General features: G+C 41.0%; 2 protein-coding genes across 4 annotated transcripts; one reads left to right on the plus strand and one right to left on the minus strand.

The window, feature by feature from the left end:
* Window positions 1–4,615: 4,615 nt before the first annotated feature.
* On the minus strand, window positions 4,616–33,260 carry KPNA5 (karyopherin subunit alpha 5). The gene is made up of 14 exons (XM_020802187.3): window positions 33,097–33,260; window positions 25,819–25,952; window positions 24,143–24,244; window positions 23,954–24,053; window positions 22,027–22,121; window positions 21,337–21,468; window positions 18,738–18,826; window positions 17,791–17,890; window positions 17,317–17,480; window positions 16,066–16,144; window positions 14,795–14,920; window positions 11,564–11,691; window positions 9,335–9,513; window positions 4,616–8,619 (listed from the first exon to the last, which is right to left on the minus strand). The coding sequence occupies exons 1-14, from the start codon at window positions 33,098–33,100 to the stop codon at window positions 8,432–8,434; spliced, it is 1,620 nt and encodes a 539-aa protein (XP_020657846.1). The 5' UTR covers window positions 33,101–33,260; the 3' UTR covers window positions 4,616–8,431.
* ZUP1 (zinc finger containing ubiquitin peptidase 1) lies at window positions 32,623–49,128 on the plus strand. 3 transcript variants are annotated; one of them, XM_078384788.1, is made up of 9 exons: window positions 32,623–32,901; window positions 36,363–36,473; window positions 37,033–37,142; window positions 39,632–39,800; window positions 40,768–40,956; window positions 44,106–44,274; window positions 45,529–45,680; window positions 47,666–47,883; window positions 47,988–49,128. In XM_078384788.1, exons 2-9 carry the CDS (start codon window positions 36,392–36,394, stop codon window positions 48,033–48,035), a joined length of 1,137 nt encoding a protein of 378 aa, XP_078240914.1. In that variant the 5' UTR covers window positions 32,623–32,901; window positions 36,363–36,391; the 3' UTR covers window positions 48,036–49,128. The 3 variants fall into 3 exon arrangements, with proteins under 3 accessions (XP_078240914.1, XP_020657849.2, XP_020657851.1); XM_020802190.3 differs by lacking the exon at window positions 32,623–32,901 and adding an exon at window positions 34,118–34,400; XM_020802192.3 differs by lacking the exon at window positions 32,623–32,901 and adding an exon at window positions 34,187–34,400 and having other exon boundaries at window positions 40,840–40,956.
* The last annotated feature ends 1,507 nt before the right edge of the window (window positions 49,129–50,635 follow it).

A 50,635-nucleotide genomic window follows, 5' to 3' on the forward strand; every position in this document is an offset into this window, starting at 1 on the left:
GGATGTTGCTGCTAGACTCCTGACCAAAGCTGGTGGTTACAGAAAGAATAGAAATACCTTGTTACAACCTCTTCACTAGGAATTGGTCTATTTCCAGGCATAATCCAAAGTCCTTCTTTACACTTACAATGCCCAGGTGATCTAAAGACTGTTTATAAGCCTTCTCTTTTGTTAAGATCTTCAGTGGAAGCCTTTCTTTCAGTCCTGCTGCGTTCATAGGCATGCTTGAAGAGGATACAAAAGAGGATCTGGATGGGCTTACTTTTTCTGGTTATGGGAATGTAAAGTAACCCAACAAATTCATCATGCACCTAAAATATAATTGAATAAAATGCATTTAATTGAATAAGAGGTATTTAATGAGCTTCACAGACCTACTGTTATCAAACACTGCTAATACATAGCAAGTGGAGCGGGTAGGGTCAAGTTCTGGCTATACTGGCAGGAAGATTCTGTAAGATGTAGCCCTAAACTTTAACTATGGTGTCGCTCCATTCTGACCTATATTTCAATTTCTACAATATTATTCCAATCTAACATGGTTTTGATATCAGTATGAATAATTTAATATTAAAAGATGAACATGTCACACAGTATATTAACTTGTTTCTGTTACAAGGAAGCAAATTTATAGCACTTGAAATAACACAGGGAAATGTCTCTTCCTGGTTGGTTCCAACCCTCCTTCTACTTCAAGCCATCAATGCATTTTAAACCCATTCTTGATCTGTGGCTATCAGATATAGAGACGTTTTGGATTTCAGTTCCCAGAAAAACCAACCAGCACGGCTAATGGTCAGACACAGTCCAAAACAGGTAGTGGATTAATGGTGGAGTACCACTCTTCTGTAAAAGAAGATGTCTCCTTCTCGTTCACCATTGTAGCCACAGTGTAAGCATAAGCAACCATGTTCGGGGATGGAGACAATTAGTCTACCATCCCAACCTTCATCCAGGTCGATGACTGATTTCCAGAGTATTTTCTGACCCCATGAGAATTTCTGGATTGCAGGTTATGAAAATGGTGCACGTCCAAGGCTGTTTGTGAATGCAGGAGCAAGGATATTCCATAACATCAGTCAGAAAATTGAGTTTCATGTGAACTGCAATACAGTATTTATTTCACATAACAGTGGTATTTTTTTCTTTTTGCAAAAAGTTTAACCAACACAAATTATTTATTTTAAAGATATTGCTATTGTTTTTTATTTAAAAACCATAAAAACTTTGTTTTCACACCACCACCCCAAAATTAGGAAACTAACACAAATTGTTTTTATTTGTCATACAATTATCTATCCCATGACAAAACAGGATTTGGTTTTAAAAATGCACCCCAAAGCTGTTTGTGTGTAGGCGTGTCAGAAAGCCTTCGGAAAAACAGTGCACTCACCTTGATGGTGCTTGTGAACAAACCTCTCACTTGTGATATGTTATCTGCTGTTCTTCTTATCCACTGCCCTGGCACAGAAATAACAGCTATAGAGAGCAAAGCAAAAGCAAAGTGTGCTGCTTATATACCGCCCCATAGTGCTTCAAGCACTCTCTGGGCGGTTTACAAGTTCGTTATGCAGGCTACACATTGCCCCCCCCCCCCAGCGAGCTGGGTACTCATTTTACCAACCTCAGAAGGATAGAAGGCTGAGTCAACCTTGAGCCGGCTACCTGGGATTGAACCCCAGGTCATGAGCACAGTTTTGGCTGCAGTACAGCCTTTTTCTGTTGAATGGTGCCTGTTTTGTCCCAATTGACCATCACAGTGGCCAGAGTTCTACTACTGATTTATACTTGCATAAAGGAAATCTTATGTCAGCAGCAAACTGCCACTCATTAACAAGTTGCTGGTTATGTTCCCGTGTGTGTATATGCTCTGTGCTGTCTAGTTGGAACCACCTTATAGCAACCCTGTAACAGCTTTCAAGTTAAATGAGATATTTAAGGAATAGTTTTACCAGTTCCACTCCCTCAGTGAAATTCCATGGCTGCGTGGTAGTCCTAGTCCATCACTCTATCCACTAAATCACACTGGAAACTCTCTTGTTATCATCCCAAAATTGTGTGCGAGTTCATCAGAGAGCAAAACTCTAAAAGCGTGCCTTCAGCCCAACCCTCTCAGGTTTCATCCTGAGAGACTTTGTACAGTATACTCATACTTTTGTATACTCATTTGTATACTCACTGCTTTTAGCTTTAAATATTGATGTAATCTGCCTTGAGTCCTTTTTAAAGAGAAGAGTGGGGTAAAAATATTTTAAATAAAATAACTACTGCATAACACTGAACTGACAGATGTGTTTCACATTTCTTTCCATGGGTGATACATTAGCAATGCCGGCACACAACATATATGTTTGTTTTTCAGTGGTTGAAATCACATTGTGCTACTATGAAGTAGATGCTTTATCTGTATAGGCTATTGAGCTCTACTAACAAACCAAAACTTAGAAAATAAAAAGGGCATGAAAAAGGTAGAACAGCTTGCAGAATTTAAAAAAAAAAAAAGACAGGTTCAGATAACAATTACTGGCCAGATTACTACTGCCTACAAATACTAGTATTAAGTCAAACAATGTAAATCTCATAAGTGAATTGCTGCATATATTCTTCATTGCACAATAAATTATGGACTGGCACAATGAGGGATACAAGTACTGTAGTGCTTCCTTAACTAGCAATTCACTGCTGTGATTTAAGTCACTGGGTTCAGGCCTGTGTACTTAAGCAATAAGATTCTAGTCCAAGGATCTCAAACATGCGGCCTGCGGGCCATTTACGGCCTGCTGGATGATAGTTTGTGGCCCCCACCTTGTCTGCCCCCCCGAAGTGCCCATGCGTCCTCTGCTGTCAAGAATCAAAAAAAGCCTCGCCTCGCTTGCCGGCTATCTCCCAAGACAGCGCCTCTTGCACCTTCTATCCGGAACTGCAGCCTGCCAGCCAGCCCGCCTGTCTGCCAGCTGGCAGGCTGCAGTTCCGGATGGAGGGTGTAAGAGGTGTTGTCTTGGGGGAGAGCCAGCGAGCAAGGCGTGTTGCCGGCCCTTTTCCCTGAGCACCTGAGCCAAGGTGCCAACAGCAGCTGCTTCCACCACCACCTGTTCCAGGGAAGCAGCTCTCTGGCTCTCTTTCTCTCTCGGCACCCCCAGCACCAGCCTGGACAGCAGCCGTCTCAGTGCCCAGCGGTGCTTTCTCCTCCTCCTCTTCGTCCTGCTTCAGCCGCCTCGGCTCTGGAGGCTGCCTGGGCTCACCTCGCAAAGTTTGCTCCTCTGTCATGGTGGGGGTAGCTGCTGCTGCTGAGTGCACCTTTTTTTGAGGAGGGCCCTGAGAGGAAGGTTGCCAGACCTCCGTGTATGTGTGTGTGTGTGTGTGTGTGTGCATGCACCTGTGGGGCTCCTGCCCCATTCTGTTTAATTTTGTGGGTCCCAGTGGGGGCTTTTCTCCTTTGGCAAGGCTAGGTCTGTGAGGTTTTTTTTAATTTTATGTCGTGCCCTCCTCCCTCCAGCACGCCCTCCCTTATCCACTTCTTCGTCCTGCTGGTGGTGGTGAAGAAAGAGCCGGAGGGGGTCGTGGCTGGGTAACGAGGGGTCACACGCCCACTCCTTGGAGCCCCAGCTGGGCTAAGGACACTCCCAGGCAGCTTCCTTTGGCTCTTGCTCCGCTTGGCGGAAAATTTGATGTGGCCCAGACTCAGCCTCCAGATAAATTGAGTTTGAGACCCCTTTTCTAGTCATTATATCTGCTGAAAAATACTCTGATTAGATCTCCAAACTAATATCAAATGGTTTACTATTATACTCGTATGTAGCAAATACAATGTGAGAGTAGAGCATCTGTTTCCAAGACAAAAGAATCCAACAAAGGGACTAAATAAATCAAGGCGTTTAAAGTTCACATGAAGGGATTTATCTACCATTTGCCTAGATTTTTTGAAACAGTAATTTTTAAAGGCAATTAACACTGGGAACTCAAAATGTCACTCACAGGACTGCTATTTTTTGAACAGATTTATTGAACACTTTTCAGCAAATTTTATCTTCATATATTAGAATGTTAAATATCAGTGTTGAAAAAGAAGGCCTTGTGAAACATGCATGTTATGAAAGATGGTGATTGATTGATTCATTTTCTTAAATAAGTTGATTCCATTTTCTACTACACGTAAGTTTGTAAGAGGGAAAAATATGTCTTGAATTTCTCAGGGTCTTTGCCCTCATATTAATGTCTACGTTTCATCCATATCTCCTGTAAACAAGGTGCCTGGAAGCCAAATTAAATGAGAGTATTTTAAGTAATTCTCCGTTTCCTCCAAGCTGATGAATTTTGAGACAGGTAGGGCCCATAAGGGAACTTTTTATTACAATTGATTTAAATGATTCACAGCATTAACTGTGGTCCTGTTTATTTTTCCACAAGAAAATCGTCTCCTAATCTTATGCATACCTGTGAATAAGGCCCAATAAATGAAACAGAATTTACTTCTAAGCACTCACTTGCATTAACATCGAAGTCCTCTACTGGCAATTCCCAACATTGTTATCTCGGGTCTGGATATGTTTGCTGTATCAAAAACACTACATTACTTCTGAAAACATTATGAGCACTAAACAAGATACACACCATGTTTTCATAAAATACTTTTATTAGTTTCATATATAGTAATATTTTGCAGTAGTCATTCCCTAATATTGCATACTGTTCATAGTCATATGTTTGTTCAGTTAGAGACTCCAGTTTGTGTTTATAGATGCAACAGATTACAGGTGATCATTTGAAATACAAGAATGAGTAAGAACAATTCTTAGAGAAAATCTCAATCTCTACCATGTTTGTTTTCCAAATACATTTACAGGGAATTTAAAATACACCAAAATCGTAAATAAGGCTCAAGCAAATAAATTCAACTGAGACAATGTGTTAACATTGTGATCATTCCTTTTAAAAAGACATTGACCAATTCTAATAACTGTCTTCTATATGTAAACCTCTTTGAATAAAAGCCTACCACAGTTTTGCATCTGAAATGCTAATTGTCATAGTTGCATAGATTAAAGAGTCATGTCAAATTCAGGCAAATATGTGAGAATCTCACAACCTGTACTGGGAAATGTATACCATTTGATTTCGAAAAGCTATTTCTTTTTTTTAAGTATAACTTAGTAATGAATAACTTTGTTCTCAAACTCTGTACAGATTGCAGATGCCATTAATACCAACATATGTGACCTCCTACATGCATTCAATGCTTCCATCACACATCTAAGAAAATATGATGGTAAGCTAAGCAGTAACATTGATAAATTGGAAAATAACCACATCAACAGTACATCCTCAGAAATATGAGGATTATATTTGTGATATACAGAAGATGGCACCTTTTAAAATTATTCAGGTACTTGAAAATCCAATTTTAACTCCAGAATATTTATACATGAGGCTAAATCCAACATTTTTCCTATTTATAGCAGAATCATTGAACTGAGGAGGTTATTTGTAAGTAACAAATCCTGTTAACATCAATTGGTCTACGACAAGGAAGATTAAAACTAGTTGCTACCAATAATCTTGAATTTGACTGAGATGAAAATGTTCTGATAAAAATCATCTATCAGATTTTTCAAATTAAAGAGTAGGCACGACTGGCAATTTTTGTAATACAACAAAAACAATGGGATACCCTGTCTACCTTGAATACTTTTGCTTTTTACATACTAGAATCATTGTGATCAGCTCAGTTTTCATTAACCTGCATTTGGAATGAATGATGAAAAACATTCATACAGTAAAAATTTCAGACTAAAATAATTAAATAAAGGGTAAAATTAACTCAACACTGTTAGCTGCTCAGCTGTGCTTTTATGTACACTCTATTACTTTAGGGAACATGCGATTTCCAACAAGCAAGGCTGCATTTTCTTCAACCATACTCCACTATCTATACACAATCTACAGTTCACAAAAGCTTCAAAGGCAATCTTGGACACCATAATCCTGAAAAGTAAATGTTGCTGTGGAGTATGGCCACAGTACGGAGATCCACACAGCAGAAGACTGTGAGTCAGTTACTGCACTACCAATTCCCATAGCTCTAGCAGAAAAGCCTCTCCTAGTCTCCATGCAAGAAAGGCTATTCTACATAGATATGCTTTCCATTTACTTCTGATCAACATCTCAACAGAGAAGTACTCTGAGCAGCTTCATTCAAAAGTCCTTTGCGGTGCTGATCTGCTAACGGAAAAAAACAGGGCATTTTACCACTGGCTATGTAGGATGCACTACCAAAAAACTCCCCAATAATGACTGCCCCTTTCCTCTCTCCACATTCAGGCTCTTTGCAGCCTTGCCTCAGCAGGTAATTACAAAGATCCTTCTCATAGAACTGAGACAAGAGATCTGAAAAATTAGTGTTTTAAAGCTGAATTTGTTTCTGGATAGAAGATAAACTGCAACTCCTTGAATTTTTTAATTTTGAAGTGTGTCATAGTTACACAATCATAGGAGTGGGGAGGAAGCAATGCATTGCTAGTATTACAGCCAATCTTTCTTAAAAAAGAGAGTCACATTGGTCATCACATTTCTGGAAAGCTAAATTGGCAGAAGTATTTTCATTGTGCTATGATAGTGAAAGGGTAGCAGTCATATTGATTCAAGCCCAGCAACAAAATTACTTCATGTGAATCAAAATGATTTAACTTTCAGGCATTATGTAATTTAAAACATTTAGGAAATTTATCAAATATGATTCCATACTCAAGTGCATATAATAGTATTTACAAGCAAAACTGTTCTTTTTCCTTCATTTACCTAGAAATTGTGCCATTCTAATGCAGCACTACTACAAAGTTAGCACAAGAAATGCTTTTTCAAATAAAAACTTTTTTTGTTCTTGCTTTAAAAGGACAAACTGCAACAAAAAAAGACCTATCAGTGTATTTGGCCAAATGCAATACATTGTGTGTGAGTGAATAAAGCAAGTAACCATGGTTCAAAAAACAAACTATTACAGTTTCACACACTTTGGCAGGTTTAGGATTAGGCATCCTTCAGTCTCGAGAGACTATGGTAACGTGCTCTGTATGGAGGACTTGGAACAGCGTCTAGTATGTCTGAGAAGGCCAATTCGAGAGTGACAATCCTTTCCACACTGAAGACAAATACTGTACAATCTGTCCCCTGTCCAGCTCCCTGATTGTGCTGGTTTCGGGTCTGCCTCTTTGCCTCAGCCTGCTGGACAAGGGTCTCTTCAAATTGGGAGAAGCAATGATACACACTTTGGTAACACTTAAGTTAATCATGGAAGTTTCTGTTCATAGTCCCTTGTATGCAGCTATAGAAGCTCCTCCTCATCCTCAGAAGCATTCAATGGTCATTACAGAGTAATCATAAACATATTCCCACATCTCTCACTTGTATAATCAGGATTGCAAATGACCAAAATCTCCAAACACAGTCTTGTTTACTTTTGGCTGAAATACTGCTGCTCAGCGCAGTAAGTCACAAACAGAATAGGCTCACATAATCAGTGGAAATTTGGTGAGTTAACTCCTCCACAAATTCCACTGATCCAACGGGCCCGTTCCAGTTGCAACTTACTATAATAAGCAAAAGATTTTCAGCCTTTGTGTCTTTTACTAACAGCTTGACAGACAATATTATCAAAAGCTAAAACTTTTTGCAGCAGGAAGATCTTGCAGCACGTCAACCTGGTGTTAAAGGCACAGCTACAGCAGCCAGTAGAAAAATTGGCAACCTTATCTGCAGTGTCAGTGAAGAAATAAGAGGAAGAGGAAGTTTTCTTGCATGATGGGGCAGCAAGGACTACAAAACTCATATACTGAAATTAGCTACCATCCCTTTTCACACAGCAGGGGAAAAAGGGGTTTTTGCAAATATTTTAACATTGCATCATGTACAAGCAGCACACCTCAGTAAGTGTTATGCTTTTAAATATAAATATATTTCACCAGTTTATCGCAAAGTTTCACTCACAAAACTATATTTTCAGTATTTAAATAAATAATTTCATTTTCAAAGTTTAATTGTTACTAGGAGCTCATATGTCACACTTCAGTTTGGAACATTAATTTTGCTCCAATATAAAGAGGTAGATTTATTGTAGACTGGGCACATGACCCCTACTACTAAAATTCATAATACCAACAGTGATTTATGCATAATGATGCATTTCTACCAACTGCTTGAAAACTCAGTATCTGAAATCTGACTGAGTCCATTCAAGGGTACCTGGACTATTTTAGAATCCATCAAGCTTTGTAACATTTTTAAGCTGTGATTAGTATCTCTGGACACAAGACAATGGAAATACGCAGATACAAAATGAATGAAAAAGCTTAAGTTCATGAACTTTTTCTTCACTTGACACTGATCAGCAAGTGGGATTCACCATGATACCCTACTGATTTTCCATTTGTCTAAAGAGTTACAGCTGGAAGCCCTCCATTGGAGCTTCCTGCTCTTGAAACATAAATTGTTGCTCATTCTCATCCACCTGCGGCACAATGTTTGCATCTTCTTCTTCCACACCAAAATAATGTTCAATAAGATCAAATGCCTTTTGGTAGATCTCCTGGTTTTCATGACTTTGCAGAATTTCAATTTTATCTAGTCCTGAATTTAACAGAAAACATGTAAGTTAAGATTTATAGATTCTGTTAATTATTGTTTCTTACTGAACAAACTTATTTAATATACAAAAAGTGACTATGTGCATAAGCCAGAATGACAAACCCCAAATACATATTTTTAAAAATATCTGATATTTATTTGACATGAGGCTTTTTATAGCTAGCACAACTGTATTTTAATACTTCTTACATACATATTTTACAGAATATTTCACTAGGAGATTCAAAGTAGAAAGAGTTTGAATGCCTGCTTGCATACAAACAAAATGCACTGAATAAATGCGCACAGCAAAATTAAGACTTTTTAATTTGAAATAGGGATTGAAATATCACTGTGACATTTGTAATTTCAAGGTGTGTATGGCTTGAATGTAATCCTACAAAGTTGCACATACAGTATTCCAAAAGTCACAAAAAGGAACCTTTAATTAGTATCAATATGCTACTGCTGATGACAACATTCCCCTTATGCAAGGGAACCACATCCAACAGAATTTCAGCTGCTCTCTTACAACAATTGAAACAGCAAGCATTCTACCAGCATTTCTTGGAACCCTATTTTCTAAACAGGTATGCTAGCATTAAAAGGCACTGTATCTTAATTTTTTAGAACTTCCTTTAAGAAGTTTGTCAGCTACTTTGAATGCTATTTCTTAGTCAAAGGCTGGGGTATAAATGATAATAAACAAATTTCTTACCATATGCTTCCTCTATACGGGCACAATAAGGATTAACACCAATCCCGTTTTGCTTAGATTCTTGCTCTCCATGTCGTAGAATGTTTTCAAGTCCATTCAAGGATACCTGGACTATTTTAGAATCCATCACCGTCAGAAGATCACAAAGAGGCTTGGTGCAGCCTAATGCCACCAAATAACTATGTCAGAGAAAGGGAAGAGGAGGAGGCAAAGACTCAGATAAGTGGTTTCTAATATTAATGTATTAGGATGCTTTCACAACCAACTCATTTTTGTTTCTAGTACATTATCAAAATATATTTCTTGTACAATCTAAAGACCATAAAGAATAGTAAACAGATAATTTTATTCTAAAGATACCAAGTACATGTCTACTTAATCTGAATTTTTTCTCTTCTCATGAACAGTGGCCATAATGATGCATATGTGGATACACTCTTTCACTGTATCAAATGTTGGCACAGGCTTTAGTGTACACATTCAGAATGGAAAATATGAACATGCAAACAGAAATATTTTAATACTTATTCATACTGAACAATGTACTGTGAGCACATGGATAAAAAAACTGAAAAGAGTATTCCCATCTCTTGTGAAAATACATCTCTTGCCAAATTACTTTTCATGAATATTCTGAGGGGAAAAAAATGAATTTCAAAGCAGTACATTCTGTTCAAACCCAGCTTTGTTTTCCTCTGATGTCATTTTGTTTTCTCATGAACTGCATTATGCTACCAATCAGGGATCACATAGTGAGAGGATGTTCCACAGCTATGTATCTATTAGATCATATCATAATACAAGTGAGTACTAAGTAGGCAGGCAATAATGAGATAAGTATTAGAGCTAAACTGAACATGTAACACAGCAGAATTTCAAAAATCTTTACGTAAGATACAGGTATGGAGTTACTGGGTCAACCATCCCATTAAAAAAAAAATTAGGGTGACTATAACAAGGTTTTACCCTGCAGATGATTGATGTGTCTGGCCTTCCTTAAAGGCCTGACAGGTGGATCTCCTATCAGATGGCAAGACAAAGCAAGTTTCCATCTCCTCTGACCTCCTGCTGCATTTTACTAATGTAACATGAAGTCAAAAATAAGACCCTGCCCAGGAAGGAGGATTCTACAAATTTTGTAGTGATCAATAAAGCCACCGGCTGACCTTAGCATATAAAAATGTTGTTTAAATACAAAGCATCGCCAGCTAGAAAAGTGAAGTATTGTACTATGATAATAAGCAAGTACTGTTACTTGGATTGATTTTCTAAAGTTGTACTAATGAGGTGACAAGATTTTTACTAGTTTTTTTTCTTCCCAGATGACGTATTTCCTAGAGAAAACAGATTTGGTATTGGTTACTCATTTCCTACAAGATGAACTACTGCAAATCTCTGTATCTGGTTGGATTGCCTTTAAACAGTTTGGAAACTATGAATTATCAGGAGCTTGATTACTGCATGGTTAAGTCTAATAATCCAAGTCCTTGTCAACAATACTGGCTATTTACTTTTGAGTTTAATGTAAATATTGGCCTTATACGACTCAGAAATCTATTCTCCTTTACAAAGCTGAACAAACTGTAAAATCAACCTGCAGGTTCCACTCTCTGCCCTCTCATTGAGGAAATCAGGTGGATAGGTACAAGTCCTGAGGATTCCCTCCATATCGGCCAAAGGACAGTCCCCCTGTTTTCAGGTATACCTTGAAAACAGTTCGATTAAGATGGCTTAAAGGTCTAACATGTTTTGAAATAATTACTCTGGATGATTACTGCTATATTCCTATTTCATTTATATATTGGCTCAAATCCTGTTGCTTAGTGTACTAAACTGCATTAGAATAAGGCTACTGAATCAATGGGGATTTGGTGAATCAATTTCTTCCATACATTCCTTTGACTCAAATGAGCCTATTCAATCTGTGACTTAAGTCACAGATAGATTAGGCTCATTTGAATCAATGGAACTTGACTCCTATTCTAGCACAATTACACTAAACAACAGGATTTTGGCTGCTGAAACTGTGATATAATTAACTGACTTTTTACCATTCTAGAAGCCATTTTGGTGGTATTTATTTTAAAAGGGGAGGGGGTATAAATAATAATTTTACATATTAGAAATACAGCAATGGTATTCATGACATCATATAAGTGCTTAGCAAATAAAGACACATTTCATTACTGTCACTTTTATCACTGCTTTGAATCAATTATAATCTATTACCTAATTTGTTCAGGAGTCCCTCCTGATGTTGCATTAGTGATGGCCCATGCAGCTTCCTTTATAGTACGAAATTCAGCTTTCTGAAGAATTTCAATCAACACCGGAAATATATTTGCATCTATAACAGCCTAAGAGGGAAAGGGAGATATGAAATTACACTGATATCTATTTTAAGCCAATGGACTCATTACTGAATGGCTGAAAAATACATTCTCAAAGACATTATAAGAAAACAAAAATGGTCATTTTTACAGCAAAATAGGGTGATCTCAGATACTTCACTGAAATCAATAATACATGCTTTGTAAGGAATCTGCAATACTTCACTTACTTAGTGAAGAGTACGACACAACAAAAATGGCTGTTACACTGGTCTCTTCTGATAATATGGAATCCAATCCCTACAGTTTCCTTAGGGCATCTTGAAGAAAAGATAGGTCCTGAACTTGACTAAGAGATACCACCCTCACCCCACTTCCCACAGAATTTGACAAAAATCAAAGTAGAGGAGATAAAGCCTTAGCAGTACTACACCAACCCTCCACTTCAGGCATTCAGTAAAACTCACGAGTACTAAAACCATTTATTTACACAGACCAAAGACAATTGTTTCTTAACTGTTGCATTTTATGCGAACCAACAGAAGCTACTGCAGACACTATACACACCACACTACCCTTGCAAAGCTCAGTTCACTACAAGTAGTCAGTTTTCATCAGTTACATAAGGTGGCATTGTGGCCACTTTGCCGGACAAAAGTTGTGGGAGGAGACATCTTGTCATTATGTATAATCCTTAACATACCCAACCTTCAAGGAATGGCAACCTACTTCTGCCCAAATGTACCCTTGTTCCTTAACCATGTACATGCCCTATCAGATAAAATGACTTCTCAAAAAACTGTACAGGGTAATGTGTAGAACTGTAAAAGATTCAATCCAGCAAGAAAACACAGGTCATCACAAAAATGGAAAAGACCCTGATGTAAATAGGACCGAGAAGAGCCACATGGAGAATGCTCGTTCCTAACCTGTCCCTCAAACCGTAGGTTATTGCTTATGTAATAATGTTTCTTGCTGGAAGACATGTTTTACTGTTGTGACTCAGAAAATAAGCAAAAATTATCTGTCAAAACGTTTGATTAGTATAAAACTGGACACAGTTCAGGAGTGCAAAAGCAAACCATGCCACATCTTCCACATGCCAGTGTCTGGTTTTCATCATTTTTCATTGCTACATTATGGAGGCATATAAGACATTTGTAGTCTTGCTTGTTTGTTGTACAGCTGTGCTTAGTCACCCTTAGCTCTAAGGCAGGGGTCTCCAAACTATGGCCCACAGGCCACATCTGGCCCGCCTTGCCTTTTTATCCGGCCCAGCGTGCATGTGTGCGGGTAGGCAGGTGGCCGTATGTTCCTTTGGCCCTTGAAAATGTGAAAAATATGTGGCCCTCACAATGAAAAGTCTGGAGACCCCTGCTCTAAGGTAATGAACTGAAACTATGCCTATAAAATTATTTCAAGATAATTATGAATGCACTATTCTCACATAATGTGAATGTATAGCTATTTAAGACCTGTGATGAGCTGCTGAAATGTTCTACTTGGGAAAGAGAAAAGGTCCTTCTCATACATTCAAAGGCATATCGTCGTTTAGTCATGTCCGACTCTTCGTGACCCCATGGACCAGAGCACGCCAGGCCCTCCTATCTTCCACTGCTTCCCGGAGTTGTGTCAAATTCATTCTGGTAGCTTCAATGACACTGTCCAACCATCTCCTCCTCTGTCATCCCCTTCTCCTCTTGCCTTCACACTTTCCTAACATCAAGGTCTTTTCCAAGGAGTCTTCTCTTCTCATGAGATGGCCAAAGTACTGGAGCCTCAGCTTCAGGATCTGTCCTTCCAGTGAGCATTCAGGGTTGATTTCCTTTAGAACTGATAGGTTTGTTCTCCTTGCAGTCCAGGGGATTCTCAAGAGCCTCCTCCAGCACCACAATTCAAAGGCATCAATTCTTCGGGGGTCAGCTTTCTTTATGGTCCAGCTCTCACTTCCATACATCACGACAGGAAAAACTATAGCTTTGACTATTCGGACTTTTGTTGGGAAGGTGATGTCTCTGCTTTTTAGGATGCTGTCAAGATTTGTCATCGCTTTCCTCCCAAGAAACAGGCGTCTTTTAATTTCGGGGCTCTCCATCTGCAGTGATCATGGAGCCCAGGAAAGTAAAATCTGTCACTGCCTCCATATCTTCCCCTTCTTTTGCCAGGAGGTGATGGGACCAGTGACCATGATCTTAGTTTTTTTGATGTTCAGCTTCAGACCGTTTTTTGCACTCTCCTCTTTCACCCTCATTACAAAGTTCTTTAATTCCTCCTCACTTTCTGCCATCAGAGTGGTATCATCTGCATAGTGGAGGTTGTTGATATTTCTTCCTGCAATCTTAATTCTGGCTTGGGTTTCCTCCAGTCCAGCCTTTCGCATGATGTATTCTGCATATAACTTGAATAAGCAGGGGTACAATATACAGCCTTGTCGTACTCCTTTTCCAATTTTGAACCACTCAGTTGTTCCATGACCAGTTCTAACTGTTGCTTCCTGTCCCACATATAGGTTTCTCAGGAGATAGACAAGGTGGTGAGGCCCTCCCATTTCTTTAAGGACTTGCCATAGTTTGCTGTGGTCCACACAGTCAAAGGCTTTTGTATAGTCAATGAAGCAGAAGAAGATGTTTTTCTGGAACTCTCTGGCTTTCTCCATAATCCAGCGCATGTTTGCAATTTGGTCTCTAGTTCCTCTGTCCCTTCGGAATCCAGCTTGTACTTCTGGGAGTTCATGGTCCACATACTGCTGAAGCCTACCTTGGAGGATTTTGAGCAAAACCTTGCTAGCGTGTGAGATGAGTGCAATTGTACGGTAGTTGGAGCATTCTTTGGCACTGCCCTTCTTTGGGATTGGGATGTAGACTGATCTTTTCTAGTCCTCTGGCCACTGTTGAGTTTTCCAAACTTGCTGGCATATTGAATGTAGCACCTTAACAGCGTCATCTTTTAAGATTTTAAATAGTTAAACTGGAATGCCATCACCTCCACTCAAAGGCATATACTTAGTACCAATTAATCTGTGAACCTGTTGAAAATGTAACGTTGAACGAGCAGCCAAAGAAAGAGTTAAATGAACTCCAGTCGATGAAGAAAATGAATTATATATAACAGAAACATCCAAATCTATTACCTGAATCTGAGCTCTGTTTCCTGCAGTAATATTAGAAACTGTCCAGCATGCTTCTTTCCGAATAGATTCCTTGGGACTACTCAGCAAATGTAAGAGACAGGGTAATGCAGAGCAATTTAGAATTACCTAAAATAATTTGAAAGATGAAAAGTACTGCCTAAACAATGCCAAATAAACACAGTCCATACAGCTAAAATAGTGTAAAATATTATGTTTACAGATATAGACGCTGTCTCATTTGCAATTATAGATATTATAATGTTATTAATTAAAACTTCTGTGAAGAAATAAGATGTAACCCTCTACTTTGACAAAGGGAATCTCTGTACTGGACTCCAAAATGATGCATGTGAAGATACAAAAGAAAGCAAAAATATAATATGACACAAAGGGAAAGCCACAGTTTCAGATCTAACAAAAAAAGCATATCCTAGACCTAGAACCTAGAAAGTTGAACTGCTTAAGCTAAAGGACTGAATCCACACAAATATGAACAAAAGGAAAATAACTCTGGTGGTTGTTGTAGGTTTTTCGAGCTGTTTGGCCGTGTTCCGAATGTTTTTCTTCCTAACGTTTCACCAGTCTCTGTTGCTGGCATCTTCAGAGGACAGGACTTAGAACTCTGTCTGTCACAGACAGAGTTCTAAGTCCTGTCCTCTGAAGATGCCAGCCACCGAGATGGCGAAACGTTAGGAAGAAAAACTTTCAGTACACGGCCAAACAGCCTGAAAAACCTACAACAGCCATCAGATCCTGGCCGCAAAACCCTTCAAGAATACATCGAAAACAACTCTAGTTCTACGCCATAACATAGTTTTTGCAAGGCCATTAAAGATAGCCTGTTTACATTATTCAAGAACACAACCATTTTTAGATTTAATTTCACCATTCCTTCACAACACTATAAAGATAAGTGAAAAAATAACTGTATGGTGAACAGATGCTGTGTTTCACATGCTGAAGAACTTCAGATGCAACTCAAAATAGGGTTCAAAATATGAACAACTTAAAATTTAGTTTTCTATTCCTACTACTGTACTGAAACAATAATTATAAGGAATAAGCAACTTAATTTTGGAAAAAAAGAGAAAAGCCTAGGCAACTTACCTATGAAGCCATTATCTTTAATACTGTTCATAAAGTTTAGATCGTATGAGAACAAGAAACTCACAGACAGAAGCAGGCAACATTATCTCATGCACCTGATTTCTGTATAGAAATTTTCCTGTTTTAGTGTAGTTGCTGAAATTTTGCAAATCAAAGAACCCTACCTGTGTTTGAATATCATCTCCAGTCACAATATTTCCAACAGCTCTTAATGCAGGAGATACCACTTTGTAGTCATTGTGCCTTAGAGAACATAAACACTAGTTGAGGTTTAAACCCAGCTGTTATAGGTTAAAAACAACTACACTGTTCTTGAAGCAATTAAGTCCCTTTATATTATATAGATTTATTTCCAAATTGCACTATACTACTAATGAGCATTTATGTAGTACAGTGGTGCCTCGCTTGATGATGATAATCCGTTCCGTTGAAATCGCTGTTAAGCAAAATCGTCATCAAGCGAATTTTAAAAACCTATTGAAATGCACTGAAAACCGTTCAATGCGTTCCAATGGGCTAAATACCTGCTCGTTTTGCGAAGATCCTCCATAGGGCGGCCATTTTCTGGTGCCTATAAAGTGAGGAATCCGTCCTAAAGCATAGCGGGGAGCCATTTTGCACAGCGGGTGGCCATTTTAGAGCCACCAATCAGCTGTTTTAGAATCGTCCAGTGTAAAATCCGTTCCCTGCTTGGTCAAGGGAATTTTCACTATCTAAACATCGTTTTGCAATCGCTATTGCGACCGCAAAAACCTTATCGTAAAGTGGATTCATCGTTTAACGAGGTAATCGTTAAGCGAGGCACCACTGTATATTCAAAGTACTTCACATATATTATCACAATACAATACTAAAAGGCAGATCATTATGGCCATTCTCATATTGGAGAAATGAGGTTCAAGTGAGAGGAGAATGACTTGCTTGCATTTTCACTTTTGAGTTCACCGCAACACAAGGAAGCACAGTCCTTTAAGGCAGGGGTCCCCAACCCCAATCCGTGGCCTGGTACCAGTCCATGGGCTTCCTTGAACTGGGCCATGGACACGGATTTCTGCCCCCCACACCTGCATGGTGGGCATGCCACGCTTGCAGGTGGGTGTCAAGCTCGCACGCATGCACAACACGCCCCTCCGCAAGCACATGTCCCTCCATGAGCATGACACGCCCTCCGCGAGCGTGCCATGCCTACCTGTGAGCACAGGGGGCCTCTGCCCCCCCGTGCACGGAGCCTGCACCCTCCAACCAGTCCATGGTCCGAAAAAGGTTGGGAACCACTAGTTTAAGAGAGATACCAATTCACCTACAAAGTGCACTGCAATGCTGGATTCATGTGGCCTCCCCAAATCCTTTTCTGAGCCTCCCCAATACTTCTCAGTGCTTTCCATAACATTTTTAATGCATGCTTGGTTACTTACATCAGAAGTTCCACTAATCTTCGGCAAACTCCAGAGTCAATAACTGCTTGGATTTTATCATTTGGTCCATCAGAAAGATATGAAAGTGCCCAGCAAGCATCTGCTAACACATCTGGGTCGCTGCTAAACAACAGTCTTGAGAGAACACCTAAGCAAGGACGAACCTTGAGAGAAAGAGATAAGAAAAGGTAATGATCAGCTTCTTTTTAACAAAAAAGAAGAAGCAATGTGTCTAAAGGGATTACAATAATTCCTCTTCATTTCATTTCAATACCACCATAATTTAGATTAGGTTTGAACATCTTTTAGCTTGCATTAAATAAAAGCCTCCCTGCACCTTTAAGGTGCCACAGGGGAGGATATCATCTTGTGCCTCCTCTTATCTGCCATTTAATATGAGAATATGTGCAGTATCAAAGTAAATTATTTCTTCTGTCATTTGAGCATCTCTGCACTGTGAAATATGGGGCCTACCTTGCTGAAATCTGGAGGTGGATTCTTCCCTCTACAAAGGTTTGAAAGGGCCCAGACTGCATTCCGAGTTGTTGTGAGTCTGTTAGAATGCGTTAGGAGTCTGTCAAAATATACAAACATTAACTAGAAATAGATTTTTCTCATCATTAACATGAGACTGTCTCAACTTTATCACATGTAATCTCTTTATGGATTATTTTATGAAAGAACTGAATTTTTATTATATCCATAATTACTACAATTTCTTTGGAAATACTGAATACTCCTTTAGGCTGCACAGATCTGAGCTGCACAGTTTTTAAAAATAACTAAATAAGTAACTTTTTAAAATAACTAAATAAGTAAGTAAAAAACAGTGTTGCTGTTCATATCTAGGAAGTGGTTTGAGAGAGGTGGGTCTTGGGCTCAGGCTTACCCAGGGCCATGTTGTTAGCAGTGTGCCAGTCCCTGGTCCAATGGCAGCAGCCTGACTGGCCCCCTCTCCTGTCATGGTGCCTCCACATGGTGGCCAGGGAGATGCTGGGAGATGCCAGGAAGCTAACATGAATTGAGGGAGGGAGGGGTGTGTGTGTAAGAGAGTGTTAACCAGCTGTTTATGCTTTCCAGTTACATTGGAGGGGGGAATAAGAGTTACACACTGATTCTTTTTAACTACAAAGTGGTCTGGAACCCTTAACCCCAGTGTTGTTGAAGGGAGAAGTGTAATAATAACCAATAACATCAATAAGTCAGCTTCTGAACTATTTTGCCTTCTGTACTTTCGTACATGTCTCTTTGAAAGTAAATTTCGTTACATTTGGTGGGATTATTCCTTAGAATGTTAGCAATGGGTTGCCATAATAAGAATTACATTCAGCTACTATTTAAAAGTTAGAAATTAAGTCTACATATTTCAAATTTTTAGGCACATGCAATTCTTTTTATTGGTGTAGATTATCGATACTTACTGTAAGAGGGGGGGAAGGATTCCACAGTTTAACACATAATCTCTACATTCGGCATTATCTCCAGCAATATTACCAAGAGCCCACACTGCCTTAGAAAGAAAGTGATCAATTAATATTACAGATTTCTGTGAAGCACTTCAGCCACGTGGTCTGTAAACTTTTATACACTGCTGTTACTTCATAATGTTTTATAAAGAAACATGCACAAGAATTCAGTAATGCATACAATATCATTATTATATCAGTGAACTCCACTCATACAAAACAATGAAAAGCACAATAGTAAAACTTTACATTTGTAGCTCAGTTCTAAAAGCTGTTGGAAGATTACAACAGAATTTAATGGGAAGAAGAAAAACCTTAGATTGGGTATAAACTGTGTGTCACCACATGTGCCAGCACTGCATTCAAGCCCAATGATGACACAAGAGCAGTCAGTTCTTGAAAGAACAAAAGTGTCAGCACTCATTCCTTTCATGTTAAGTGCATTCCTTCATATTTCACACGATGAGTTTAGAAATTTTATAGAAGTAACAATGATCTGGCGCCTATCTTTCATCCTAAAGGCTTTCAAATAGTCCAGCATATATAGTGGGGTCTCGACTTAAGAACAGCCCGAGAGACGAACTTTTCGACTTACAAACTGCTCTGAGGGGAAAATATTTCCTCGACCTGCGAACTCTATTTCGAGTTACGAAAGGGAGGGAAATGCGCGGGAAAAAACCTTCCACAAAAGCCCTTCCCTTTGCTTTCTGTTCCCGGAGGTGCAGCGTCTGACCCTGCCTGCTAATTGATTACTCATGGTCGGTTCTGGGGGGAAGGCACAGAGCTTTTCTTTCCAGCCGCTTCCCGTTCTCCCCCCCACACACACACACACCTCCACCACCACAGTTTTACCCAGGCAGAAGCGTCGAGAGGAGGAGGATGGCGCCGCTGTCCAGATGTGGCCTGGGGGGGGGATGCACCCCTTCCCTACACTTGACTCACCCCTCCCCCTAGAAGCAGAGCCCAGGAGGCGAGTGGTCGCCACGCACACCCTGGCCCGTCCAGCTGCCGCTTCTCCGCTTCTCCGTGCTCAGGCAGGCTCTCCCCGCACAGCCACACCCCCATGGCAAGGAGGAGGGGGCGGCAGGGGGAGAGTAGCTGCCCCGAGGGGGCTAGCCAGCAAGCAGGGAGCCCATCTCCCTGGGGGGGGGACTCTGGATGCTGGCCCCGCCGCTCACCAGCTGAGTCCTCCGTCTGAGTCGTGCTCCGAGGAGGAGGGGGGGAGGTGACCAAACAGGAACAGTAAGTTTCCGCCTGGCCGCCGCCACCACCAAATGCTGGGGAGGGACGGTGGGAGAGAGAGAGAGAGAGAGAGAGAGAGAGAGGAGTGTTGAGGGGAGATCATTATGGGGAAGGAGGGGAAACGGGAGGGATTCCCCTTTTCTTCCCAAGCCGCCTGGCCGCCGCCGCCCCAAGTGCTGGGGAGGGAGGGTGGGAGAGAGCGAGAGAGAGAGAGGAGTGGTGAGGGGAGATCCTTGCGGTGGAAGGAGGGGAGGCGGGACGGATTCCCCTTTCGGTCCCCAAGCTGCCTGGCCGCCGCCACCCCAAGTGCTGGGGAGGGAGGGTGGGAGAGAGAGAGAGAGATGAGTGTTGAGGGGAGATCCTTGCAGGGAAGGAGGGAAAGCCCCCACCCCCACAGTCGCTGCCCCCCGTCATCAGTCCTGGGGGGTTGCCCTGTCTCTCTCCCCCTCCCTCCCACTTTTAGGGGAGGACAGGCAAGGAGAGCACCCCCCCTCCCCAGAAGAAGAGGCGGGCTGCCTCTTCCTGCCTCTTTTGGGATGCAAGAAGGTTTTTTAAAGTGGGAGCAGCACCCAAACAGACCCCCTGCCCGGCTCCTTTCCTCCGCTTCACAGTGTTGTTTCAATGGTCAGCAGGGCGACCTTGCCAGGGCCGAGGGAATGTGAACCCCGGTCTCTTGACTCCAATCCCGGGAACCCCAAGCTCTTGATGCTTGTCTTGTCTTGTCTTGTTTGAAAAAGTGCTTTGCAAACTGTTCTGTTGTCTGAAATGTGCTTGATTGAAAAGGTGTTCCCTCCCTCCTTTGCTGCCCCTTTTTCCCCAAAACCTGCTTGGCTTGATTTGGCTAAAAATGCTTTGCAAACTGTTCCCTGCCTCCCCCCTCCTTTTCTGAACCTTTCTTGACCTAAGGAAAAAAAAAGGAAAAAATATCCCCCTCTAGTGGTAGAAGGCGGAATAGCACCTTCCCATTAGTTTCTATGGACGGAAAAGAGCAGATACGGATTAAATGGTTTTCAATGCATTCCTATGGGAAATGCAGATTCGACCTACAAACTTTTCGACTTACAAACTGCCTTCCAATACGGATTAAGTTTGTAAGTCGAGACCCCACTGTACCTATTTATAGGAGGCAGGCATCATTAAGAAATAAGCATCACTGGAAATCTATGCAATCACTATTCTTAATGTCAAGCAATACTGTTATAACAGTGTTAGTGTGTCAGTGCTAACTTTACACCTCTGTATTAGTCTTCCTTTATGAAACTCAAGATTCAAACATCACTTATTTAATTGATGAACATTAACAAAAAGTTACCTGCTCCTGGACATCTTCATGTTCAGAATTCAACAATTTAATAAAAATTGGGACAGCTCCAGTCTCTATTACTACTTTAGTATGCAGAAATGTTCCAGATGCTATATTTGTAAGAGCCCATGCTGCTTCAAACTAAGAAACAAAAATACAGTTAATTTAAACAAAACATTCTGCCAAAGCTCACACTTACTTTCTAGGCAGTTTTTATTGTTAATATTATGTATATAAAGGTAAAGGTTCCCCTTGACATCTTTAGTCCAGTTGTGTCTGACATCTAGGGGGCGGTGCTCATCCCGTTTTTCAAGCCGTAGAGTCAGCACTTGTCCGATGACAGTTTCCGTTGTCACGTGGCCAGCGTGACTAGGGAACACCATTTTACCTTCCCATTGAGATGGTACCTATTTATCTACTCGCATTTACATGCTTTCAAACTGCTAGGTTGGCAAGGAGCTGGGACAAAGTGACGGGAGCTCACTCTGTCACATGGATTCGATCTTACGACTGCTGGTCTTCTGACCCTGCAGCACAGGCTATGTATAGTTTATTATAAAAAGTATTATTCCTGCAACAGCGTTAGGGCCAGCAAAGAAGACGAAGAAGAAGAAACACCATATCCCAATAGAAAAATATGAACTGTTAGAATATTGATGTTTCCCTAAAATCTTGGCATATATTTCCAAATGAACTCACCTGAAGAGTACAATTGTCATGACTTTCCAAAAATTTCACAAATCTTTGCACAACTCCTGGTTTTTGTATGACTTCATCTATTGGAGGATTAGGTTCTAAAAATAAAGATTAATTCAATACACAAAAGCTAAAGCTACATCCAGTTTCAGAAGAAGATTCAGAAAGAGAATGAATAAAGAAAAGGCTAAGTAACAGAGCTTCTATAGTATAGTTACTAGAATACTGGACCTGGAGGGGGAATGGTTTCTGTCCCCATTAAGCAACAAAGCTCAATGTGAAGCGAGTCACTCTGCTTTGCAGACAAGAAGGATATATAAGCTTATATTATCTCTTTGAATCAAGCTCATCACTGCTTCAAAAACGCCTTGTGCAATCATCCCTTGACTCCAATACAAGCCTTAAAATAGCCAGAGTTATTCATAGGGATTAAACACTATCAACCTCCCCACAACGCTTAAATTGTTGCAACTGCTTGATTGCCTTGGGATTATAAATGCTCTTCTCCTGATTTCAAGATGAACATCTTTGCCCTGCAAAATAACCATATAACAGGGATAGATGTAACTGTGAGGAAAAGAGCATACTCTGCTGTGTCCCTTCCATATCTATGATTTCTTTGTGGGTCTCCATTTATCAGTGAAACATTACTAAGACAGGTTTTCAAATACTGAAAGAAGAATGTAAGAATTACATCTATAACAATTAAGACTGGGCCCACCAATCAGCTACAGAAAGGCTGGGGAATCTGTCGTCTCCAGATGGGGTTAGATATTACAGCTCTTATCATAAACTGTATGACTGTTGTCACAGGAATGCTAAAAATTGTTTCTGAGACACCCCAGATTTGGTTATATACAGTGGTGCCTCGCACAACGGGTGCCTCACACAACGATGAATTCACACAACGATGCCTTTTTCTGTTAAATTTGCCACCTCACACAGCGATGTTTCCTATGGGGGATTTTCACACAACGATGTCTCTTTTTCGTTCCTGTAAAAGTGTCTTACAATGTTTGGAAGCTGTTTTAAATGCTTGCAATGGTTAGCCCACCTCCTGAAACCTATGCAAACTGATTTTGGTGTTGTTCTGACACTTCGTTAATTTGTGGTGATTTTTTGTTTTTCCCCCTCATTGAACTCCATGCATTTCAATGAGGGGGAAAAACAAAAAATTACCATAAATTAACGAAGTGTCAGAACAACACCAAAATCAGTTTGCATAGGTTTCAGGAGGTGGGCTAACCATTGCAAGCATTTAAAACGGCTTCCAAACATTGTAAGACACTTTTACAGGAGCGAAAAAGGACTTCGCAAAGCCATTGAAATGTATTGAGTCGGCTTCAATACATTCCAATGGAGGAAACATTGTTTCACACAGTGATGTTTCCTATGGGGATTTTCACTCAGCGATGGCAATCCATTCCAATTGGAACGGATTAACCAGTTTTCAATGCATTCCTATGGGAAATGGTGTTTCACAGAACGATGTTTCACACAACGTTGATTTTTTTTGGAACCAATTAACATCGTTGTGTGAGGCACCACTGTATTATATCTCCTATCAGTCCTGACCACGAAACATGTTGGTTCAGGCAGATGAGAACAAGAGTCACAGAAACAACTCTTAGCATTCTTAGAGATTACTAGAGCAGGAAAGTACAGCAGAATATGAACAAAGGATGTAATCCCTGCCCTGCTACTGTCTGAGCTGCTTGTTTCTCTTGTTTTCACATTCTGATTTTTTGGCACTCAGCCATCACAGCTGAATCAACCGAACCACACATGTGATTTAAAAACAGATGAAAACAATTCAACAAGCTGTTTTGAGAATGAACCTGTTTTTCCAATATGCTTTCAAATGCATGGGAATAACATTAGCAACTGCAATTTTTAAAAGCACACAGCAAAGGACACAAAAGTGGTTTACCTTTAGAAAGCAATTTTCTAAATCTCTGGGTTGCTGCAAGTTGTTGGTTTGGATCATCTGAGAAAATCATCTGTACCATATCAGATGTAATTACATCTTCCTTTTAAAAAAAACCAAATATGAAAGAGATAAATCAATGTCAAATGTTTAAATCACCTCTGTCAATATGCTTAGTTTGTGGTTGTTTACCTCAGGAATAGGTACAGTAGAGCTCACATCAGGATCTTGGATTGGGCTTTCTTGCATTGATTCTTCATTTCCCAGCAGATAAACATTTCTGCGTTTAAATAACTGAATAAAAAATGTGAAATAATATTTTTGATAGGCAATATCATAAGATTTGTCTCCATAAAAAAATACAACTGTTTTATTAGTTTCTCACTTCTAAAACACATTTGATCAATATCCTCTATTTTCTAGGTACTTAAGTGATTTCATGTATAATCTATGATGAAGTGCCTTCTTATATTTCTTTTCCCATCCCTTTTAGAAACAAGATCTTTGATCCAAATCTGAGCTGATATACCTCAGTGATTGATGTGCCTGGCTATGGAGCCAGGATCAGGATTTTGAATCAAGAGAGGCACCAAATGAGATCACCAGGAATGCATGCGGTTGATGTGCTCTATTACCTGTGCAACCCTGAGCAAGTTGCAGAATCCCAGAGTATCTCAGAAGGAAGGACAGCTAAACAACTTTTGAGCAGTTTATAGATAGAAAACTCTTGAAGGGTTGCCATAAATCAGAATCAGTTTGAACACACATCATCATAATCACTGCGATGGCCATAACATAATTTTAGAAATACAGTTAGCCACACTTTTATTTACTTTGGTGTTTATTACAAGCAACGGTTAAAGAAGAACAAGATTAATTTGTATAGAAAATAGAAAATGTCTCAAAAGAACCTGTGCTTGAATGCGTAATCTTAGCTCTAAATTGTGCCTAGATGTTTTCTAACTGAGATGTACTATATAAAAAGCAACATGTAATGCTGTAATAGAGAAGTTATTTATCTTCAAAGAATAATTACTATTTCTCCCTCTCTGGAAAGATTTCTAGAAGGCTGTCCAGGGCAAATCTATAAACAGTAACTATTGTGTCTTTATGTGTCTCATTTTTCCCTCAAGTCTATGTATCTAAGAGCACCAGATGCTTGTATTCAGGGACAGTTGGCTGGTCACTGATAAAGAATAAAAATTTGGCTCTTGGCATTATCCAACATGGCACTTCTTATTCTAATACTCTTTTATTATGAAAATTAAACTGCTATGTTAAAAAAACAAGAAATAAACTCACTTTTCTGGAAATGAATCCTGAACACACACATAATCAACTATTGTAAATATTGTGTTTACACAATCAGGAAAATACCTAAATTGAATCTCAAATAAAAAAAATCCTGTGTATCACCAAAGAAGTGCTTTCCACAGGATGCTGAACAATTATGAACAATGGTACATCACACAAATTAACGCCTAAGTAGTTTCCTACTATCTGTTAGTTTAGCACAGCCATTCTCAACAGGGGAGAATGGCTGTGCTTCCCTGGCACATTTGAAGGGAAGCACAGATTGAAAAAAGGGAGAAGGAGATTTTCTGTTCATTTGTTCATGCTGTATCCTTGTTTGACACAGGGCCTTGGAACCTGATGAAATGTTCCTAAAAAGGACTGTGGCCAAAAAATGGTTGGGAATGGCTGGTTAGCAGACCACAGACACATTCAGACACACAGATAATTCTGCTAATCTATTTTGGTACAAACAATCCTACTCATTCCTACTAAGAAGGCAAATTATTTACACAAGACTTACTTAAAAAAACAAAACAGAAATAAAATGGCAGACTATATTTTTATACACTTACTTGCTCTTCCCTTTTTTGTTTCCGAAGCTGAATACCTTCCTCTTCTCTTCGTCGCCTCATTTCTTGAGGATTGAGGGCATTGTTCTTATAACTTTTCATTCTGTAATGATCTTTTTCTGGGCTTGCCATAGTATCTATGATAAAAAGCAACAGAGATCACACAAAACTGAAAAGGATGACATTTTCTTATATTGACTGCAACTGGTTCTGTGAAAGCAAAAAGAAACAATCAAGACATACATGTGAATAGATACAGTGAATTCATAAAAAGAGGATCTGCATCTCCTTGTATAATACCAACAACATTTATCTGCTACACAGAGAATTTTAGCTATTACCAGATAACGGAAATTCAGCAGTAAGTTGCAACTACCCTGAAATTCAGCAGTAAGTTGCAACTAGAGTAGATCCCCTGAACCCTGGGTTGGTTGCTGAATCAACTACTCTGTAATTTCCACTAATCCAAGGGCTAACTCTAGTTACAACTTACTGCGGGATTTCAGTTTTGTGAAACCTTTAACACACTGATTCCCAACCTTTTTTGAGGCACAACTATGTATATAATAGCCATGTAACCTGCAATACCACCCTGTCATATTTACATAAAAAGGCATTTTAATAGGGTAAAATCATCCCATCTGACAAAGTAGAACTTCTTTCTCCTTGCAAAGGGCTTACTTCTCATACATACACATATACACTAACTTTAATATTCCGCTCTGAAAGCTCAACAAAGAAATCATTTAAGAAGAGTGTGGTGGCGCTGTGGGCTAAACCGCAGAAGCTTGTGCTGCAGGGTCAGAAGACCAGCAGTCGTAACTTCGAATCCACGCGACGGAGTGAGCGCCCGTCGCTTGTCCCAGCTCCCGCCAACCTAGCGGTTCGAAAGCATGCAAATGCGAGTAGATAAATAGGTACCACCTCGGTGGGAAGGTAAACAGCGTTCCGTGTCTAAATCACACTGGCCATGTGACCACGGAAAGATTGTCTTAGGACAAAACGCTGGCTCTATGGCTTGAAGAGCAGGATGAGCGCCGCCCCCTAGAGTCGGACACGACTGGACAAAAATTGTCAAGGGGAACCTTTACCTTTATCTTACAACACATATGGTGTCACTTCAAGAACTGACACCAAACAAAGATGTTCTTCTTATTATAGGGGATTGGAATGCTGAGGAAGGGAGTCAAGAGATAAAAGGAACAACAGGTAAGTTTGGCCTTGGAGTTCAAAACGAAGCAGGGCAAAGGCTAATAAACTTTTGTCAAGAGAACAAGCTGGTCATCACAAACACTCTGTTCCAACAACACAAGAGGCGACTCTACACATGGACATCACCAGATGGGCAATACCAAAATCAGATTATATTCTCTGTAGCCAAAGATGGAGAAGCTCTATACAATCAGCAAAAAGAAGACCTGGAGCTGATTGTGGCTCTGATCATCAGCTTCTTATAGCAAAACGTAAGCTTAAACTGAAGAAATTAGGAAAAACCACTAGGCTAGTCAGATATAATCTAAACCAAATCCCTTATGAATACACAGTGGAAGTGAAGAACAGATTTAAGGAACTAGATGTGGTGGACAGAGTGCCTGAAGAACTATGGATGGAGGGCCATAACATTGTACAGGAGGCAGTAACAAAAAACATCCCAAAGAAAAGGAAATGCAAGAAAGCAAAGTGGCTGTCAAATGAGGCCTTACAAATAGCAGAGAAGAGAAGGGAAACCAAATGCAAGGAAGATAGGGAAGGTTACAGAAAATTGAATGCAGACTTCCAAAGAAGAGCAAGGAGAGACAAGAGGGCCTTCTTAAATGAACAGTGCAAATAGAGGAAACTAATAGAAAGGGAAAAACCAGAGATCTGTTCAAGAAAATTGGAGATACTAAACAAACCTTTTGTGCAAAGGTGGACATGATAAAGGACAAAAATGGCAGTGACGCAACAGAAGCAGAAGACATCAAGAAGAGGTGGCAAAAATACACAGAAGAATTATACCAGAATGATCTGGATGTCCCGGACAACCCAGATAGTGTGGTTATTGACCTTGAGCCAGACATCCTGGAGAGTGAAGTCAAGTGGGCCTTTCTTTGAAAGCATGACTAACAACAAGGCCAGTGGAGGTGATGTCATTCCAGTGGAATTATTTAAAATCTTAAAAGATGACACTTTTAAGGTGCTACACTCAATATGCCAGCAACCTTGGAAAACTCAGCAGTGGCCAGAGGATTGGAAAAGATCAGTCTATATTCCAATCCCAAAGAACAGCAGTGTCAAAGAATGCTCCAAGTACCATACAATTGCACTCATTTCACATGCTAGCAAGGCTATGTTCAAAATCCTACAAGGTAGGCTTCAGCAGTATGTGGACCGAGAACTCCCAGAAGTACAAGCTGGATTTCAAGGGGCAGAGGAACTAGAGACCAAATTGCTAACATGCACTGAATTACGGAGAAAGAGAGAGTTCCAGAAAAACATCTACTTCTGCTTCATTGACTACATAAAAGCCTTTGACTGTGTGGACCACAACAATGGCAAGTCCTTAAAGAAATGGGATTGCCTGACCACCATATCTATCTTTTGAGAAATCTATATGTGGGACAGGAATTTCAGTATCAAATAGGGGAAAAACACAAATGTGTTCACTGTACTGTACCATCTAGACAAAGCAAATAACATACCAATGCTTATCCATCAATTCACCTCCAGAAACATGTAATAATACTACTTAATTTCCCTACTATTAAAAGGTTACCCTTGACATTTTTAGTCCAGTCGTGTCCGACTCAGGGGCGGTGCTCATCCTGTTTTCAAGCTGTAGAGCCAGCGCTTGTCCAAAGACAGTTTCCATTGTCACATGGCCAGCGTGACTAGGGAACGCCGTTTTACCTTCCCACCGAGGTGGTACCTATTTATCTACTCGCATTTGCATGCTTTTGAACTGCTAGGTTGGCAAGGATTTAGCTCACAGCACCACCATGTCCCTACTATTACTACTTTTCAATTCACACGTTATTAGCACACGACTCCATTCTAGTCTGACAAGTACTTCTACTTAGTCAATACTTGCATTATCTTAAAATCCGTATATCCCTAAAATGGTGAAAATTTAGTTCAAATATTCATGCGTGCCTACTCAGACACAACACTTTTTTTCTGTTCAAAAACACACTCCCACTTGTTCAGATGGCACTAATACATGATACTAATAATAATACAGAACATATGCAGTATGGCTTTCAAGGATTTTAAACTAGATACTAAAAATCAACCTAGCTTGTTACAAAATCTTCATGACATGTGGCTTTCAAATGTTCTTGAATCTATGTAAAGATCTCACAGAACTAACATGATAAAGAAATTGGTATCACCCACTCAGACTCAACTCAAACATTGAAATTCTAGTCATGAAGTGCATAGCTATGGGTGCCAAGGAGCTCTAGAAGAATAAAAACAAAAAGCAGGCTAATTCTTTAAAAGCAATTTGATATACAGCAATGAACAAGAAACTTCACAGCATAGAAATAAAAGCCCCCCAGTTCAACCACCATTACAAGCACACAGTAACATACGCTGCACAAAAAGCTGGCAGACCTACTTACAGCTATCGGGTGCAGCAAAACCATGCCCATGTTTCAACAACTCTCCTTGCCAAGATAACCATGATGCCTAGGGCTTGAAAATTTTTTAGAATGTTTCACCAGTCAGTCAAAAATTTCACCAGTCAGCAGGACCAGACTATAGCCTTGCAATTTATTGGTTTATACCCTCAGACTTGGGTTGCTTTATTACCTGCGTGCCTGTGGGATCATGAAGCTGGTATTTTGAATGCCTTTTGAATGTCTCCAGCAAAAATAAAACTGAAAGCAAAAGCACCCAGGCTCTTAAGGAGCCACAGTTCTCTCCCACCCCAGGATATGTCCTCTTTAGGTTGAAATTGGGAGCATGGAATCTCCATATTCTCCAGCATGGGGCTACTCTACATTCTCCTGCAGAGCTATATCTCTATGTATCATTCAAACTCTCTTCTCGCATGAAGAGGGCAGTTTTCCTTTTGCAACAGGAGGGGAGAACTGCAGGATTAGAGAGAGACAGGCAGAGGAGAAGGAGGCAGGCAGAGAGGGAGCTGTGACTCAATGAGCAGCATTTTTCACTCGTCACAGACGAATGGACAAGTGCATTTTTCAAGCCCTGATGCTATTTTCTACTAAGTGCAACAGACCATCATTGCTCCTCCCATCTTTGAAGCTGCAGAGATAAATGGAGACTGCCTGCATGGCTGCCTGATAAGACTGGTCTACAATTTTTTAGACATCTGCTTCAGAGGTAAAATGTGCTATTTAATATGTATTTTGATGTGTTGAATTTAAATATGACAATTGAAACAACCTACTGGCTACTGTTTCCAAGATGTATAAATTTCTATATTTTACATCTATAAATATATTGTGTAGTTTTTATCATAAATTGTAAACCTAGGTCTTTTCATGTGTTTATGCTTGCTTTACATGATAATATTTTGCATGTCCTGTTTGTGTCACACTAAAAATCAGCAAAAAGATTATATAAAATATATTATGAAACAAAAGATAAAAATCTATTATTACATATTTTAGTCCTATTTGGTGTTTACTCAGCAGTTCTTAGCTTGTTTCTTGTATTCACTAAATGGAGCATCTCGTCGCTGTCCAGCAATAGTCTGCAAGCATGTATCTTAAGTGACATGTTCCAACCAAGGTTTTTATAAGACTTCAGGAGGTTTTCCACCACCAACCTGTAGTTGTCTGCCTTGTTTCCGAGAAAATTTATTGCCAATAACTGGAAAGCTTCCCATGCAGCCTTTTCCTTGCCATGCAGTACATAATCAAATGCATCATTTCAAGGAAGTTCATGAAGCTGAACACCAACAAAGACACTTTCCTTTATCTTAGCTTCACTTAACTTTGGAAATTTTCCACAGATGTACTCAAAAGCTGCTTGTGTTTTGTCCATGGCCTCGACAAAGTTCCTCAGCAGACCCAGCTTGTAAGGGTAGTAACAAAATCTTCCTTGATTCAACAAGTGATGGATACTCAAGACTTTTGATTCCAGGCTCCAATGACTATCAGAGTGGCCAATCTATATTGATGTAGTGGGGGTCTCTTACAGAAATTTGTTCTGTCTAAAAAGCAAATACTGTCCAAACACAGTCAGATTTATTCACAGATCCAGTCAAATATGTATTTTAGCCATTTTTAGTTTAAATTGAGATCCCTTCCCTTTATAGCTCACTCATCCTCCGCCATTTCCAAGTCAAGGATCATATATCCAATAATATATTTGAAAACTAGAGCCAATCAACAATTTTAAGCATCTTTTTCATTCTCAGCGACTCAGAATTAGTAAAGTCTGACTACATTTATTTTGGAAGCATTTTGGCTATAGATCAGTGTAATCCGCACCATCTTCAAAGTTATGCAGAAGGAAGACTGGTGACTACTCAGCATCTGCCTGGCCAAGGTATCCAAACAGCCTTAGACAAGCAGGTCACAACCTGTTTCCCTATCCAGTTGGCTTTTTCTGTTCCTGGACAGGAACATCAGACAGGAAAAGAGGCACTACCACCTGAAGGCATTCAAGTGTGCTATTAGTGTTCACGCTTCCCTTTCCCTTTAAAGCAGGGGTGGGCAATTAATTTCTATAGGGGGCCACATGAAAAATCTGAACTGTGTTAGGTAGTTAACTATGTGAGCATTGTAATTCGTTCACTGCAGGGGGAAAAGGAAAAAAAGTCCCGATACTGAGCTAACTCACCTGTCCTCCGTTCCCCCACGGCCTTCCTCTCCGACTGTCTTCTATCCCACGTAGGCGACGTGATGCGTCATCACATAGTTACAAGGCTCACATAGTTAACTACCTAACACCTGCACAAGGATCGCTTCTGGCCTCTTGAGACACAGGCTCCGCAGCCTTCGGCTCAAGAGTAACAATCAAAACTCGCGAGATCCCAGCGTCGGATCTCACAAGTTTTGCTTACTGCCATGCTGGGTGACCGGAGCCAGAGTTCTGGCTCACTCAGCGGTGACCGGCAGGCCAGACAGGAGCAGCGACGGGCAGGCTGGACAGGAATGGCTCGTGGGCATATGTGGCCCACAGGCCACACTTTGCCCAGGTCTGCTTTAAAGAAACCAGGCAGAGGAAGCACTCAGCAGTACTGCCATGTACACACGTTCCCTTCCTGCTAAATTCCTCTCACCTTCTCACAGGAATACCAGTGAAAAGGGGAGGACAGGGCCTTAGGATGCTGCTACTGCTCTAAATGTGGGAGACCTATAAATGTGGGAGACACCAACTACTTGCCTTTGCAGGTGGTAGGGGAAGAGACCTGAGAGGTTATTTTCCAATCAAGAGCTTGGAAAAGGTACTTTTTGGAGTACCCACTTCCTGCAACTCCCTGACAGCATGGTTACAGCACCGCGCAGAACAGAAGATTTGTCCAATTTAAGAATACCCGTCTTCCACTTTCTTGCTGACAGTGCTACATTTTACACACATTTCTTATCACCCTCTTTGAAAATATTTTCTGTAACAGCAGAATGGCCTTAAAAGAAATAGCCCACTTTCTTTCATAAACAGGAATACTGGAGTGTATCACTGGAAGCCCATTTTTGCTATTGCATGCAAGAACCTAGTGGAAGTCTTTTCACACAGCGAAATCAACAAAATACTGTATATCAAAGGAATAGCTAGCTGTCAAGCACTGTGACCTGTTTTAGCCAAAAACTCCTCCTGGTCAAAAAGAAAAAAAAAGAAAAGGACCACGCCTCCGAAGGACCAACACTACCAAGTACTGTATGCAAAGAGCGGACAGGCAGGGAGGGAAGGCATAGAAAAGATGGATATTTCGGTTTTTTAAACCAGATTTAGCCGATAATGCCTCCCACTAATTTTAATACGAATTATTCCCAAGTAAGCATCTAGGATACTGCAGCTGTCATTCGTCCCTTCTATCTTCTACTCTATGACGACGCAAGAACGAAAAACCGTGTGGAAGGGGGTGTGAGCTTCCCCACTTAAGACTGTTCCTGTGGGTCAGGAGGTGGTGAGGTAAATGTAACGACCCTCTTTTTTTTTTAAATAGGGGGACACTTGGGAGATGGGAGAGGATAAAAGGGACATATAGAAGCTCTTCTATCTCGAATGATTACAACTCGATAGATTCTCGCCTCCCAACACTTTCCGCGCCTGCAACGACCCAACCCCGCGCCGAGCATCACTTCGCACCCCGACACGCTCACGCACCCATTGCGAGGGGAACCCCCGTCCGCCGCCACCTCTGGCTTTTCCCCCTCGGAGCAACTGACAGGTTCTGAATCCAAGATGGCGGCTCCAAGCCCACCGAAAACTCCAGCCTGGGCGCTTCCTCCTTTCCCAGCACTCCCCGCGCGCACGGGAAACTGGGAACCGTTGCGCTTCGGACCAGAGGTTGGGGGGGGGGGGCGGCGCAGAACGCGGCCGAAGGCGCGAGCGAGGCACTTTCCGGAGATGGCCGAGAGAGGGCGCCCGCGCTGCGCAGCCAGCTGGAGAGCGCAAACCTCAAGCAGGGGAAGGCACGGGGTGTCCATTGAGTTTGTAGTGATAAAGCCTGTTTCGTGACCCAAATAATTCCCTCCCCCCTCATCCCTCTTATAAGGAGAAAAAGGGTTAGGATTATCTTGCTGGGCTATATTGCTGTCCCACCGTATTTTTTATTTTTTTTCCCCTCCCATTATAAACGCACAAGTGAGGACGGGGGAAGGCTAAAAAGCTGCATATTTTTGTCTTCTGGTTGCAAAGCACTAGGCTCTCTGCCCCTAACCCGAAAGGGGTTTCCAGTCATCGTCGGGATAAAATACTTCGAGTGTTTATGAATATGCCTGCACACAATCCAAAGCACGCCAGAGCACCTTTCAAAAGTAACGTGTGCGCCCTCACGGGGTACAAGAACCCAACCCTATCTCCCTTGAAAAGCTGGAAGTTGGGGTCCTCCCAACCGGCGAGCGTTTTCACGTCTTGGGGCAGCCGGCGCCCTCGGTTTCCACGGGGTACTATCCACAGCTCAAGCATAGTTTACTCGTCTGTCCTCAGTAATACAACCAAACCCTGCAGAGTGAAAAGAAACTTTCAGCGGAAACGAAACAGAAACTGAAGGAGCCCGAAGAAGGTGACCAACAACATTCACAGAGAACGCGCTCCACTATTCCCAGTAGGAAAAACCACGGGAGAAAGAGACGTCGCGACGTGACGCGACGCGAAGTTTTTTCTACCCGTCTCTTATTTGAAGCGAGCGCGCGGGAGGCCGTTTGGGGAGGGAACTAAAGGAGAGACGGCGTCGGAGTCTGCGCAATTGATCGTGGAAGGCAGCGGCGGTCGCCCGCGTTCCTCGTACTGCGCATGCGTGGCGATTTTTCGATTTCGCTGTCTGGGTTCTGCTCGGGGGATCTTGCGGCTCTCCCGGCGGCCGTGCAGGGAGATGGAGTGGTCTGTGAGAGACCGGCAGGGGCAGCGGCTTCTCCCGGGGGCCCCTTCTGGTGGTGCCCGTGCACCTCCTCCTTCTCCCGCCCGTGGTGAGCGAACCTTTTTAGGGGAAGCTCCTTTGGGTTTCGCGGCGGGGGTAGGCGGGTGGCTTTGAGCATTCAGTGCCGCTCTCGTTCCCTGGCTTGTGCGAATAATTCTTTTGGAAAGGGCTTGGAGGGGAGGGGGAAGGTCTCTTTGTGCGCCTCTTCTGACCTGGCACCTCCAATATGCTCGTTTTGGGAGGGAGCATCGGTTTCCTTATGATGCCCTGACGCTCCAGGTCCATTGATTTAAAAAAAAAAATAATAATGCAAAGCATGCTGTTTATATACCGCCCCATAGCTCTTAACGCACTCTCTGGGGGGTTTGCAAGTTAACTGTGCAGGCTGCGCTTTAGGGAATTGTGTGTCTTCCAGTGGACTCTCACGTATGGCAATTCTCCTAGGATTTTTAAAGTATGAAGGTCTTTAGCAATTTACCATTCTGTCTTTATGGTTGTGCCCTGAAACTGTGCAGCTTGCCCAGGGTTGAACAGGTAAAAGGACACATAGCCCCATGATACAGGCACCATCTGGGTAATGTTGGTTGACCTCTCTCCTGGGAGCATGGTAGGAAGTCGAATTCCTGATCCCCTGTCTCAACAGCTAGACACTCCAACCCACTGAACTACAGCTAAGCTTTAGTTTAGAATCTTAGATGAATTGAATAATGACATTGCAAGGGGCCTATAAGGCCATGGAGGCCAACCCCCTGCTCAATCTGGACTGTACACCACCACTATCTTCTTCTGCTGTACCTCTGGCACATGGGTAGTGGGAGTGAAGGAAGCAGGAGCTGTGAAAGTTTAATATGATAGTTGTTTAATGCTTTTCTAATTTAGTAATAATTTACTACAGTATTTGGCTTTTAACTTTGTTTCTTTTAAATGCTGTAAGCTGCCCTCAATCCTTCAGGAGAAAGGCAACATATAAATACAGTATTTTAAATAAATAAAATAAGTTCCGCTTTCGGTCCTGGTTTGGAAACTTCCCACTATCTCATGGTTCCTCTTGATTATCTGAAGCAGATATATGCCAGTAGCAGGAGAGGGCAACAGAAACACTTCCCACTAGCCAAGTTTTATGCATAAGCCTTTGAGAACAGTCGCCCGTTTGCTTGGATGCTCCTTGTTGTTTTCGCTGGAACAACTTAACACTGCTTACACTCCCTGAAAATAAATACTGTATGGAAAATATACTTGTGCATAAACCCCACTCGTGCAAGTGTTCAAAGAGGGTGATTGTCCTGGTCTGTTTTAACAAAATAACAAGGAACACTGTGATTCTTTTCATATTAATAAATTTATTTTAGTACAAGCCTTTTGTGAGATAACAATCCACTTTCTCAGATGTGCAGAACTTTACCCATATGCAGCAGGATCTTGTAATCCATCAGTGCTCATGATAAAATAATCCATTGATGCAAGCTTCGTTTTTCCTTTCCTGCCATCTGCGTACCTCTCTTCCTCTTCAAACAATGCACATCTCCCATTCATCATTCTTTCATCTTGTGCTCTTACTTCCATTATTTTTCACATACATTCATTCAGGTGGATACATGTATGCATCCATCCAATTCTTTCTCTGTCTTTTCTTTCACTCTGTCCTTCCCCACCTTTCCCCCCCCCCCCAAGCATAATTTCTGCATCAAATAGGGAAGGGGAGGCTGTGGTGCAGGGAGGGTTACTCATTATGGCAAAGGCTACTGTATTGTCTTTTCCCCCATCATATCCTCCTGATGCAACAAGGTTGCTTGGGCTGAGGAAACTATTTGTTCAAAACATAATAAGACTCACTTGTATGATGAAGGTCAGTGAAGGGGAGCAGTGGACTTCATCCCAAGATGCAACAGGTCACAATCAGCCCAGTTCCTCACCTCATTTTTTGTGGCTGCCTGAAAAACACTACAATGGTGTGATGTGTATGGTTGAGTGCTGGGCCTCATAATTTACCAAGTACTTTTCTTTAATGCAGAAAATGGTCAGAGACTATATGAATGTCCAATGTGTCAGCTTGTTTGTGACAACTATCCAGTTCTGCAGGAACATGTTGAACTGCACTTAGAGGAATGCAGCTTTTTAGAAGGTAAGGAAAGATTCCAAAATAAAAAAGGTAGCAGTTTTTTGTAAGGGTTTTGCAAGGGTTGCCCAAGCATTTGAAGCAAATTTTGAGGGATTCAGCAGTGGAACAGCCCTTCCTCTTCATTGGCAGCAACATTCTGTGAATTAAAGAGGGGCTTCCATCAGTGGAGCATTCCAGGTGAATGGAGATTGTACATTTCTTGGCTGGAGACTTGGCTAGCATATCTCAATAGAGTTGTGCAGTACCGGGGAACTTAAACAGAAACCTCCAGTGCTGTATGGTGGGGGGGATGCTTCTAGATAATCAAGAACCTTTAGCTGAAAATCACTGTTTAAACTTTGCCTATATCATATGAAAGCAATGTCTGTTGCTATAATCCTTCGTATACTTTCCTGGGACTCATTCTGCACAGTTTTTCCATAAACATGAATAGGACTATAAAGCCATTCACTTTGTTGAAAAATGTTGAATGTTTTGAAATATTCAGCATTCTCAAAGACAGGAACTCTCTCTCTGCTTGTGTGTGTGTGTGTTTATCTAATTTCTTAATAATGTGGCATAGGAAGACACTTGAGTGACTTAGAATTAGCACAACATCTCCAAGATGAGGAAGACAGGAAAAGAAGAGAAGCAGCAGCAAGACAAGAAAAAGAAGATTTCCAAAAGCTACAGGTATGATATTGTGGTCTCACTGCAATATTTTAATGAACTGACTTCGGTATTTCTTGACTGAGCTGAGAACATTATGTTTTAGTCAGCATATGTGTTATAACCTACCATAGTATAAAAACAATGCCATACTTTATCAATTACAGTGGTGCCTCGCTTAACGATGTTAATTGATTAAAAAAATCGTTATGGGAAAACATCGCTAAGCGAAACACAATTTCCCATAGGAATGCATTGAAAACCGGTAAATCCGTTCCAATAAGAACGAATTGCCGTCCTTAAGCGAAAATCCCCATAGGAAACATCGCTAAGCGGTACAATGTTTCCCCCATTGGAATGCACTGAAGCCTATTCAATGCATTCCAATTGTTTTGCGATGTCCGTTTTTGCAATTTTAAGTGTGTCTTAAAAGGTTCAAAAACGGTTTTAAATGCTTGGGATCGTTAGTGCACCTTCTGAAACCTGTGTAAGCTTAAGTTGGCTTTGATCTGACTCTTCGTTAATTTTTGGTGAATTTTTTTCTCCCCAATTGGGAAGCATTGAACTGTCGGTTTGACAGCTGTCAAACCTGCAGTTTAATGCTTCCCAATGGGGGAGAAAAAATTCACCAAAAATCAACGAAGAGTCTGATCAAAGCCAAATTAAGTTTGCACAGGTTTCAGAAGGTGCACTAACGATCCCAAGCATTTAAAACCGTTTTTGAACCTTTTAATACACTTTAAAAATAGCAAAAACGGAACATCGCTAAGCGAAACAGGGGACCTAAAACTGTCATCGCTAAGCGAGGCAAGGTCCCGAACATCGCTATGCGAAATTTCCCCATAGGGAACATCGCTAAATGGAGCGCAAAATCTCACCAAAAACCTCATCGCTAAGCGAATACATCATTAAACAAGGCAATCGCTAAGCGAGGCACCACTGTATTGTCTCTACATGGCCTTTTAATACCTCCAAGCTAAATTTGTTTCCAAAAAGTTACTCTATAAATTTGTTAGTGAATTTTCATTATAAATTGAGAAGATAGAACTGTGTGGGAAGAATGTAAGTACTGTTTGGGAAGAATGTAACATCTAGTGAGGCATTGTGAAGAACAGCAGATGACAGGGTACAGTGGTGCCTCGCTAGATGGTTGCCTCGCTTTACGACAAAATCGCTTTACAATGGTTTTTTGCGTTCATTTTACCCATCGCAAAACGATTGTTCCAATGGGGCTTTTTCGCACCACGATCACCTGCGCCCACTTTAGAGCACTTCAGAGGCTTTTCCTGCACAGTCAGGAAAAGCCTCCAAAGTGCTCTAAAGTGGGCGTGGGTGGTTTTGGGGCACCCCCGCCTGGGCTCTGATGGTGCTGTCTTTGGCTGTCTTTTTCAGAGTTTTCCACATTTTGAAAGGCCATTCAGAGAATATCTTAAATAGAATTGGAGTATTGTGGATACTAGGGATTGGATTTTCATAATTAAAGGCCTCTCAATGCCTTAATTTGGCAGAAATTCCCAGTGGGATTATGGGGCTGGGAGGCTTCAAGCCAGGTGTGGGTGTGTGAGAGAGATTTCAGTTTGATCTTAAGTAGCTCATCAAAGAGGATGTTCTGTCTGAAGTAGCTTGGTCCTGTTGCCAGGTGTTTCCAGGTGGTTTGCTCTGCTGTTCTTCCTAGCTTCTGAGAAGCTCAGTGCAAATTTAGATGGGTGGGAGCAAGAGAGAGACTGGGGGGAGTGGCAGGAGGGAGAAATCATTGTGGAGACTTGATGTTAAGCCTATCATTCATCATCCTTCTATGTTTCCCCACTGATTTTAGTTTATTATGCAAACAGGGTTTTTATGAGCCTAGTTTGTTTGTGAAGACAACTCCTAGAGGACAGCCCCCTCTAAGTGGGTTCTTTCTAGATATTTTGGACTACTGTTCCCATCAGCCCAAGATCCCAAGGTTATTGGCTGAGGTACTGTGACGGATGCCCCACGTCATGCCTGTCACTCATAGCTGGAGCTCATTTGCATAAGCCTATGAGAGGACAGGAGGGGCGGAGGCAGAGAGTCAAGTCAGTTAGAGAGAGAGAGGAGAGAGGTTTAGAGAGAGAGAGAGATCTGAAACTAATAAGGATAAGCTGGTTAAAGTGAATAAGTAAAACAGGAGGTGATTGAATGTGTTGCAGAATATATGATATTTCAATGATTTTGATTCTATGGAATGAATAAGAACATCTGTGATCCTGAATTACCCTAATACCCTTTAATAAACAAGTTCTGTAGTTAGCAGCCAGTGTCAGACTAAAGTTCTTTACAGTGTTGATAAAGAAATCCACTGGTGGCAGCGAAAGAAAGAGGGAACGTCACCAGCGTGAGCCCTTTGGGTTGAGAAAAAGAAACAGGGGTACGGGGTGAACATAACAGGTACCATCAGAGATGAAGTCCAAAATACACGAAGGGCACCCTGAGGAAGAAGTCTATTCTGGGACCTTTTCTTCTCCCTTAGAAGTGTAATTTGTCCTTAACAGAGACAATACGGCTTGGATGGCTCTGGAGGGTATAAGCAGCAGTCTCTAAAGTACATGGAAAAGGAAGTGGCTTTTGGAAAAATGCAACCATCTGAATATCACAGGAGAAAGGCTGATATGATGGAATCTCTGGCTTTTGGCACTGATGATGGAAAGACAAGAACTTCAGGTCAGTAACGAAAACATGAGAACTTCCTTTTTAAAATTTCTCCAGCAGCATGCAGTGTTTCACTACAGAAAGCTTTCTGTTCCTGTGAATAGATGGAGGAAACATGTTGCAGCTCTAAGGTGTATATAGCAGCCTCACCATCTTGCCAGGTGCAGTCTTGCTCCTCTTTGGGTTCACAGTATTATAATATATTGAACTAAATCTCTTCAGTAATTAGATTATTTGTAAGGCTAATATATTACTTGCCCAGCTGAATAAAGCTGCATAGGATGAGCTGCATAACATGTTTACCCGCCCTTGCCATCCCTTCAGATATACTTTATGTGTTGTCATTACCTTATTCTAAAGTAACTGTTGGCTTTAGGTGGTGGTTCTTCTGGTGACTGATGTATCTCTCCTGTTTTGCACACATGGGAAAAACTAAAAATGCAGACATGTTGCCATGTAATTTTAAAATAAATATAACCATTGATTTCACTTCAAAATTTAGAGGTCCCATGCGATTTTCTAGATTCTAATGGCAGATTTCTTGGAGCACTAATGGAGAATCTCTGGCCCTTCAGTCGTTTTGGACTGCAAATCCCTTTTTCCTCCACTGTTAGCTATGTTTGCTAAGGCAGATGAGAGTGCATTTCAGCAACACCTGGAGGGCTACATGGGGTTCCTTGCCCATGCCTTATAGTCTCTTTCATGGTAGCCTCTTTGTCTGTTTACCGAAGGCATTTCTCTGTGGCTACTTGTGGGCTCTGGAATTCCTGAAAGAGGAACATTAGATTGGCTCATTTCCTCTTATCCTCCCACTGGCAGGCAAAGATGATTTTGCTCTGCATTTTAGATTTTTCTTTCAGTTTGGTTATGGCTTGTAAACCATATGATAACTGCAGAAATAGCACAAGTAAGTTGACTTAACATAGTTTTTCTTTCTGCTCTATCCCCCACCTTGTTTGTTTGTTTGTTTTTTAATTAGGAATTACTGAAGCTCTGTGCCAGTACTATCAAAATGAATGTAAAGACATAAAACATGTGTGGCTTTCTACAGGAGTGGATCACTTCCATTGTTCTTCAGGAGACAAAGGCTGGGGCTGCGGTTATCGGAACTTTCAAATGCTGCTTTCTTCTCTCTTGAGAAACAGCCTCTATAAAGACAGCTTAAAGGGTTTGTAATTTGGAATTAAGAGTTGTGTTGCCAGTGTTATTTTTGTCAGCCTGAACACTTGTGAAGCATGTATATTATTGACCTGTATTGTAACTCACCTTTAGATGTCTGCCTTAGGAGGGCTAAAAATTTACTTAAGTGAATATGCATACAGCATCTGACTGTTTTTTCATAGGTAGGTAGAAAATAATGCTGTGTTTTCACTGACCAGAATTATTCATTTAAAATTGTTTGAATCTAATTGACAGAACTTAAGGGAATACCAGAATAAATAACTTGTAATCAATTCAAGTGTTTCCTTCGCATTCATAGGGAACAATACAAAGCTACCAAATTCTGTCTGCTAGCAGAGACTAATGTGAAGGAATGTTATTCCACCAAAATAAAAATCTCTGCATGTAGGAAACTTGCATGTGGGTAAGAATGCTAAACTGTAATGCCTAATTCTCTGAAACCTAATTTGCAGTATTAATATTTATTAGTACATAATGTGAGCTCAGTGTATAGTTCTACTGCCTTACTGAGATGTTGGCCAGAATCAGGCCTCTGGTCCATCTAGTTCACTATTGTCTGCAGTGATTAATGCTGTTTCATTAATCCAGTAAGCCAGACCATTTTTGTCCCTGCACTTAGGTGTGGGATACAGGAAATAGCATCTTTTCTGGTGCTATCTAAATAGTTCAAGGTTTAAATGAAACTTAAACCAGGTTGATAGCACTGTACCAGCTGTTGAGCTTATTCTGCTGATTTATTATTAAAACTATTTGTGCAGCTTTTTGTTGGAGAAAGGCTACAATCCTAAACACATTATTTTGGAGCAAATAAAATACATTTAATGGGGTGGACTTCTTAGTAGAGAGATGTAGAACTTGGCTGAGAATTCAATACAGCATTCTTTAGTAGTTCTGTGGTCGTCGTTTAGTCATGTCCGACTCTTCATGACCCCATTGACCAGAGCACGCCAGGCCCTCCTATCTTCCACTGCCTCCCGGAGTTGTATCAAATTCATGTTGGTAGCTTCAATGGGACTGTCCAACCATCTCATCCTCTGTTGTCCCCTTCTATTCTTGCCCTCACACTTTCCTAAAATCAGGGCCTTTTCCAGGGAGTCTTCTCTTCTCATGAGATGGCCAAAGTATTGGAGCCTCAGCTTCAGGATCTGTCCTTCCAGCGAGCACTCAGATTTGATTTCCTTTAGAATTGATAGGTTTGTTCTCCTTGCAGTCCAGGGGACTCTCAAGAGCCTCCTCTAGCACCACAATTCAAAGGCATCAGTTCTTCGGTGGTCTGCTTTCTTTATGGTCCAGCTCTCACTTCCATACATCACGACAGGAAAAACCATAGCTTTGACTATTCGGACTTTTGTTGGCAGGGTGATGTCTCTGCTTTTTAGGATGCTGTCAAGGTTTGTCATCGCTTTCCTCCCAAGAAGCAGGCGTCTTTTAATTTCGGGGCTGCTGTCTCCATCTGCAGTGATCATGGAACCCAGGAAAGTAAAATCTGTCACTGCCTCCATATCTTCCCCTTCTATTTGCCAGGAGGAGATGGGACCAGTGGCCATGATCTTAGTTTTTTTGATGTTAAGTTTCGGACTGTTTTTTGCATTCTCCTCTTTCACCCTCATTACGAGGTTCTTTAATTCCGCCTCACTTTCTGCCATCAGAGTGGTATCATCTGCATATCGGAGGTTGTTCTTTCTTCCGGCAATCTTAATTCCGTTTTGGGATTCCACCAGTCCAGTCTTTCGCATGATGTATACTGCATATAAGTTACATAAGCAGGGAGACAATATACAGCCTTGTCGTACTCCTTTCCCAATTTTGAACCAATCAGTTGTTCCATATCCAGTTCTAACTGTTGCTTCCTGTCCCACATATAGGTTTCTCAGGAGATAGATAAGGTGGTCAGGCACTCCCATTTTTTTAAGGCTATAGTTTTCTGTGGTCCACACAGTCAAAGGCTTTTGCATAGTCAATGAAGCAGAAGTAGATATTTTTCTGGAATTCTCTGGCTTTCTCCATAATCTAGCGCATGTTAGCAATTTGGTCTCTAGTTCCTCTTCCCCTAGTTCCGTGGTAGGTAGTCTTTACTTTGGGGAAGAGCCTCTTGGTTGGATAGAAAAGACCACCAGTTTGTTTTCCTCAGCTCCTAGCCCACCCCTCTGTGGTCAACAAACAACAGGTTTCTGGTACAGCTTCTATTTGAGCTGTCGTGCCACAGTGTGAATTTTATTTCAGCTTCCTCATTTTGTTGGTGAGTGGCATCTCTTTAGGCAGGGACTTAGTCCATGTCAATTGTGCTCTGGCCTCAAAGCATGAACAAACAAACATGGCATAAGACAGGAAAATGTGCCTGAGAAAAAGATGGATTTTCTTTTCAGGCATAGTTTCTTGTGCTTGGCATCTACCCCTGCCACGAAGAAAGGGACCAGCCCTGCAGCTGCAGAGTCTTAGAAGTGTGCCTGTTCTGTTATACATTTTTGTCCTGATCCCTCTGCCCTCAGGCCAGGTGCAAGGCAAAGTGAGTGTTAAACCCTGCATTTCCTTGGCTGGGCATTTTACAGTACCTTAAAGCAAATGTTGTGGAGAGGAAAAGCAAGGGCAATTGGTCTCTTCAGTTACAGTGCAGGGGTTTAATCAGTTACAGTGTGGGGGCCAGCACTACAGATTGAACAACTTGTGTATAGCAGCCATTGTCATTATCTGGTCAGTCTGCTTCAAAGGTTTATGCATTTCAGTTGACGAATTTTCCCCAAAGCAGTTTTGTTGCATGTCCAAGGGCTGAGTTTTAGTCCTCATACCATCAGTCTAGTATTCATTCCCATAGCAGGCTTCGTAAATGAGACCTGTACAGAAGAGTTTTAGTTACCTCTTTTCACCTTCTAGGATGCCTGCATATGTTCTTGTAGAGCTGGCACCCCTTAGCCTACAAAGGATGAGTCTTTATTGACAGTCATGGTGTGGTCTCAGGCAGGAAGCTGATAGGAAGCTTCTCTTGTCATTCTTCCTGAAGAATTGTTTGATCTCCCAAAAGTAAACATTTTCCTACTCTGGAACCTCCAAACAGAAATTGTAGTCAATCCATTCTTCCTTTTTTCACACTGAAACTGGAATGTTGCCTTTATTTAATTATTTTTCTTTTGTTTTTAGGAAATACATCAATTCCTTGCATCCCCAAAATTCAGTCATCAATTGAAGATGCCTGGAAAGAAGGTTTTGATCCTCAAGGGGCGTCTCACTTCAATGGCAGGTTACAGGGTACTAAAGCATGGATAGGAGCATGTGAAATTTATTCACTGTTAACTTCTCTCAGTTTAAAGTAAGTGCTGCTTTTCAAAGGAAATTGGCTTTATTTTGAATGTATGGTAGTCTATTTAATTCTCTGGGTGATTTTTTTTTTTTTTTTGCATTTTCACACAAAGAAAAAATAACATCTGAACCAGTCCTATATAAAGACTATTTTTCATGTATAACAAATAAATAATGTATTATTTTCTAACTAATGAAAGAACATAGAACCCTGTTGGTGGGCAGCAAACTAGCCTTACATCCAGCTGCCGTTCTTCTTCTTCTTCTTCTTCTTCTTCTTCTTCTTCTTCTTCTTCTTCTTCTTCTTCTTCTTCTTCTTCTTCTTCTTCTTCTTCTTCTTCTTCTTCTTCTTCTTCTTCTTCTTCTTCATATTAATATTAATATTAATATTAATATTAATATTAATATTAATATTATTACTATCGTTATTTTTATGTCTTTCAAAGATTACTCCATTACTGCTTCCTTGTCTTGTTTTGGCTTGTTGACTATTAATATTAGCAAAATTCTTACCTGCTAATGCAGTTTGTTTTATCAGCTTTAAAAGAAAAATAAACTCTCTTGCATTTACAGTGGTGCCTCGCTTAATGAGCTCACCGTAGAATGACGAATCCGCATAGCGATGGGGTTTCAGCGATCGCAAATGCGATCGCATAGCGATGGCCCCTATGGGCAAAAATTGCTTTGCGAAGATCGGTAAGCGTTTCGCTTACCGATCTTCGCAAAACGAAGCCCGACGATCAGCTGTTTGGCGGGTTCAAAATGGCCGCCGGAAGCCCCAAAATGGCGGCGTGCAGCATTTTCGCGCCCTGCCCTCGTTTACCGAGGGCGCGAAAATGGCTGCTGGACCCGGGAAGCATCACTGAATGGTGAGTTTTCGGCTGATTTGGAACGCATTAAACGATGTTTAATGCGTTCCAATGGGCTTCCCCGTCCCGTTCAGCGATGTTTTCACATAGCGAGGGTTAATCCGGAACGAATTAACCTCGCTATGCGAGGTACCACTGTATTTCTGAAATATTTATCTCACTCCCTTAGCATTTAAATTCAAGGAGGGTAGCGAAAATAAATAAAATGCCAGGAACAATTGTTTTTCAAAGCAGCATCAAAAGCAAACCATTTTTAATATTCATGCTTTGGGTCTCAGGCACTACTTGGGCTAAGAGGAATCCTTTTTCTTTTTCTTTCTTTTTTTTTTGACTAACAAAGAAACATCAGTTTAAATGTTCCAATCAATTGAAGTTTCACTTGTATTATATTTTAGGTGTCAAATTATTGATTTTCACCAGCCAACTGGCCCTGCAGGAACACACCCTCGTTTGTTTGACTGGATTCTGAACTATTATTCTTCTGATAAGGAGAGTAGTGCAAAAGTTGTATGTACCTCTAGACCGCCTATCTACCTTCAGCACCAAGGTCAGTCCTACATTGTTGCTCTTTTAGAAAATATTTCAAAAGCTTGCATTACTCTTCTCACTACAGTGGTGACAATAATCCGTTCTGTTAAAATCGCTGTTAAGCGAAATATCGTCATGCAAAAAAACCCCATTGGGATGCATTAAAAACCGGTTAATACGTTCCAGTGTGGAAATACCTCCTCGTCCAGCGAAGATCGCCCATAGAGAACTGGCAATCAGCTGTTTAAAATCACTGTCTTCCGAAGCTTCTGTCTGGAAAACAGCCATTTTGTGAAAGGAGGGAAGCCATTTTGTGAAGGGAAGCCATTTTGCGGAGCTGGAAAAATTATCATTTAGCGAACAAATGGTTCGCGAAGCAGGGACCTAATCAACGTAAAGTGGATTTCCCCCATAGGAACCATCGTTTTGCGATTGCAAAAAAGTCATTGTCAAGCGATTTCGTCGTTTACCGGGGTAAGCGTCTAGCGGGGCACCACTGTACATCTATTCCCAATGAAACTGCATGTCATTGTGATAATGGAAAAGGATCTGTAGTCCTTTTATATAGTGAATGACTGAGGATTTGCAGAAAAGAACCCAGTTCAGTCAGCTCCGGTTTGCATCAGAACTGATATACAGTGGTGCCTCGCTTAACAGGCGCCCCGTTTAACTATGAAATTGCATAGCGATTAACTTTTTGCGATCGCTTTGCGATGTTCCCTATAGGGAAAAATCACTTTGCGATGATCGGTTCGCTGTTTTCTGGGACGGATTCCTCGCTTACCGGGCAGCGAAAATGGCCGCCGTATGGAGGATCTTCACTTTAAGGTGAGTCTGAAGCCCATAGGAATGCATTGAAGGGGTTTCAGTGCATTCCTTTGGGCTTTTCAATATCGCATAGCGATGAAATCGCTTTGCAGCGATTTTTGCTGCACCGATTATCGTCGCTATGCGAGGCACCACTGTGCTTCTGAACCAATGTACCTTTTAATTTTCAGCCCCACTGGGTTCAGGCTCCACCTCTCGTGTGACTTCCCCCCTGTGTGTGCACAGTGAGGGAGGTGGAGTTGTGCACACGCAAGCCTCGGAGGGAACCTTGCTCTGGACAGAAGTGCAATGAGAATATGTGGCAAGTGGATGGGTTGTACATGCATGGCTAAAACTAGCCTGATCTGCCAATCCCTGAGTGGTATCCTGTATGGTGTTATGGAGGATATTGGCATAAGGGATCTGGTAGCCGATCCCTTGCCAATATGACTATTGAGGAAGTTGGAGATGAATGCCTTTTTGTAGGAGAATCCGTCCCTGTAGTAACAACTTTCCAGTGAATTTCCCGGTTGTGCTTTGCTTGTCAGTGTTCTATGAGCATTTGCTGTTTCCAAGGAAAAGAATTAATTATTTGCTTGAATATTTGGTTTTTCTTTGGGCAGGGATACAGCACGGGGGCATGAGGGGGTGTGTGAGACAAAATTGCCTTGCTATCTGCATCTACTCCATTTTAAAACATTAGCTTAAACTGGCCAAGAGTAGAGAGGAGCTTCTTGTATTGCTTGCTGCCTCAGGAAGTTCAGAGGAGCGCATGGATCCTGGGATAATTTGACAAACCCACATAGATAGCTGGGAGTTATGACCTGAATTGTACCACTTTTGTAGCACTGCATCATCTTGCCAAACAGTGCAACACAAACCATGTTGAGCACGTTATATCCTTGTCTTTGCCGAAACATTCTTATATTGAAACTATTGCTTTTACAATGAAGCTGGGGCTTCTTTCAAAACCACTTCTTCTTGCCTGCAATTGGTTCTTTTTACACTTTTTGCCATGGCAGTTTGAGTGGAAGTGTGAAAATGTTAAAACCACTCCTTAGATACCTCAGTTACTTTGAAAGTCCTATTAAGGTTGTTACGTGTTGGTTCGGATGTGATGACATGTAACATGACATAACTCTTCTAACTTTCTATGAAATGTCCTTATGTTTGTTGTACGTGTGTGTTTAAAATTAGGTCATAGCCGTACTATCATTGGGATAGAAGAAAGAAAGAACAAAAATTTGTGTCTGCTAGTATTTGATCCAGGGTGCTCCTCACAAGAAATGCAAAAAATGTTTAAAGGCATTGATGGGAACAGTCTCAGATTACTTCGGAGATTTCTGGGCAATTTAAAACATAAACAATACCAAATAGTGGCCATAGATGGAGTACTGTCAGAAGAGGAAAAAGTTGTAAGTATGCCAGAAGAGTCTAATTGATTTTGGGGGTCAGTATAGTGTGAATAAAAGTGGTAATGCTACATCCTAACTCTAATTATTTACCTTCTATTTTTAAGGTTCAAAGGCAAGCTTCTCAACTCTTCACAGCTCAAAGGATTCCTTGAAATTAAAAATTGAAAATGACAGCAACAGAAAAGACCAAAGGAAGGATTTCTGCTTTAAATGTCTACTCTCTTTAGTAGTGTATGTAATATAGTTTTAATTATGTACAAATAAATATTTTGGGGGAAAGTCTCTATAATTCCTTTCTCTTGCACTAGATTATGGTGAGTACAACAAAATGTCCTAAATTATCCAGTTATTACTGAATAATTTTGAAATTTGCTAAGGTTGAAACACGAAATTTAGGCTAGTACTTTCAGTGTTTTCAAGAGAAAAACTAATCAAACTACAATAACAACAACCTAATGTAGATTTTTTGCTACCTTAGTTACAAGTATCACTCCTGTAACTGAATGCAGCTGCATTCTAAATATATCCACGGTAAAAAGAATTATTTTAACTACTGTTATTTCCAAGGAAACATACTTTTAAGTTAGGCCACAAAACAAACACGAAAAATGCCTCCCACTTGTGGGCATGACAGACAGCAGGCTCTGCTACTCTAGTAACTGTAGCAGCGGAAATGTAATTGGCTTACTCCGTTGGGTGGGCTGTCTTTTGTTCCTCCTATGGTTAATAAATCCTTTTAAGAGGATGAAGATTTGGTGGATATGTTTTTTTCTGGCGACCATAAATGAACTGGAGTTCATGGTGAGGGTCCTCTGCTTCTATAATCCATCCACTCAGATGTCCGGGGCATCCCATATTTTCCTGCTGATTTGGCTTTTTATTTTCCACAAAAAAATTAAAACAAAATTCTTAAAGAGGAAAAGACAACACACAGTTGTTTTAGGTGTGTTAGAAGCTTTCCATCTGAAAACACCTGTGAAAGACATATATCTGGCAAAGCATCATCTTAATTCCTTACCTGCAGCTAAGAAAGATAATGAAAAGGCAGGATGAGGGAAAGCAAGTGTGAACCAACTCTTTCTCTAACAGCAATGCTAAATTACTACTGTTTTCTCCAAAAGCAGAAGAAATGTTGGGGAGATACTGACTCATTGACAGACAAGAATAATTGAAATGTCTGCGCGCGTCTAAATCTAATGTTATTTAAGTAAAAGACAATTGGAATAAAAGTTTCAAGCAACACCATTTGAAAGCTTCCTTGTACATTGGTTTCTGCAAGTGTCACATACACAGAAGAATTAAAATATATTACTTTTGCACCAGGTAACCCTCTCTTTTTTAATTAAAATTGAAGGTATGCAATGTACTTAGTGGCTTATTGAACCTGCACAGTATTTGGTACTCCATCCTTAGTTGAATTCTAGTCAGTCTGGTATTTTACACAATACCATTAAGTGATATTCCTCCACAGAGGTGCACAGTCTCATTTATGTTTTAAAATAGTATAAACAGGTAGAATTTCAATTAGCACCGCTGCCTGTTTTAAGGCTGTTTCTAAACCTTTAATAATTGGGCAGTGTATCTCTTAAGTATTCGAATTGTCATCTTTCACCCTGACCCTCTTCCCTGCTGCTAATATCCCCCCTGTTCTTCTGATTCCCTCTGGCTTCAGTTGCAAGCAGGAGGAGTGAAGTCAGGAGAAGAGAGGCTCTCACACAGGCGAGCATACCTGTCAAAACTATTCAAAATAAATCATGTTTGCAACAGAGTTAACAAACCTCACATGGCTGTTTAAAATACCTCGCTTTCTAAACAAACAAACAAAAACATGCTTCTTCATCGTGGCCTCTGTGAATGCACACAATAGGGTTTTGAAAGCGCCTGCGCTGGTCCTCTCAGAATCTTCTAGAGCTTTTTGTAGAAAAGTAACATAGTATTGCCCCGACTGCGCATGCTCCACCACCTCAGCCCTCAGTTGCATTTATCCGCCACAAGAGCCTAAGCTCAGCATAGACATAGTCAGTGACGGATAGTGGGGAGGCTAGGCGGGATGTGTGAATTCTATAAAAAGCTCTAGAAGATTCCGAGAGGACCAGTGCAGGCCCTGTCATACACAGATCCTGCTCACTTTATAAATGACTGAACAGGTTCTCTGATATACAGACCATATGAGGAGCAGCGTAAGTGCACACATTCATGCAGCAAATTTGTCCCTCTGGATGGTCTGCAATGATCTACCATTTAGGTTTCCTCGATATAAACAGGCAGCAGTTCCAGCACGCCTTGACCAGTGACTTAGCTGTTAGTTGTGTAAAAGGATATTTTAAAATCAATTTCAAGGATGCTAAACCCAACAAACAGAAGTATTTCAACATATAACCAAGCCCTTCCCCTGACAGTAAAGGGGCTGTTTCCTATTAAGAGGAACTGGGAGGGCAACATTTTTGACAAGGAAGTGGGAAGGTGCTCAGCTTTGTGTATGAGCATGGTACAGATTCACTACTTCTAATCCCTATTAAGGCTTTCAAAGTAAGTGAGATATTGTAAGTAGTTTTACCACTTCCACCCTCTTCCCCATAACTTGAGTGGGGATTTGAATCCAAGTCTCCTGATTCCTACTTTATCTACACCATACTTTATACATGGGGATAATATGCTAGTTCTGTTCAGGTCTCCATATATAGAAAACAACTACAGTGGTGCCTCGTTTAACGAGTGCCCCGGTTAACGATGAATCCGCATAGCGATGGCA

This window comes from Pogona vitticeps, chromosome 1 (genome assembly GCF_051106095.1).
Source record: "Pogona vitticeps strain Pit_001003342236 chromosome 1, PviZW2.1, whole genome shotgun sequence".
Lineage (NCBI taxonomy): Eukaryota > Metazoa > Chordata > Lepidosauria > Squamata > Agamidae > Pogona > Pogona vitticeps.

Excerpts from the sequence above, each read along its gene's own strand:
- KPNA5 (XM_020802187.3), bottom strand. Across the intron at positions 21,469-22,026 it reads ATGACAATTGTACTCTTCAG|TTTGAAGCAGCATGGGCTCT; the intron begins GTGAGTTCATTT and ends TTTGTTTCTTAG. Across the intron at positions 9,514-11,563 it reads GGGACTCCTGAACAAATTAG|TTATTTGGTGGCATTAGGCT; the intron begins GTAATAGATTAT and ends TCTCTGACATAG.
- ZUP1 (XM_020802190.3), top strand. The coding sequence starts at position 34,307 with ATGGAGTGGTCTGTGAGAGACCGGCAGGGGCAGCGGCTTCTCCCGGGG. Across the intron at positions 36,474-37,032 it reads GGAATGCAGCTTTTTAGAAG|GAAGACACTTGAGTGACTTA; the intron begins GTAAGGAAAGAT and ends AATGTGGCATAG. Across the intron at positions 37,143-39,631 it reads AAGATTTCCAAAAGCTACAG|AGACAATACGGCTTGGATGG; the intron begins GTATGATATTGT and ends TGTCCTTAACAG.